The following is a 70,699-nucleotide window of genomic DNA, read 5'->3' on the forward strand; positions in this document are numbered from 1 at the left end:
TGGGTTGTAGGCTTTTTTATTTGCCCCCACTGTAAGAACACTTGGACTGTTTCCAGTACTGGCCAGCTCTGTTTTTCAAACTCAAGCAGAGACCTAGCATACATCAATTTATCCAGTCAAAGAGTTGTGTTAGCTTTAGGTGACTTTCCAGAGAGCTCATATTTTGTTTTGTAACATCGACTAATACTTAACAAGCCACATAATGATCACATGCAGCAAAGGCAAGGCTTTCACCTAAGATCATTTGCCCTTATACTTGTTCTCCTTTGCTCCAGTGACCAGAAGCCAACTAGCTGCTGTGTGCAGGAGGTTGCAAGTGTGGAAAACGTCTTGGTATGCTAAAAGTCATGTATTGATCATTTCAGGATAAGCAGGGCCTGATTTCACCCTCTGATGAACAGCTGCATCAGTTTGAGGTGCTGGTTTTACTGAAGGGTTAGAAACATGCCCACGTGAAGAGCTGCTTCCCTCCACCCGAGAGGTCTCAGTCTCTCATCGATTTCAGCAGCAGCTTCACAGGAATATGTGCTGTGGTTTGTGTTTCTCCAGACATCAAGATCCAGCAGACAGCAACTGAGAAAGCTGAGTTACAGCAAGGAGAATTAAACAAAGAGGAAATCACAAATGGAAATTGTTCGCTTGGCTCCAGGGGTTGCACTGTGGGCGTGAGAAATGTGCAGGTGCCACCCGTCCTTGCAAGGGGCTGTCTCATGAGAAGCCATCATGTAAAGGACAGCTCAGGCAGGGTCCCTGCCTGCCCAGAGGCCATCAGTACTCCAGGTCGTGTTTGAGACTTGATATCTCTTCAGCAAGCCATTACACACTCATTTGCTATAAAATCCAATTTACATTTTGGCCCAGAGGAACCAAGCATCATCTGTGATTCTCTGCACAGGAGGTCTTTTCCAAGTTGGCCTTTCTGGGACCTTTGAATGTGAGGAACTATGATCAAGGCACTACACCAGATATGCACAAACATCTCTCTGCTACAGACACCCTGTGCTGAGCTTGGGCTGATCCCAATGTGTTCGTTTACGTTCAGCTTGAGGGATCATGGTTTCAGCTCCCCAGTATGTGCTGGATGTTGGGACTGACTCACAGTGCCTATGCATAGAAAAACTCCTACAATAACAATGAATAAAAGATAAATCCCATGACTCCGAGTCTATCTAATGGCTGTTTTGTGTAGATGAGGATTAGAGAGACAGCCTGATATATCTGGCTGCTGAACATCATTTGCTGTTTACTTTACTGGAGGAGGACTCCGGCTATAAACACTTGCGAGATGAGGGAACAGCAGAGGAACAAAGTGAGGAGAGAAGTCACAGCTTTACTGGAAACCTTGTAAACCACTGATTTCAGTAAAAGTCAATGCAGGCCTTAAAAGCTGTCTATTCTGGAAGCCATGAGAACACCATCTCTTCTTTTTCTAGCTTCTGTGACTGAGCTCGAAACAAAGAGATTTTTCTCTTTTCCTGGAGGTGTTTCAGAGTGGTCCTTTGTGGCTTTGGAGAGAACATAATTCTGGGACAAAGCTTTTCACCTGCTCTGTAGTGAGCTCCTAAAGGGATGCACCATGTAGCATCTTTCTGAGTCATTCCAACACTCCTGAAACAGGTTTTCCTACCATGTGGCCGCAATTTAACTGTCAAAAGGTCTCTCAGCCTGCAAGGTTTCCTCAGCATCCAGGCTCCAGTGCCCCAGACAGGAGGTCTGACTGAAGGTGCAATAAGAGTGAGAAAGCTGGGGAGCCTATTTCTCTTTTCTGAAAGATTTATGCAAAATTGCATGTACAGAGCATGTGGCCCTGGGCTCCTGGCAGAAAACTCAACATGTAAAACTCTACTGTGAATCACCCCCTGAAAGCTGGTTGACTGTATGCAAGAGCTCTCCTCTCATCTGAGAGAGCACCTTAGAGATTACACTGAAGCCAGACTTTCTAGACCTTCCAACAGGCCATAGAGTTAAGTCCAGGTATGGAGTGAAAAGTCAATGTGAAGACGCCATAGGTGTGCCAATTAAAGTAGGAGAACGAACCTACCTTCCTGAGCTGATATTTGGAAATGGAAGCTGAAGCTCTCCTTGACACCCAGTTTTTCCTCTGGCAGTCATTTGAAAGCTCACGTAACTGCAGAGATGACTCAGACTTTTCAGGACAGAACTTTAAACTTAGATCCAAACCTGAAGAGCCTCCCAAGGTGGCTCTTCACACCTGGACAGTGTAGCTGCACAAATCCCAGCCCCACCCCAAGCACATAGAGGTCAGGTTTTGACTACTTGCCCTTCATGCTGCCTTCACTTCTAGGGGCTATCAGATACTGATACAAAGTTCACACTTGCTGAGGCAGAGGAGCCTGCAGATTCCATCAATTTAGCTGCCTGCTCAAGTCCTTAGCACTTGCATGGACTCTGCTAGGAAAAATCAATGATGAACTCCCATCACTTCCAATAGGAGGAAGCCAGAAACAAAACAAAGCACAACGGTAGCTTTTTAAGCAAGCTTTTAGCCAGCTCCCCGAGGATGCAGCCAGACATGCTGTCTACACGAGATCAGCTTCAAAGCAGTTAGCTGAGAGTGCTCAGGGCAGCTACAAATAGTCTGAGCTAATAAAAGAGCATCTTCCACAGCCAAGTGCAAACTTCTGCCTACTCCAAACTATAAGAAGTGCTGGGGTTCTTCCAAGTGCATCCTTCTGCTTTTGAGCATCAGACAGGACTTTCAAGGACTGATGCAGATCAAGCCTTGCATTGACTTTGTTCAGAAACTCTTGAAGAATCCATCACAGTGCCTCTTGGAAAGCCATGGTCTTCTCCGCGAGAAGCCTGGTGTAGACCAGCATCTGGTTCCAGCTCTGTGATGTGCGCCGAGCAAGGCACGTGATTTTCTGTGCCTCTGATTCCTTCCCTGTCATATGAATATCTTTGCTATTGAGTTGTTCACGAACTACTTCTTACTTTGGATTTTCACTGTTGCTTAGCACAAGGAGCTTTTGATTGAAGCCACAACACACTGCGTTAGAATAAAAAAGGTTTGCATACGATGAGATGACGGAGTGAATTGATCTGATAAAGGGCTCTTAAGTCATTAATGCAAGATTAAGTCATTATGCAAGATTAGGAAACATCTCAGCAATAACAGAAACCGTGTTAGGGCCTTAGCAATTTCAAAGAACTCTTCCTTAATTCATAGAATTATAGACTGGCCTAGGCTGGAAGGGACCTTAGAGATCATCTAGTCCAACCTCCCTGTCATGGGCAGGGACGCCACCTCTCGACTCGACCAGGTAACACATCGGGACTGAGCGGGAATCGTACCCGCGATCTCGGTGCTGTCATCGTTGTCAGCATCATGCTCAAACCACTGAGCTAACCGGCCCCCTAATTGGCTTCACAATGCTGTTCCTTTCATCTTTTTGTTGTAACAGAGGGATATTAGGAAATTTATGCTTTCAGAGTCACCAGTGGCTCTTCAGGGCTGTGTTGTTTCCTTTACTTTAGTAAAGTGAAAGCCTCTAGGGACTCTCACATTCAATCCATCTTTCTATCCCAGAAAAGGACAATCAGCTGATATTTTAAGCTTTCACAGATCTTCTACCTTGCTAGAACTCAAGTGGATGGGAAAAGACAGAGCAACAGTAGGGACACGTTATCAATATGAAGCAGTGCTGCTCGCATGGATGAGGCTACCAGGTTATGTCCTTGTTTTGATCCAAGGTGCTTGGTCAAGGTCCACTTCCTCAGAGGACACAAACCCAGAAAGAAGCATCCCCAAGAGAGGTTTGCCCTCCTCATCCATCCCCGTGCTCCCATATCCCGTCTCTGGGAGGTGTGACGTGCATCCCATGGAGGCAGTCATCCTCACAGCACGGGGCCACCAGTCCTGCAGTGGGAGGTGACATTACCAAGGGCAAACAATCAGACAGAAACTGCTGCTTGCTGGTTTTGTCACCTTTTGCTGCAGCTTTGAGATTACCTATTCTTGCAACTCACCATCAGAGCAAGGGACTTGGATAATATGAGTAGGAAGATCATTTGTGAACATTTAGCCTTCAGGCCAGGCCATGTCCTGGCTGAGGTTCAAACCCCACAGCACAGCACCTCACCTGCTGAGCTTCAAACCCGCAGCATCCATTTGCATTTCCTCTTTCATCTCCATCCCATACTGCAGAACGACACAGACTTTCCCTCTCCTAACAACCGGCTGCCAGCTTCCTTCTGCAACGTGTCTTTCTTTTGCTCCATAATTCAAAACAAAACATTTTCTCAACTCCTGGAAACACTAAGAGCCTTTTTATGTCAAAGAGTTAAATCTTGTTACTCAGTTGACATTAATTTCCCTCTTTCAACACCAAAGGTTTTGATGCCTTCCTGTTAAAAAAAAAATGGTGTGCCAAAGCTAAATAATTCTCTTCCTGGGGTGTGATACTGCTTTTTGTGCCCCAAAGGAATGTCACGGTGGCCTAAATGTTGGCACTTGAGCCAGAACTTTAGAGGTAGGAATAAAAACAAAGATTAGGATGATGAGCCTTTAATACATAGGCTCTAGCCCTAACCAAGTCCATTAGGGTTAGGGATAACCCTGGGGTTAACCCTAATGGCTGGGTAACCAATATCACTCAGTTCCAATACAAACACTTTATTGGCCATCCTTTCCCTCACCATCCCTACAACAGATCACCTCTTAGATAATTTGGATTCTCCGCAGTTTCATGAAATGACAGACTTAGCTGACTGACATGTTTAACTAAGTCATTCCCTTGGTCACACAAGCACAGCAACCGCCCCAGATGCATTGCCAGTGCTGGACTTGTAATTCCTTCCATAGTGATCACATAATGAAGAGGTCAGCTGGAGGAAGAAAGAAAAAAAATAAATGAACGCCCCTTTCAGAAGGGTTAATGGTGGTTTAGAAACCACACAGACTAAAATCAGTGTTTACCAACGCTTTGCTTCATGGACTGTTTCAACAGAGCAGTGAGTTCAGCCAGGTTTGGACAAGACTTTATTCCATTTAAAAGGGACCAGCACAGGGTATCCAAGCACTCAGTGTTATCTCTGTGTGTGGTTCACTTCCACTTTCCTTGCAAAGTGCCAAATCATTTTGTCTTTTAAGGCACTGATCATTTTGTCTTTTTCATGTTTTTCATCTCCTGCAGAAGGTCAGACATTAGAGTGAGACTGACTAACAGGATCATGAAATCTTCAAAATCAATTTTGTTCTCCGACTCCTCATCCAGGGCAGAAATTATTTCCTGGTATTTTGGTTTGTTTTCTTGGCCCTACAGACAATTGTAAATGAAAAAAAGATAATAATAACAAAAAAAAGATTAAGTATGAAGTTTCTAATGTGTTGAAAAAAAAATAGAAAACTTAATGTACTTTTCTATCTTCTCATCTGGGTTTTTATGTCCACATTCATACTAGCTTTTTCTGAAGGTATCCCAAGAAACTCAAACAGAAGTATTATTGCCATCAGACAAGAGAAAAACAGTTCCCAAAGTTTCCATGTGAAACCAGAATAGATCTTTTAAAAGTCACCTAGTCATGACTGAAAATCTGGCAGTGATGATGATGTAGCTAGTAATTGCTGGGGGGGAAAAACAAAAAAGTGGAGTCCTGTGTCTTGATAAAACTGGGGAGAGGAAACAACCAGCCAAACCTCCAAATATTCAAGACAGTTCTCAAACATATACTGTGAGGGTTTCAGAAACTGTTGATTTTACAGACATAACTTCAGTAGCTACTTTTCTCTCTCCTGTTGGTATGGAAGGGACTATTCAAATTATGTATTCTATCTGTTATTCATATTTCCTTATTAAAAAAATAAATAGGTTAATAATCTGCAAAACATCTCATGATTCCAAATTTGATTAGCTATTGGTATTTTCATGTTCTTTTCCACAAGGTGCTAGTTTCTAATTCCATACCAATTCCCCCTCCCCAGACAGTCACCTGATTTCCTTGGGAATGAAGGTATTGTCAAGAATGTCTTTAACCCTAAACACCTCTCTCATTTACTTAGCTGAGCTCTTTGTACATAATTTTTTTTACCACTTGATAAAACTCTTTTTTTTTTTTTTTTCCCATTTAGGGAGAGGGGAAAAAATCTGCAAGAAGTTTACAGCCAATATAGCTGGTTTTCACCATACCCAGCTGTGTGACCGATGGCAAGGTGCTTTCTTCATTATTTTTTTCCCCGGTTACCCAATTTTCTTTAAAACAAACAAGCAGGCACATCAACTGTGGTTTATTGCTGTCCCCTCTCCTTCAGTGACCCCAAGATGCCAAAGCACCCTACCCAGCACTACCCCCTCGCCCAAACCCCCTCACCTGTATGAAAGCCCCAAACTGGGTTTGCAGCAAGGTTTTGGTTTCAGCTTTGCTGAGCTTGCCCTCGCAGTCAGCAGAGTTGCTATACACCAAAGCTGCGGTAGCAAAAGCTTTTTCAAGGTCTGAGCCTTTTCCTAGAACTAGAGTTGGGGAAAAAAAGATTATCAGCCTATCAGAAAAAAGTGGCATTTGAGATATAATTGAAAGGAATCTGTCAGAATCATCCAAAGTGGGTGGAAATCTGTGTAGTTTCATTAAAGTTAATGAGGCTGAAACTGTTTATACCCACAGAGGACCTGGCCCAGATTTTATTTGAAGTGGGCCAGCAAAAAGCCTCATGTCCCATAGAAAAATGCCCCAAAAGGAAGCTTTCAGTGGGAGCTGGGGCAGTAAGTAACACAGAGTGACAGGTGAGATCCATCTGGTCTATTCCCACCCCTGGCATCCAGCAAGGACCTGCTGCATCATGGGGACAAGCCATGCTGGCCATCTCCTGGGGGCATTTGGATTCCCAGGACCCTGTATCAGGGAAAACATGGCTCATTTGGGAAGCCTGGCCAAGCTGGGATTTTGGCTGGATTAATTCCCACCACACCTGAGACTCATCCTAAACACAGCACATTCACAGCCCACAGTTAGCAACGGGTACCACCGGTGATTTGGGTTGTGATCTGTGAGGGAAAGGCAGGCAGAAGAGGAGACACGGACCAGCGCAGGAGCACGTTGTACAGGGAATCTTGGGACCCTCTCAACGTGCACTGGCCAGGGGTGTGCACAGCCTCCACACCTCTGCTACATCACCAGCACTTACTGCACGAACACCTGAACCCCCAAGCAGAAAGTAAATGGGTCCCCTTACCTTTTATTGAAGCCAGCTGCTTGGCTATAGGTATGCTGGGAGTGAGAGAGAAGACAGGCACAGTTATCACCTGAATAATTACGTGTGTATATATAGTTTCTCCATGAGTGAGCTTGCTCATTTCTACTTCATTTAATTCCCCAGGAACCTGGGGCTTCCCAAGGCAGACTGGTTTTGCTTCACAGTGGAAAGGAAAATGGCCCTTAGAAGCAACACAGAACATCATATAGTTCCTAAATCTTCGCCTAAGCAAGTAGCCTGATGTTGTTATTAAAGGCATTTATTAAATAATTTTAAGAGAGGGGCATTGCAACATCCTTCAAATAATTTCTGCAGAACAAGAAAGAGCTCCAGGAAGTTCCTCAGTTTTAAGCCCATCCCCAGGGAAATGCAAGGGGTCTGCCATCCCTCACTCACCCGTGCTCCCAGTCTGGAACAGACACACAGCTTTTGTTTCCAGCAGGACTCACATCTGTGAGAAGCAGCCCCCCTGGTTTCTCTTAAAGCCCGCTTACTTTTGCTGTAATGCTGGAAACTAATGACAAAGCAGCCAACGGAGCAGAAGAGTTTGCTTGCGATAGGGACAAATACATCCAGATAATGAATTTCGAGGCAAATGGCAGATCACCAAAGAAGCGAAGTGACGACTTACCGCTTGGGCATGCCTGCTGCAGCCAAAGGGCTCGTTTTGGTGGGAGCAGGAGTTGGCTGATTGACCGAGTACTGCTTTGTGCTGGGAACACTTGCTCTGCAGCCACACATCTCGGGGCCGGGGTGTTTGTGATCTCCAGGCAACTCGAGCAACAGCAAACAGGTGAATCCAAGCTCTGCCCTGTGAGAGCAGCCTGCTTGCAGCCATGCCCTATCAATAATGTAAACTCTACCTGGTGATCACAGAGCCTGCTAAATACATCAGTCTGCAGCAGTCCCTGTAAGGCAGCGCTGCTGGGTTGGCTTTTATTGTATGTGAGATTTTGACAGGAACAAACCAAACTAATGGAGCCTGAACGCTCTTAGAACTGGAGGGAGGTAACTTTGCATCAGGAGTAACTAAGACACTGATTCCATTCAGCTATACACATTATCATTTTAATGGGAAACCTTCCCAGCGTGGGCTAATGCAACTTGCTGCAAGCTATAAAGCGAGTTGTTCTCACAGACAGAATCAGAAATTCAGCGTTTCCCAATTCCTGGCCCAGCACACATCCCAGGTGAGCACGCTCCTGCTCTAATACTTATTCCCCGGGCACAGTGCAAAGAGGAGATCTGCTCGCTCTCTGAACCACAGCATCCAGCACCAAGCCCCTGCTTCGGCTTCCCCCCAAGAGGACACTGCCTGCTTCCCAAAGCAGCACAGAGCCATACGGCAGAGCAGTCACGCATCAGAGGAACTGGAAGGGCTCCGATGAACTTTGTTATTTATTGGCATGGATATCGCTATCAGAAAACGCACAGCTTGCCACGCTGCCTATCTCTGCGCGCTGTCTCCGTTCTGCGGATCCTTTGCCTAGAGGTGTCTAGACAGGATAACTTTCACCTAAAAGACCAAGCGGCTGTTTTAATCCCAGGATGTCTGTTAATAGGTAGTGACTTCAACCACCTCATCCAGCTCATCATTCCCGGTGAAAGGATACAATACTGATGTTAAATCTACCCAGGATGAGACTTTATGTAACAGGACACGCAAAGGAGACTGCAACAGATGGCCTAGAGAATTAAAATGTTTTCCTCATTTAGTAGAAGCTAAATTACTGAAGGCTAATGAATAAGGATGTTCACCACCTTACTGTTCCTGGATTTTAATTATCTTAAAAAGCATGGGAAAAGAGAACCTTTAATTTTCCATCTCAGAGTGTCATTACTCAAACAATTCAGAGCCTTTTTCTGAGAGGTTTAAGCTGTCTTAGATCTCTAGCGCGTTCTTTAGGACTGGCTCATGAATAAAACAGAGCCTGTAATTGCAATGACGCAGCCAAAACACATATAATCAATGCTCATTATCCCATCAATTAACACACTAAAATTAAACAAGAATTCAGGCTTAGTAATTTGCCATCAGCTAAAAAAAAAAAAAAAGAGTCTTGATATCATGTTGAAGTGATAATTCCCTTTCACATCTGTTGAACCATACAACAAGGCAAGAAAAGCCTTACATCCCGGTTAATCTGCAGAACGGTAATGTTTGGTCTTAGCATCTAAGGTAAAAATGAGAGTGAAGAAACAGACTCTGCTCCATGTTTATCAGCTACAGGCAGTGCTGTGAGGTGGCTGGCAAGCCCAACCCTCTCTGTTTTGGGCTCTTTCCACCACAGATCAGATTTCAGCTCCCAGTTTTTTTAATCTGACCAGCTTCTGAGTTCTAGAACAGGTGATTTGCTTTGCCGGGGTGGTAACAAACTCAAGCAAGCCTGGGGTACGTTATCCCTCTAGACTACACTAATTAGCATATGCAGGCACGTTAATGCCTAATAGGTAAAGGGTAGCACGAGGATAACGCTTGCCTTTGCGGACGATCAGCTTTGAAGACGGCAAGATTTTGGCTGTGTGTGTTTCTCGTGGATTCTGGTCAGCAAGGTGTGCAGGGAGCCAGCCATCTGCTCTGTATCTATTTTGATACACGCTATTTATGTTTGAAAGATCCAGGGGCTTTTATCGGTCAGTTTTTATCATGCTTCATGCGTTAACAATATTGTCTGCACAAAATACGCAACCTGACACTTAAAACTGCAAAATCTTTACAGGCAGTTCACTGAAAATAATTGCCACTGCAAAAAAAAACCCCAAAACACGGTCTCCACTTCACTTTGGGTATTTCCCCAGAGTTTTTCCACCCTTTTCAAAGTACGTTCTGCAATTCGAGAAGACTTACTTTGTGAAAGGTCGGTGTGTGATGGAGCCCCAGCTCCCTTGGAGACGACTCCGTGGCACTCGGCAGGGCAGGTGTGGGCTTGCCCGGGGTGGGCAGGCATGGCCAAGGGACAGAGGCATGAGGGAATGCCTGAACCAGGAGATGCCTTCACTCCATCAGCCACTCAGGCTTCATTTCTTCAGAGGACCCTTTGGCAGCTGCAGGAGAAGTGCTGCTAAAGTGCACCCAAGGAGGTAATAGCCCGATTTCTTTGTGAACAGGATGTGGTCATTTTGATCTTAGAGGATAGATGTGTTTTCTTCCAAAAAGCCAAGACTGAGAAGTCCCCCACTCCATCTTAGCCCCAAACAGCACTGGCTGCCACAACCTAATGCTATTTTCCTCTTGCTCCATCCCTTTGAAATCAATTACTTAACGTAGGAAAAGCCATCAGAAGCAGCAGCTCTAGTGTTCTCGCTGCAGTTGGTCTCTCAATGCCAGCCACAGCCTGTGGTGCTCCCACAGGCAAGTGGGCTCAGTCCCACTGGGGAAGGATCTTCTCCTCCTCTTCTTCACGGTGGCATGCAAAGAGGAGACACAAGCCAGTGCAGGTTAAAGGGGAATTTAACCAGCTCAGGGGACTGACTGCTGTGCTGCTGCTGCTTTCCACAAATGCAAGCTAGCTCACCTAAGGCTGCTGCACCCCTTGGTCACAGAGCTGAACCAGCTCCTGCTCAGCGGCAGCTGGTTTACCCATGCTAACACACTGCCAAGCATCCTGAAAACTAAGCCCTAGGAGCTGGGGAATGTGGGGGATAAATAAAACCACAGAGTGTTTCCTACACTCGATTTGTTTCTCCATCACTGTGCTTTTTGGGGTGTATGCTCCTGCTTCCATCTGTGCTGGGATGGCGTAAGTGATGTTCTGTGGGGCCCGGGAACATCTGCCTCTCAGCCATCAGCAGCTTTTAAAAATACCTCTTCACAGTGAACTTGATTTCACTCCATGGTGAAACCTGCCCCAGTATTTATCTGCATCGGTCAGGCTGGGTGCAGTTTGCTGATGACTGAGCCATGACCAACTCCTGCGAATGAAAAATGCTGCCACAGGGCACGCTCAGGGGTCTGGGCAGAGCGAGGGGGAGACCCCAGCTGGGAGGCACCGACCCAGCATCCCTGCCGCATGCGGGACGTAGCCCAGCTCCGCCTGGAATTTAGCTCTGGGGTCATGCAGGGTTAAAAATACTTACGAATCCCATTGCTCAGACAAGAGCAGGTAAAACATTATTTAAGAGAAGCTATTAGAACTGGTCTGTCTGCAGGGAAATGTTGTTTGTCAGCTCAAGTCCAGGCGTTTTTTGGATGTGATGTTGCACTTTGGCCAAAATCTGCCCATGCCTTGTATGGGGCTCTCTGGGAACAGAGCAGCTGCACGAAGGCACCCAGCTCCCCTGGTTTCTTTGACAGTCTCAACAGGTAAAGGATGGGGCCATCATTTTTGGCACGGTATTCATTTTCAGAAGGAAGCCTGAAAATACTATTACGGCTAATAATTTTTCCTGAGAAATGTTTTATTACAGGACATTTAGACTTTAAAAAGGTAGCTACATTCATAAAAAAAGACTAAAATCTTGTTAAAGAAAGACACAACAATAAAAGTATAACTAGGAAGCTAAATGCAACAAATGGGATGCCTCCCTGCTGAACTATTAAACTTTCATATAGAAATGCTAAGATCTTCATACTAAGGCACTGAAAATTGATGGGATAATCAGCACCGGATATTATTACTAAAATACAGATTATCGCTGCTGTTAAAAATTTCAGGAGGAAAAGCCCTTGGATTTAGTAAAGGAGGGAATAAAAAGTTATCCTGAAAAAGAATAGTTAAGTCAGGGAGAGCATAAGCTAAGTAGTCCATCTATTCACATATAAAAAGATTCTGACTCAAATCTGGCTTAAAACTAGTAGACAGAGAACTAAATACTTATGACATAATATGGCATGATATGGGAAAAACTTTTCAGAAAAGCATGGAACAGGAAGTGGCATTTTTTACTTGGTAGTTCTTTATTTGGCTATAATATTAAGTCTGGAGATACTGTCAGGAGCAGACTAAGGACAGTGCAACGCATGTTGCACACGACTGCCTCTTTCATCAGTACATCAGAGTTTCAGCCAAGAGTAATTCAAGGCCAGAGTCTGAATTGCTCATTCAGATTGAGAGCATATATAGATTGTAAAATAATTAACCTAATCACATCAGGCAATTGCAGGATGCAACAAGAGCACAAACTTTCTCCAAGTCCTGGCCATCATCGGGGCTCTATTATGGGCAGCCAGGGTGATTTGAAGGAGATTTGATCAGTCATCGGGAAGGCATGGCACAATAAAATAAAACACCCTGTCAAGTGAGGGCTGGATTTGCGTCTGAGCTCATCCTTGCTGTGCTGGGCAAGGAGCGGAGTGGGTTCAGAGCCACTGGGGACCCGCAGCCCCACTCCCTACCCCCTCCAGCACCTCCCCAGGGAGGGTGTGATGCTGTAGCTTTGCAAAGAGCATCCCTTCCCCAGCCAAAAGCAATGGAGAAACCCTAACCTGGAGCAGGAGAGCACATGGAAAAACAGGAGGGACAGCACAGAAGATCAAGGATCATATTTTTTTCCCTGGCTGACCTGGTTTTTTCACTAACTGGCAGAGATACTAACTAATGATGAAGTAGGAGAGAAATCGGTCTTCCAGCAGCAGTTCCGCAGAATATGCTTGAGTGTACCTGGCTATTTGTCCTAAACCCAGGCAACATCAAACACAGCCTTGCTGCTCAACACTTTGTTATACAGTCAGTCTTGCTGTTGCAAACAAATTTCAAAGTGATTGTAAAAAAATACAGTAAGACTTGAATACAGAGGAATAAGGAGGAAAAGTTCAGATACATTTTCTTATATAACAGACAAGAACATGCATCATTTCCATTTTCCCTTTTTCTGCTGCCATACCATATTAATTTGAGAAACTATAGATGAAGAGATGTTTCCTTCCTCCTAATTCGCAGTGAAAACTATTGGCCCCAGAGGATAACAACCAGCTCAGCTGTTCTGCATGGCAGAAAGTAGCTAATGTACTCGTGCAGACCTGGGTAAACCAAAGGGCAAGTCTTTAATGAAAACATGTGCCTCTTGAACTACTTTTGTCAACTCTTCCACCAGCTCTGTCCTTTATGAGAAAATCTTAGATTTGGGATTACGTGAATAATACCCACAGTAAGTCATAATCTTAATTCTGTCCCAAATCTTGCATCAAGAACCGCCCTTTCTCCAGGGCTATCAACTGCCATGCGTTTGAAACCTGCAGTTCCAGTGCTCACATGATTAGACAAGAACTTCAGCTTGTCAGAAATGCAGGAATAAACCTAAGCAAAACTCAAGTTTCTAACCCCAGCATTGGGGAGAAAAGTTTGGAAAGGAGACCCTGTTGACCTGGGTGGAAAAGTTCACGAAGAGAAAGCTAGCTGACAGATAAAATCTCTATTTCTAATGGAGCGGCTTAGATAAACCAACTTGAGTTACTCCTGACCAACTAAGTAGATTTTTTTTTCAAAAAAGAAACAAAAAAAAAAAGAAAGAAAAAAAGAAGTAGGACTATGTGGGAGGGGGCATGAAGAGCATACATCCCAATATATCTCATCCTCATCCCTTGCCACACAGATTTCACTTTCTCCTGGCTTGCCTTTATCTAACTTTTTCCAACCTTAAAAAAAACTCAAACAAACGACAACGAACAAAAGAACCAACAGCGAAAATATATTTTTTCATTGACACAGAAAATTGTATTTTGCTGCCATTTGGAATACCAGGACATTTCGGTATTCTGGGCTGTCCTGTCTACAGCTCAGATGTGGCTTTCCAGCAATCCAGAGAACTGGGATAATCCTTCAGACAGGTGGAAAGAGAGGTATAGAGGCAGGCTGTTATTAAATTGCACAGTTTTAATTATTTTTCTTAAAACCTGTGATACTGACCTTTAACGACAAGTGTCTGTAGAAGTGTTGTACTCCACTGTACAGTAAAACAATCCCCATAAAATTGTTGGAAAACAATGAGAACATGACCAATAAGGTCAAGCACAGGAATAGTTATTTAATAGTCATCCGATTGTTATCTTACTTACGTTGCAGCGACATTTTAATATTAACATACTCTGAAAACATGCATTGTATGCAATAACTTTATTAGGGTCAAATAGATATCACAATATAGATTCATCCACCGAGTAGCCATAAATTGGTTACAACAATCATAGAAGAGACTAAGCTGTTTTAAGCTAAGATGCTTTCAACATTACAGCTCATACAATAAGATTATATACTGATACACTTTGATGTAGAAATGCAGATGATCAGTCTTGGTTATACAGTGTGCTTCAGTTTGTGTCAATGCATCCCATATGAGAGGAAGGGCTGAATTTCCCAGGGAGAAATCGGAACGGGCTACAAATGTGGCTCTGGCTATTTCAGGGCGAGTTCCTCTGAGCCTGGGTTATTTGGTCAATCCAGTTACATTCTCCAGTAGCACCAAGCTAGCGCTCAGAGCAGCGACAGAACAGAGGGCTATCTAACAATCTTCAAACAGCACGGACAGAAAAGTTTTCTTATTATAAGAGGGTAAAAAGGAATATTTATGCTTTGTAAGGTCACAACAATATATGCGGTTTTCACGTCTTTCTCTATTAAGCAATAGAGCATTTTCACAAGGTTTCGTGTACTGATATCTGCACCTCTGTTACCTTAGTTAAATAAATAACTTTGTAAACATATAACACAGTTACTTGGTCCTTATTCTCCACAGTTCACGTTAAAAGATTCACAAAACATCCATAGAAATAGTGATTTATAGAATGAATACTTAGCTGAGTTAAATGGAATAAACATTGGTCAGGTACCATATATACTACTGAATGCCATTTCAAGGAGAAACATTTTAGTTACAATGCATTCAGAACTTGGGTAAGCCATATATTCAACTCCGCAAAATATATAAAAGATGCATACTTCTTTTAAACATACATTTAACAAAATGTAGTGGCAGAAGTTAAGAAGTTCCATTTACACAGTTCAGACATTTGGTAGTATGAAACTGCTTATCCATGCACTAAGTTACGGATGACTTGGTTAACTGAAATAGTAGTAAAATCTTGTGAAACAGAAGAGTAAAACCGAAACAAATGCTCTGAAGAGTCACAGACAGGCAGTTTTGAAAATTTAGGTGCAATGTTACATGCATGGATATACAGAATAATCTGTAGAAATAATAGTAAACCACTTTTGTTTTTCACCAAAATGCAGAAGGAAATTCAGTTATATTATGCATATTAAGTACTACAGACTTGAGGCTACAAAATGCTTCTACCATCTTAACACATACAAAACTACCATAAAGTTATCTCTACAGTACAGACTACAACAACGACTCCAGGTCGCCACCTGCGATAAGCACGGCCCCTGTATCTGGCTAGTCAGGGGAAAAAAGGCCAACTCCAGCCCACCGGCCACCTTCTATCTGCCTCAGGAGGCACACTTAGATCTTCAACCGACACCAAACACCGCGTTGTAGTACTGATTTACGTAAAAACCCCTAAAAATCTGGCACCACTGAAACTCGAGATCTGTTAAACTCTCTACACGCGAGGGATGCAAGACCTCGTGCCTGCGTGAACCCTAAATTTGATTAGCGAAGGACGTTGGCCCGCTCTGGCCGTAGCTCTGGGACTGGCCGTATTCACCCACCTGGCCATAGGAGCCTGGCTGGTTGTAGCCACCAGCCGGCCCATAGGTGTCTTGGTTGTAGCCACCAAAGTAGCCACCTTGGTTGTAGCTGCTGGACTGCTTCTCCATGGTGTCCGCAGCGTGCCGCTGGCCCGAGGAATGCCAGCCCGTCTCCTTAAACACAAACCAAATGTTGCCTGCCCAGAGGATAAAGTTCAAGTAGCCAAAGACCTAGAGGTGGGGAGAAGAGGAGCTCATCAGGTGAGGTCTCACAGCCCAGCCTAATGTTAAGGATGCTGGGAGATGTCAAAGCTGCTCCCAGTCCACCCTTCTTACAAAACCTGCTGGAAAATTTTCTCAGCTTAGGAGCAAATTCCCAAATTCACCTCTCTTGGCTGTAGCACACAAGGTTTTGTTTTGTTCGTGTACCAAAATAAAAAAAAGGTTGTGATTTTTAGACCAATATATTTTTTTTTTTTGAAAATACAACATAGTTGAAAGAAACTGTGGAAAGACAGAATTGAAAGAATTTAATTAAAAAGAGAGGTATTAATGGGTCAAGCTGGCCTGAATGTTTTCAGTTTGTTTGCTTTTAAACATTCTGAAGACTAACTTTGCGTTGGGGGGGTTTTTGAGGCTATTTAAAGGAATCTGTAAGGTACAAACCCTTCTCTTCCTAAAGGAGTGCACAGACCCCATTTCAAAAGCATCGCAGTGAGCGAGTTAAAAGCAGCCAGACCAATGTTCGATGCACCTGGGCAGACACTTTGTTTTTGCCACATCCCAACCTACCATGCTCGTCCCGCTGCTGCTCCACGGCAGACAGCTGTCCTGAGCCAGGCTCTGCCTTCATCCCCACAAAGAACTTCCAATTAAACCGTCTCACCTACGTGGTTCACACCAGCTGACTGAGGTCAACACATGGGTAAAAGAGACAATAAAAGTCTGCAAGGTAAGGGTGAAAAGTAGTAACCAAGGTCACTTACAACCGAAGTGTTGAGGCTTGACATAACAGGGCTGCGAACGGGCAAGCATTTGTTGGACTGCTGTTTGCAGGCAGACATCAGCAACAGGACTTCGTCGGGGTCAGTCGCAATCTTTACATCGGACAGTCCTTTAGCCCAAGCAGATGAGCTCACTAGCCACAAGAACGAGAAGACCACTGTCACAATGAAATCCTAAAAGACAAATTAGTTAGAAGCATTATACTGGTGTGTCCATTGGGAAGACAAAAAAAAATATTAATTTATTAAAAATCACCAGAAAACTGAAAGTTTGTATCAGAGGAGAGGAAAAACCAAGAGCTTGTTATTTCATGGAAGGCTGTGATTGCAGAGCCACCTTTCAGAAGCATTTCACGTGCCTCATGGGGCTGAGCCCTTTGGCTGCTATTTCCATCTCCAACCTGAGGCCAGACTCTCACAAGCCTGTGGCCAGTATGCATGATGCTCAACTGCTTTGGAAACGTGGATGTTGACAGCATCTGGCTGATGAAGTGGGCTCAGTTAAAAAATACAGAGGTCTGGAAACGAGCTGGGCCCTCCTGGAGGCTGGTTCTCACCCTGGGTGCTCCTACAATCAAAACTGGGGTGGGCTTCTGGTAGGAAGCATTTCCATCTGCGGCAGCACCTCAGGGAGAACCTGAAACTGGCTAATCCTCAGCTACCAGATGCGGATTTTTCTCACCAGCTACAGGTAAGGCCAAATGTCCCCGTTTCACGAACCGTGCAGCCACTAATTATCACGAGTGAACAAATAAACAGCAAGCCTTGCCAAGCACAGAGCCTCCTCAGCTCCTCTCCGTCCCAGCAAAGCGTTTGCTCCTCATTCCCATCCACATGAAAAGAGGGGAGAAGGGGTGTCGGTCCCTCCGGGATCCAGCGCTTCCAAGGACCTCTGTTCTGAACCACTCTGCTCGCTTTTCCCTCGAAAGACTCTCAGGAGCACGCACAGGCATAAACTTCTCCTTGTCTTAGCCAGAACAAGTGGCCAAGTGACACTGTTGTTGTGTGGGTTTGGGGGGAAAGGAGGGAGGAGGTGTGATTTTTCAAGCTTTCTTGTGTCTTGCTAAAACAGAAGAGCCTTTCTGCTGTCATATTTCATTCCATCTGTCAGCCCACAACAGATGGTAGAGGTGCCAAAGTCTAACATACCACTAACTGCATCGCTGCGTCTCGATATCCCACCTCCCATGGGGGCTGCCTCCCCTTCCCCCTTACAAAGTAAAGGTGTACGTGGAAGGAAGAGAAAACAGCCATTAGGAACACGGTGCTCCGGGCTGCTATCCAAAGAAGCAATCCCTGGGAAACATCACTCTTATCTTCTAGAGGCACACCTGATATTTGGGGAGGGAGCTCTCAGCGGCACCGCAGGGATGGAGGACGTCAGCCTCCGTCACGACGGAAGAGGCACCAGTCAATAACCCAGCCGCACAGGCGAGCCACGAACAAAGGATTTCTCTGCTCACGCAGATGGGATTAAATTAACTGTGCTTGGATGCTTTCCCAAAGGATACATCCTTCTCTTTAAACAGTGCCACAATTTGTTTTCTGCAGGCCTGGCTCTGCCACCGAGCCTCGAGTTCCCCTGACCTCCCTTCACGCTGCCCAAATGGGCTCTCGTGAAGAGCGTGAAGCCCAGGAGCTGACAACTATCTTAACACCCAAAGAGACACCGGGTAGGCAGAGGCACATAGCCCAGAATAATTTTTCTTCTCAGTGAGGTTTCCAGGAAAAGAAATTATTGTATCCTAGATGTCTACGCAGTAACTGAATAAGAAGTGTTTCCTAGAAGTGACAGTCCAATTGCAATTATTTCCTAAAAACACCAGATATTATCTGAGCTGTAGATTATGATGGGATGTGCTCTTATTTGCTCTTATCATCTTTATGATGCAGAACCTGTTAACTGCCTGGATGCCAAGTCCCTGTATAGATGCTGACTGGCACAGCAGACAGGGACACACCAGAGTTTTGGGGAATACTTTTACACAGAAACTCTCCATAACTGTGAAATGTCGCTGGGTTCAAGAAACGCACAGCAGGACTCTGAGAAGAAACCACACAGCTTGTCTGCCTGCTGGCCAACAGCTTGTCAAGAAGATAGGACAGAAAGGCTAATGAAACAGCAGGATTCCTTCAGCAGGTGCTCTCACCAAGGCTACGTGGCCACACTCAGGATCTTGGAGGATTTGTTCCATCTCCTCTGTGCTGGGCAAGGAGCGAAACGTATGAATAGAGCAAACCTGTGTCTTCCTATTTATTTCAAATCTTCACTAACCTTCAGCTTTGGCTGGAACTTGAACCTCTCTTGTTTTCAAGTGGGTTTGGATTTCTGGCTGAACATTTTCACAGCTCTGGGTGGAACAGAGTTACAAGATAATGACATGCTGAAAATAAAAGTGAATTTCAAGCTAAGCTGTTCTGTGGCTTAATGTCTATCTGGGGAATTTCTCCTTGGTAATTAAAGCCAGAGTGTCTGCATACTAAAACAAATCTTGCATTTCAATGTTTAATATCCCCATAGCATGGGTGTGTATTTTTTTTCCTTTGGAACAAAGTAATTTTTGTAGTTGCTCTCTTGAAATGGTGTCTACAGATCTCTTCAGTGTGTATCGTTGTATGATTACACTATACTCCTAATTGCAAAGTTTCTTTGTCAGAGCTCAGCTGAGATACTTTGGTCTGCCTACAGGTGCCTTTGGGAAGAAGGCAAAATAGGAATGTGTAGGAGAAAGCAGAAAACAAGATTTAAGATATGCTGAACATCCAAGGAGGGAGTTTTTAAGAGACTGAAGCATGTGTAACCGAAAAAAAAAATAAATTCTTGCTGTCTTTTTCAAGTTGAAACTTGCCTTGCTGAGTCTGCCAAAAATGCCTACTTGGAACAATTTTGTATGTTATATGTTTTAGAATAGAACTGTGAGAGCCTTTTCTTTCCACGGTAGCTGGAACATTTCTCCTTGCTATCAAGCTACTGGCTTTTGCGAAATGCCCACCTTCTGAGCGGGCAGTCACCTACAGTTGCTCAAGTCTCCCAAGGGCAGTTTCAGATGCCCCAGCAGCCGTCACACTCTCGCCCAGCCAAAAGCATCTGCAGGAGCTGCCTGTTTGCCCGGCCAGGGGATGCATTTCATCTGCTCCGAGCCGGTCGATGGCTTCAGCAGCCCCCAGAGCCCCATCCCTCATGCGTCCCCGTGTGCACTCGGAGCCCTGCTCTCCCTGATAGCCAACGTGGTCCAAGCTTGCTGTAACGACCCTGGGCTGTTATGTCTGAAAATATTCAAACCTCAGCTCTGGCCTGGCTGGAGGGCACCTGGTATCCCTCCTCTCTTGCTGAACTGCAGCTGCTGACCCCATAACTGGCTTTTAGTGCCCCTCTGTGTTTCCATCTGCTAACATTCACGCTACAAAACCTTCAAATTTGACAAAGCTCCCTTGTACCTTCGCAGCTTACAAGGGAGCAACTTCTCAAATGCTGAAGTCTACAAACCCTCCCGGCCAGAGCCTGTCCAGCCCGGCAGCACTGCCAGCAGGCCTCATGGACAGCCACACAGGAGCTGACGGAGGTTTCTTTACCAAGCCGCTCAGAGGATTTGCTCTCACAGTCACAACCGACCTCAAAATTTCAAGAACCACCCCAGCAAGAGCCATAGCCCCAGCCCGGGAAAGCAGCCAACAGCAGGTTGCTGCAGGCAGCAAACGCCTTCCTACAGTGGCATTTTAGCTCTTTTTTGGTTTGAACAAGGACCCACCACAGATCTCCTGCCGAAAGGAAGGAAGCTTTGAAAGAACGACATGCTTCTTGCAATGGTGTACGGCCACGCGAGCTTGCTGCTGGCAGGGACGTGCAGAGCCCTTTGGGAGGCACCAGCGTGTACAGCAAGGTCACTGTCACTTGTGTTTCAAAAAGAACATGACAGCTCTTTGAGATGCAAAGAATTATTCATGTTGCTAATAATTTCACTTTTAACTGCAAAGGATTCAGTCTTTGTTTCTATAGGTGGCCCTTTACTCTCTTCCTATCTACTTTCTAGAAAGCAGGACAAAGGGGAGGAAATAAAACATGTTTAATCAAAGACATCTCCAAAGAGCAAACTAGGCATCTACTTAACTCACTTGGTCCACAATATATGTAAAAAACCAAATGCCTTTCTGCTTAATGTGATTATTCACAGGATTCCAGATGCAAAGGCAAGATCTCATCTTCTTAAATATAAGCATCTTCACGCACTATAAGAATGAGATAACTGAGTAATCTCCATAAAAACGAAAACCCTCTTCTCAGGGCTACATCAGTGACTTTTCTTGGCTAAATAATATTTATGCTTTTATATTAATTGACTGGAATAAAATGATTTACATTTATACACAAATGCATGTGGTTTTCACAGCCTTCCCAAAGACCAAACTGAAGGCATACAGAGACAGACTGTGGGTTTTCAATGGAGTATATAAGGGTATAGAAACTATGGAAAAAGTAAGTAGTAATTAAAAGTAATTGATTTCTTTAAAACTGTTTCTGGCTCTTGAGCACTAATGAGTCATTTGATAAACTGTCCTGCCCTCGCTGTAACTGCTGCACTGAGCCCCCAGCTCCACACGTGCCTCGGGCGGGAGCGTGCAACAACATCAAAATCACAGCAGGGGCTTGCACAGCTCAGAGACAGGTTGCACTTATCTATTAGGTATTAAATCCCTGGTAAACTGCTCCCTGCTCCTTTAGGAATTGGGAATCCAAGGTCCTCTTTCTCAGGTTTGCCCATCTAGAATGAACCCCCCAGGAGCCAGCAGGCAAGCGACGGGTGCGCGCAAAAGGAAGATTTTTATCCCCAAACCTGACAGGCAACATTAGCAACAGACTTGGTTCACTGCACAGCGAATAAAACACGCCAGTGCTAACCAACCAGCTGTGGAAGGAGTTAACGGCTTCTGCTGGAAATATTTCCTTGCCATCCTGTCTCACTTCACACCGAACATTAAAATATTTTTCCACAGTTAAAAGTAATGCTTTGCTGAGATCTCAGCGCATGCAGTTGGGTTTCCCCTCTATCTGTATAAACGAGGTATACTTGAAACATTTGTGATACTTGAAACATTTGTGACTGAAACATTCTTTGCAGGTTTCTTGTGATTTAGTGGTCAATAAATTCTTTGTAATCATATATTCTGCATCCAGCAAGCTGGTAATGCACTGATAGTGCTCTGACTGCCTGTGCAAGAATTTTTTAAAAAAACACTTTAAAATTTCAAGTGAAAGTTGGTTGTTTTTTTTTTCCCCTCTCTCCACTTCTGCTGTCATGCTCATTTTTCAAATCCTGCAAATTTGTCAGGAGGAAAGGCAGCCAGCTCTGAGAGGGTGCCACTTAAAGGCAGATGTCATCCCAGACTGAGCAAATATCAAGCCGAAAGGAAGTACAAGGCTTAAAATGGGATATATGAAGTTGCGATCAGGCACTGCAGCAGAAGCAAGGACAGATGAAACTATCCTCTTCTAACTCTTCACTAAGAGGTAAACAGTGCCCGACACCTGGATCCCACCTAGTGATACAGAAGGAGCGAGGGCAGCTCTGCCTCCTGCACTCACGCGTGCTGGGGATTGCTGGTTGGACTTGGGCGTGCACAACGCACCTCAAATTTCTGCAGCACTTTCCCTGGGAGGAACGATCTCAGGGATGAGACATACTCACACATCCGATCTGATCTATGTGTGATCTTGCTGGGTTACGTCAGTTCAGTGCAGCATCTGCCTGGAGCTGGAGGATGCAACGCCTGCCTCCCTTGCACAACATGTTACATCCCTTAGGTGAGCCCTGCAGCCGTGGGAAGCTGGTTTTACTCAAGTTTCCCTTGACCCTTAAATTCCTTCTGGCTACAGCTGCTCACTTTTCCTCTGCCTGGGGCTCTGCGTTTTCCTTACATCTCCATTGCACAGTCAGACTCACCCTCTATCCCAGTCAGGCTGTGGTGCTGCCATCATGGCACTAGGCGGCCTCCAGGGCGACCAGCAAGGACGTGGTCCAGGTGAAAAAGGGTCTTGTTTTCTAAAAATACCCAACACAGAGCTGGCAGTGGAAAGGAATTGCTGTAGCATGTGGCTAGGGCAGATGGGATTCCCCTCCTGGCAGGTAGAAACTGAGCATAACCCCGCAGCTGCTTCCCAGCACCACTCACTGAGGAGCTGCTTTTGCTGCAGGATAAACTCAGAAGAGTCTTTTTTTTTTCCTCAACAAATGAGGCTTGGTTCAAAGACTGGGAAATTGCAAACAGAGGCTTTGCTAACAGCCACCAGTTAAATTTAAACCTGTGGATTCAGTTACAATCCATTACATAGAACAAATTAAAACAATGCCTTGTTGATGCTATAGAGGATGCACTGTGCACCCTGTGACAAACACAGCTGCAGAAGCTTATCAGGAAAGTCCTGGACAATGGCAAATGGCCACAGCATAATCTGACATATTAGTATTTTTTTTTTTCCTTTTCCTATTGCTACACAGGATAACGTGGTTGGTCAGAAGAAAGAATTATTTCCCATAAGAAAATGAAAATGGAAACCAATTCTTTAATGAGACACTTTGAAATGAGATATTACTTGATATCAATTGAATCAAGCAGAAGCAAGGCACTTTATTTATTTACTATTTCAGCAGAGACCCCTTTATCTTGCCTGTTCTACCTCTCTTCTGTGAAGACTTTCCCTCCTTCCTTCACCATTTTGCAGGGAGGGAGGAAAGGCCCCAAACACCTCCACATGAAGAGGACTTGCTTTGATGTGGAATGAGAATTTTTCCTTCTGTAACAATTCATCAGTTTTGAATTATGCAAACCAAAAAAAAAAACCAACTCACATCTCGCTGCAGTGGGAAAATCTTTACCACAAAACCCCATGACATTAAGTTTATCCTCCTAGAGTTTAATTTTTTGCTTACTGTTACAGCAGCTATTTTCTTTAACAGGTAAAGCTTTTCTGCTCTGGTGATTTATTTTCCTTTCTGTTATATTTTTCTGATGCTCTTTATTGGTGGCTCTCAGTCGCTTATGGCACAACTCTCAGCCAAATGTCTGGTTTCTGTCAGTCATAAACTTCACATTTTTCTGAAATCTAGAACTAACTCTTTGTATCAGTCCTCGCTAAACTCACAAGGACCTCAGAGAAATATTTCTTCTACCTTAGTGAAACCTCATCCTTGCAGTCATGGAGGAGAAGGTTGCTTGCAGAAGGGAGAGTGAGGCAGCCCTACAGCCTGCAGATGCAGAGACCCGGCCCAACTTCAGCACAGCGATGGATCAGCTCGCAGCTGCCTCGCCAGACCAAGGGCTGTATCACAGGTGTGATGCACTGACAGGTAATGGAAAATGAATGCACTTAGTTTTTATCAAAAACCTTCAGGAATGGGTAAAAAAAAATAATAAAGGCACAATGGCCACAGCTTGCTGTGTACACTGAATGATAACTGGAAGGTGGGTAGCCTCATAAACCAATGCGGAGACACAAACATACCAGGAGTTCATGGTAATACTGGAAAACCAGCCACATAATTCTCCAAAGCAAAACAATTTGGGACTAAGTAGCAAAAAACAATCTCCCTGGCTAAGCCTTGGTCAGGGACACAGTTCATTCATCTGCTAGGATGATGCCCAAGACCTCCTCTTCCCTTTTTTTTCCTCACCAGTGAAGCTCTGCTGTCACAGATGGATGGCTTGGACCCCAATCCTGCAACATGCTCATTATTTGGTTGAGCATCATCACTGCAAGCAGTGGGATAGAAGCAGGGAATCCCAAAGTACATACAAGATTAGAGCTAAACTCCAACTGCATGTTGTCTGTTACCCTTGACGTTAAAAGTTTAAATTACCATTAAGATTAAAAACACAGGTGAACGCAGAGATGCTTTGGGCATCGGGCCACTTGGATTTCCCAGACCACGTCACAGCTTCAACCATCAAAAAAGCAAGAGATTAAGACCTATGTCTGAAAATGCTGCAAATGCACACTTACAATTAGAGGCCCTCTGTTGTTTTCACGGTACTTGTTCTGGAAGAAGATGTAAACCACAGTGGCAGCCAGCGAGTAGAGGAAGGCGAAGACGGCAATGGTGACGAAGAATTCCGCTGAAGAAGAGAAGTCCCCTATCAAGGAGAGCTTTTCTCGGCGCTTGCCTTCACAAGTGGGAGCATCGAAATTCACTTGATGCAATCTGGAAAACATCCCAAAGAAAAGTAGGTGAAGTATAGAAAGAATAAATTGTTACCTGAGTAAAGATTTAAATACATTTGCTCTGTCTCCCTATCTCATTCCTGATGCGCATTCATCTCCCGCTTGAATTACTGGCCCTGTGTAAGTCTTGTGGGCTGTGCTCTTCAGAGCTGCTCGTACACGTGAGGTTCCTTCCAGGGGAGCATCTAGGCGAGAATGAGGACCTGAACACATCTTTTAATCAGTCTCAGAGAAAAGTTGATGTTCCAATGGTTAGGCAAAGCCCCTCCTCCCCTCCTCTCTGGGGTTTTGCCATGGCAACAACTGAAAAAGGATAACATGAGAAACAATTTGATTCTCAAATTCTTACAACCAAGGTGGCAGAAAACAGGTCTTACCCTCTATCTTAAGGCCACAGGATATCTGTGTTTGGAAGCTAACAACTTCCTTATGCAAAATGGCTTGCTGCACAGCTACCTGTGGCTGTTAGCCCATGACACTGGGAGCCATAGAGTGCCTCTGCATCAAAAGCTTTTAAACCCAAGCTGCAGCAGAAATGCACGACTCGGGCCAAAGAAACAGTCCACATGCCCTGGTTTAAGCAATCAAAGCCCTAACCTTGTACTCACACAGCATCTGCAATCAGCGACTGAGCTAATAGAGTTGTGCTTCTCTCTGGAAGTTCCTGCCACACTTTTCTTTGCTCCAACAATTTTAATTTCTGATTCAGAAAGGGAAAGGGGATCCTTGGAAGGGGTACTTTGGCAGGTCCTGTTACAGATTAGCATCGGGGGATACATGGGGCCTGATGAGGGATCATGCTGTTCTGCTCTGTGTGGGGAGAGTGGAGGGGGTGAAGGCAGCAGCAAGTGAACAGAGCTATTAAAGAAGTTACGATCTGGTGCAGAGAAAGGATGAGGCCTTCTGGGAGACATTCCTCTGCTCAAGGGCAAGTAATGTGTGCAACAGTGAGCCAACGGCAGTAGCAGCCACGAATATATCATTAAATAAAAAGTTAGGTCCCCAGAGCAAAACAAAGTACCCGCAGTAGAAATCACAGGAGACGGATTAATGGACTTTGGAGGATTGCATGACTTTTTGCTTTTCCTGGCCCAAACTAAATGTACCCGAATATGTAGGCAGAACCTTTTCATCAGTGGCTGATGCATAACGCCGGTTATTTGCTTCAGGCGTTTTCTTCCCTGAGCTTCTGTCCCTGTAGTAGTGGTGGGATGAAAACAAGAAACGCGTCTGCCTAGACTGCGGAGATGAGCAGCGGCTCAGCCGCCCCCCCCACGCGAACACAGCAAGTCTGATGAAAAGTGAGCACATGAGAGAGACTCGAACGCTCATGATCAGACAGTTTCCTGACTCGGTTTCAAACCTTCCTGGCATCAGCGCACACACGCTGTTCGTCAGGGCTTATTGTTCTTTCCTAAAGAGGAGGGGTAAAAGAGGGAAGGAAGACTTCCTAGTGCCTGTCATGCCAATTTTTCAGCCTGGAGAGAAAGTGGTTTTGCTGTAACCATCACCAGGATTATGGAAAGATTCAAAATGCATGACTTGCATGGTCTGAAGCAAAAACTTTCTCTGCTTTCCTCACGCTCAGCTGCCTGGGTGCTCTACTGACACGGAAAGAAACCGGGAATTTGGTTCAAAACCCCCTGAACACAGGGGGGAGCCGCTGTGGAGTTTTGGATCAGGAAGAAATTTGTCCCTCTTTCTCAGGGGGAACACAATGCTTTGTAGCCAGAGTCTGTGCTCATGTCCTCTTCAGGTCTATTTTGGGCTTGAGCCTGGGTTCAAGCCAGGTTTCGCATCCCAACCAGCCCATGGGGCAAGGAGGACACCCGTGATGGTGTGCAGAGCCAGAGCTGGGGATCACCCTGTGCTCCCCTCCAGTCAGGGGCTCCCTGTCAGCCCAGACTTTGCAACTCGACACAGAGGCATGCAAGGTTGGGGTGTTATTTATTTAATTTTCTCCTATCCCTCCCCCCCAAATTTTTAAATAGCATTTAAATAATTGTGGTTAAATAGTTAAATAATTATCCATATTTGCTGTATTTGAATGGCCACACCCAAGTACCACAGCTGATTTTTTTAAGGGCCCCACTGTGGGATGCAGTATCTGCTTTTCTAGCCAAGCACAGTGAGAACGATCTGGCCCCTCCCAAGAAAGCCAGGCTTTGCTGCCGACTGCTTTGGGGAGGAAAAAAACCCAAACCAACGAAAACAAACAAGGCAATTCTGCATTTATTTTGTCATGTAAACCACATCTTTAGGGTGGTTGGTTTTTTTCTCCCCTGGAGTCCTAAAATAGCACACCGGGCAATGCATGGTGTTGCAAGCAGCAGGTTGAACTCCTGCGCATACCAAAGATGAAATAACTTCAGGAATGTCTCTGTCAAGATTTAGACAGGAGTTGCTTCCCACCTCCTGCACCTCTGACTGGCCTCTACCACCACAGCCTCATCCAGCCTAATCACCAACAACCCATCAGTCTTTCTGAAACACAGTAAAGTAATAGAGGCCACTTTCCTTTTCTATTCCCTTTTCCCTGACTGCACCTTAGTTCTGAATCACGATAAGCCGGAAAAAAAAAAAATCACATATTAACGTCTCACTCGTATCTTCCCATCAGTTCTTTTGTGGCCGAGCATCTGTCAGGGATACCAGATCACAGAAGCCTCGTTCCATCAGGTTATTTTTATTCAGTTTTTTCTTTTCAGACTTTGCTAGCCTCTAAGAGGATGTGCAGCAATTGGTGCCTCTGAGAGCTGCCTCACCTCTGCCCAAACAACTGAATCTCAGTTGTGCAAAGGACCCCAAAATAGATCATGACTCAGACCTGGGCAGAGGAGATGGTGGCAGGGAACAGAAGTGAGCCAAGCCCTGGGGTGGTTAGGGTGGATGCTCACTTCTCAAGATACATCTGAAAAGTTTCTTTAGAGCAGGGGAGAATCAGTTTCAGAAAATCCAGTTTTCTTAATCGAAACCTCTTTGATCTGGAACGGCATCTCAGACAGAAAGCTCTGTTTTTTCCACCTGTGTTGCTGAGTCAGCCTTTCTAGGGGCAGGATGGCTTGGTGATGACTAACAGAAAATTAATTGCCTCTACCTCTGCCTCCCACTGTTGATGTAATTCTACCTGTTCTGCCTCTTACTTCCTCTGACACTTCTTTCATCTCTCTCGTTCTTATCTCTTGTTCTTTACACCCTGCCATTGCCTTCAAGTCATCCTTGGCCCATGTCTCCCCTCTGCTGCTTTTCTACCTCCAGCACCACCCCCACGCTTCACCTTTGCCTCTGCATATCCTAAACAAAATCAGGAGCTCTGAGAGCGACCCTTTGCAATCATGCCCTTTGCACTTTGTTAACAACCCAGCAATACTGTTGGGCTCCGTTAGCAGAAGTGACTTTCACTGATTCATGGACAATGCAAATAAGGAACACTTAAGTAATAAATTTACCTAATTAGGAAAAATGTAATGACAAACCTCCCCCCCCTCCAAAAATGAGCTGGAGAGTGCTTTTTGCCTTCTATTGTGCTAAGTGTTGTTATTAATTCAGAAATAAAGCTGATGACTCAGGAATGTGACCTTGCACCCCACACCCAGCAGGAGAGCGCTAAGGTCATCCTCGCTGCTCATCGCCACCGACACCATTCCCTTCGCCTGCTGGGTCTGTTTGCTAACAACGGCCGCTGCTGCCAAGCCAGAATTCCCTCAAATTCACTTGAATCTGAAGCGAGTCCACCAAAGGCAATCAAATTTCACTGATGAAGTCACAGTAATTAAGGGTTTCTGAGGTTTCTTCTGCCATTTGGCAAACCTTCCATTGCCGTGAGAAATACGATGACAAGACGGCTGTATTGTCTAGCTTGACAAGATCAAAAGAGGGCAGGAATGTTTTACAGTGAAAAAAAGGGAGTTTTACATTGTTCCAAAATAGCGATGAGCAGTTACGTTCTCAGACACTAATTACCTCTGCTCCGAAAACAATACAAGAAGCCAGACAAGCAGAACAAAGCTACAGCTGTTCCGCGTGCGGGGGGGAGCAAAAGCTGTGCTGTCTCCACGTAACTACCAAGTTGCCTTCCTTTCCTGAACTTCCTTCGCACAATATTCAAGCCACAATTTGCTTTTAATTATTTCTCCTCTTCTTTTCTTTTCTGAGCGGCCTAGTCCACCTGATGATCCCTGAGCATAAACATGCTCACATGGCTCACATGCCAACTGCCCTGAAGACCCATCTTGCACCATGTCCCACTCTACCAGAAGACACAGAAGACCCAATTAGGACAGTATGGACCAAGTGATCTAATCTTGCCTGACTTATGAACCCTCCTCCTTTAGCAATGCACGCAGGGCTTGGACTTGAAATCAACAGAACATGCAATTAACAGCAAGTTTGCACTCAAGTATTATTGATGAACCAGCAGATTTCCTCTCCTGGGCTTTGATTAGTGTCTGGAATAATAAATAACAAAGTTCTGCCTCCAAAAATTCTCAATGGGGGTTAGTGTTTCTCCATTCCTTTACTAGGACGTGGGGGAAAAAACAGGCAAAAAAAGCTATCTGTTTTGGCAAGTTGTCCTATTTTCTGAAAATAGCATCTTGTAATCCACCCCCCCCACCTGTCTACGACATGCTCAAGCAAAATCTGCAACACCCACACATGTGCTTGCAAGAATCCAAAGACCCATTATCCTTTCATTGGGCTTCATTTCCCCCTCCACTTGTTTCTGGTAGTCAAATTGTCAATTGTATTTACTGTCTGCAAAGCAATGAGAGAAATACACCACTGGAAATTAGTTACAGCAGGTAGTGCTTGTGGAGAAATCTGTTGTGAAACGTTCATCTTGGCTGATAAACTCCAAAATGAGGGAAAAATCAAATTCTAAAATACAACAGTGAAATGATGAAATGCACAGGGCCCCTTAGCAAGTCAAACCGCTCTGGTGAGGCAGAAGAATGTGGCAGGGGGTTTGCCTTCCTTTCTCTGGCATATGAAGTAAAGGCATTTCTTTTAGTCAGCCCTGGGACACTGCAGCTCCCTCGTTTCAGAGGACTGCAGCGATGTGCTTTCAGATCAGTGCCCCCAGCCAGTCCCTGGGCAAATGCCCCTTCTCGAGGTGTCAAATACTCCTTTTTTTTTTTGGTTTAGTGGAAGAACACCAATAAATAGGAGTCCTTCCTTTCACAAGAGAGCTCATTATTCCCTTAAACCTCCCTCGAGATACTACCTGATGAAGAAAAATACTTTAAAAGTAACTTTAACACTCGGATGAAAGTAGAAATTTGCCTGAGAGGGTAAGGTTTTTAATGAAATTGAAGTCCACTAACTCTTCCAACATTCTTCACAGCCTGTTCTCAAGGAGGAAGCCATGCACACAGTACTCCTGCAAAGCGCATCTCCCCTCGTGCTCAGTGCTAAATCCTGCCTATCTGAAAGGATGCACACAGAGCAAGGAACAGGCTTCCTCTCAGCCTTTGGAAGGGTGGATGGAGCTGAGCTCCACAGCCTTCTCCTCCTTCCCCCAGATCTGCTCTCTGAGGACAGACTCCCATGGAGGGGTAACCCTGCAGCAATGAAGCCATGCTACGAGCTCTCATACACCATGAACTCTTGCAGAAGGAGCCACTGCTAAGCAGTTGCCCTTAGTCCATGGTTCTTTTTGCTAATTATAACCGTTATGCAGCAACTCCCGTAGTATCTAAATCTGTGCAGCCAAGCATCCTCGAGCTGTTGAGGTCAGTCTCTTTTTGAGCCAGCCAGGATGTTAACACCACATTTGATCTGCTTGAAGTCATTAATGCTGAAGTTCTCTCTAGCCCTCCAAAGTCCTATAGCTGAGATGTTAAGAGCCCTGGAGAGCTGTGGGGATGTGATGGGCTTGGGGACTCTTTCTCACTCCAAGCCTGTTCTCTAACAGCTCTTCCCCAAGATGAAGAAATTACCATTTACTTGAGCATTCCTCTCCCCGACCTTTCCCACCGCCTGTGTGCCACGATGCACATCCCAGCGCTGCCTGCACATGCCATAGCCAGTTGAAACTGTGAGGTGCTTATCCATATTTCCTAACTGTCCCAGCAATTTTCCATACCTCACTCTACCACCTCCCAAAAAGCAATAAGCCCTCCAGACACCCTAGCACCCAAAGATGCTTCCAGTACACTCCTCTCTTTGGTCTCCTCCTCTTCTAGAGCAGTAGCACATTAGTTTCTACCACATACCTCTCCCTATGAAATCAGTTCTTTGTTCTCTGGAGATACGAAACAAAACTAAAATTCTCCAGCTGACTCAGCAATCCAGGTTTGGTCTTTTGTTTCTTTGCTTCCTAGAGGAAGAAAGAACACAGTTTGCTGATCAAAGAGTAATTGAAACTATTTCATTTTGAACTTCTGTCCTCTCATTGAAACCTCTCAGGTTCTTAAAAAAAATAACCCAAAGCCCATCTCTCTCTAGAATTATTCAACACTACCAGTATTTTCACACAAATACCCACTTCATCTTGCAAACATTTATTCCTAACTCCTGTCCCAGACTCTTGAACATCCTAAAGGTCTCTCCTTTGTCACAGCTGTCTTCAGTGGCTTATACAGCTCCAAATGCATGTCCAGAGCAGCATCACCCAAAAACCCCAAAAGACACTGCTGGGAAGCTGATCAGTAAATCTGTAGCAACCTACATTCTCTTTTGGTTCACGTCCAGTCAAAATAATGGAAAATATTTCCCCTTGCCTCATATTTTAAATTTCTTAACTTGCTGGGCTCCCAGCCGTCACTCGCACAGAGCTGTTGTGCAAACATTTGGCCGATACTATTTTCCCACAGTACTGTTTTTAATAGGAAAAGCTGTCAGCCACAGTTGCTGTCTCAACCCACCACATCGTGTTTGCCGTGCTGCCGGAGGTGGTAACTCCCCCGGCTCTGAGCAGGCATGTCGTGGTGCCTACCCAGACCATCACAACATGCACGTCCTCTGCTCCGTCCTTCTCCACCTCACATCTCTGCTGTCACTGCACTAGTCAGAGACCGCCCCGAGAGGCTCAGGTGTTTGGGAAGGGAAGCTACAAAAGCCTTTTGGGGATGGGGTCTAAATACATTGGAATAGGGACAACTGCAGCAGTGGTGAGAAGAGGGCACCAGTGCTGTGGCTGCACCTTGGGATCCCTCCTGCAGGACAAGCTCCTGCTCACAAAGCTCTTGGGAAACAACCTATGCAACAGCTTTGTCTCACTCCCAGAGGAAGAAATGTCCCGGATGCATGCCAGCCGTAGCGATGAACCTCCCCAGACTGTGCACGTAACAGTAATGCAAACCCTAGTACTCCACCGTAGCACCAAAAAAGAAATAAAATGGCTCATTATAGAACACGCGCTGTCGGGAGAGCTTGGAAAGCTGAGTGGGTGATCCCAATCCCACTTCCAAGCCTACACCCAAGCCCAGATTTATCTCCCGAGATATTTTCACAGCTCTTCTCAGAAACACACGCTTTTTCTTGCTGCGCAAGTGGAGCACAGCACTCAAAGACATGCTCTTGCTGGTCTTTACAAACCCAAATACGTTCTCATTTTGGGTACTTAACATTCTTTGTGGTATAGACTGGTAGCAGTTGCTCTCCAAGCTATTTTTTTTGGTGTGAGCTGCTTTCTAGTCACTCGGAAGCTTAGCTACTGTCTCTGAAGGAAGGTAATCCTTGATTATCTTATAAAGTCATTATGTCCACAGAACAACACAAATTAGGAAGCCTGGGAATGCCACAAGCATGTATTTGCATTGACACATACACAACTGTCCAACGTTACCCGGTCCCACCATGAGATATTGACTGAACCCACAGCTTCGACATTCCTCCTGCTGCCTTCTCCTCTGCACAGACGTGGGAATCAGCTTCCAAACTAACAAACCTCTGCCAGAGCAAAACAAAAGCTTCCATTTGGAGAAAAAATTACAAAAATCTAAACATCTAGAGATATAACATGAGCAATAAAAAGCATAAAGCAAAAGCCTATAAAACAAGCACTGAATCCAAGAAGACCACTTCTGAGCAGTGGGTGTATCAAATCCTCGGGTGGTCCTTTCGCATAGAGCAATGTGGGACCGCCAAGACCCCCCTTCCTGCACCACGACACGCTCTGCTGCTGCTCACATCAGTTCATAACTCTCACACCACCTCCCATCCACCTCACCTTCCACAATCAAATGAGCTATGAACTCCATGTAAAAGCAACCCAAATTCTTGGGCACCACCTGATGTTAAGACAGAACTGCCTGAAAGAATAAATCCTTTGCTCTGTGAAAAACAGATTCACATACAGGTTAATGTAGGTCTATAAACCCTGAAAGCAGAAATTTCACTTACAAGACCAGCTGAGATAAATTAAGAGCAATTACAGAAAATCGAGCAACATCTCCTCCTTTGCACTGTACTTGACAAAAAACTTTGTGCTTTAACTATAGTTTTCCCAAGTATATTGTTCTAAGGTACTTAAGACAATCAGATTAAGGTCACTGTAGAGTTTTAGGGCATGACTCCACTAAACCTCCCAAAATATTTTCATTCGAAGTGCACATTAAATCCTTTTCCCAAGGAGCCCGTGGGCTCGATGGCAGCACACCTCAGCTCGATGGCAGCTGAGGGACCTTGCCAGCACCTCCACCCTGAATAAACCATAAAGTGTCACTTTGGGAATCCAGAGAGGACAGCCAGAGGTACCTCACCGAGTGGGGCTATGTTGGATGTAGTTAGGTGTCCACCCTTCAGAGTCTATCAAGTAAGAACAAATATTGCATTAAATTCTTGGCAAATAAATTCATGTAGAAGCCAGGTGTGAGAGGAGAGAAAAGACATCTCACATATCCAGTTCTCTACAGTCCTGGGGAAGCCTCCAGGGCTGAGGCACAGTGACTGCACATTTGGGAACAGAGAAAAGGGGAAGGACATGTGTCTGACTGTCCCCTCACTGGGCCACCACACGCCACTCAGGATCAAATGCCAACCAAAGCAAAGCCAAAGGGTTTCTGCTTTGGTTGCTTCTGTACTGGCAGCGTGGAAACATGCAAAAAGAAATTTGCAAGGGAAGTTGTAAAGAGCCTGACTTTCAGAAAAAGCCTTTGTGGCAGGCGCAGATAAAACACCATCATGGCACAATACTACAGAGACTGTTCATGAATATATATTAAAAATTCAAATTATCAAAAAAAAAGCTGCATGTATTAAAAAATCCAAAAGTGACTTTCACTTTAAGAAGAAATTCTGTCTATAAGTATTAGTGAAGAATTTTTCTGGCACTGAAAAAGTGTTAAGCATAAAATATAGCCTCCACGAAGTAAAATAAGCCAGTCTGGGTCAACACCATCCAAATTCATCAAGAATCCAATTGTTCAGAGTGCAAAGTTTCTACCAATTAACAAAGACTTAAGCAGCAGCTTAGTCCCTTCTCTGCAGCAGACACCATCTCCAGAAAGCTGCTACCACTTTCCTTCCCCATGTAGTTCCCAGCCAGCAGCGTGTCCACGAGCTTTGTGTTCGTGCAATGTTTCTGCATGGACATTTCTAACAGAAGACAACAGCCGATCCACCTGAAGAGTTGCAGAGCAAGACAAGACTCCTCTACAGCCCCAGTTTGGCACTCAAGGATGTGCTTGGCTTGCTTCAGGTTTTAAGGGACTAAAAACTGCAGAGGAGAAGCTGGAGAACACTGAGGAGAGCAGCAACTGAGAAGACCTCAACATCTGGAAAAATCACCTTGTCTACAGAGCCCCATGACAAGCATACTGGCCTCACGCTGGTTGTGCATCGGGCCAGGAACTTTGCAGTTTTACATATACTGGCAGCCAGACTTCCTCCTCCGACCTACTCATGCAGGGTATCACTGTGCACAGCCCAACACACCAGTGGCATGACTGAGAAAAGACTTTGCCACTCATGTAGGCACCCTTGGGCTGTGGCTTCTTGGCAGCACACAAAAAGAGAGTCTGGCGCAGAAGCTCAGTCGTTCAGATCAGTCAGCAAATTGTGGGGGTGGTGGATGATCCCTTCCTTCATAGGAGAGAGCACATCAGTTGTACTAAGGACCACGTGCGCAGGGTCAGCCTCAAAGAGAAGGTGAAGATGTGCCTGTATCAGATTTCTGGTGTTTTTCTAATAGATCTCATACAGGAAAAAAAGTGTCAAGTGACTGGAAGCATCTCCCAGTCCTTCACTGGTGGGAAAAGGATACTTGCATTTATCCACAGTTCAAACAAAAGTGCAAATTGGCAGTAACAACCATTCTTTGGCCAAGCTGCCAATCTTGACGATTTCTACAAAGCTGGTTTTGCAGACTGTAATTGGGGTCAGGAAGAGGCACTCAAAACTAGAAGTCACGAAGTCGTCCTTATTTTTATCTGTTTTAATCAGACAAGCAATGATTTCAAACTCCTTGACAACAGGAATTAAATTGTGCGTTGTGCTCACAGTCACCGCTGCAGACCATGGCTGGCCAAGCACAAAAGCACAGAGCTTTTTCCCCATCCTACTATTCTCTTGGTCTAAAGATAGTATTCCCAGAGCCTATATGGTCCTTGAAGACCTATGAGCACTGGAGGCCTCTGATTTGCAGATGTTCCTTACTTCAGTAGTCTGTAGCCATGCACAAGTAGACAAAAAACAAATCAGGGCTCTGAATTACAGCACTCACTCTCTAATAATAACTAGAGCTGGTAACAGAAGTGGGAAATATTCTTCCCTATTAAAAACTACATTCACTCAAAGCTGAAAATTAACATATTTATTCTGCAGAACTGAACCACCTTTCCCTCCTCCCAGGTGATAAAGTAAGAGCAAACAGCTCTTGGCCACTACAGCATTGATTAGAGTGCTCAGCCTGGCTATGGGAGCTCCACACTGAGGTTGCTTATGGACTTGTTTCAGTACAGAGACTTGACCAATGTTTCCAATGTCTTCACCAGAAGGGAAGCCATATGCTGGGGCCAGACTTTAAAGACTTCAGAAAGTTCCTGTGTTCTTGTCACTATGGAATAAAATCCTATTACTGTGTTTATGTTGTTTAAAAAAAATGGAGCTGCAATTTTCTGTACATTAATTACAAATTACCACAATGTGCAAATCACAACTAAGAATAAGAGTCTCTATCTTGTAGTTAAAAATACATCTTAATGTGTCAGTCTGCTTTGCATCATTGCATCATGTTAAATATGAAGAGAATTCTGTGAATGTGTCACAATTAGAGATATCTGTACCCCAAGGGATTTATTTTCTGAATTTTGCTCAGCAGGATGCAACATGAGGCTCCTCACTCACATAATTTCCAGCTTCCATTAACAGCAGTTAAAACCTAGAAGTCCTCGTTAGGCAAATCTATTCAAGAAGAGGCCAAAATTAGGTATTAAAAGCACTGCTGAGATCAGGGTTTGAAACTGTAATTAAAGTCATGACTGAGCCCTTAGTGTCCATCCTGTAGAGCCAGTTTATATAACCAGGATATTGATGAAAATCTCCAGCTTCACTGGAGTTCATGTATTATTGAGCGCCTTTCCTTGTCCATCAGGTGTTAACCCCAGCTCCGCAGTGCCAGACGAGGTCACAGTTTGGCAAGAAAAGGGATTAAATTGATGCAGCGTTCACGGACCAACTGAGTGCAGAGCCAGAAGGGACCCCTGTGACCACGCAGCTTGTGCTCTTTGCTGCCGAACTTCACTCAACCCTCCCTTCAGCTCTGGTTTGTGCAAAAGCACCGGCTTTCGAACGGCATGAAGTTGTGATCTACAGAGTTCCAGGATGGAGATTTCTGCCTTCATTAAGCTGGAACGAGCCCTGCAGAGTTTAACCAGCGCCTCTCAGCTTCCCGGGAGCTCTGCCAAATCCTCCTGGGAACTGGGGCATCCACGTTTTGGCACAGAGCACACCTGAAGCTGGTGCAACTTCCACTGCCTTGCTTTGGCTTCTGCCTACCTCCCCACAGAAGTGTGCCGAGACCACGATTTGCCTTTGCAGAGGCAAAGGGCATCTTCTGAGGAACAAGTGCAAAATAAGACATGAACTGCAGGGAGTTTAACTGCCTTTATTCCTTTCTACCTCCCACCCTCAACTGGTACAGCAGCCCAAGGCAGCTGGGAGGAGAGCCTGCCATAGTTGTCTGGAAGTCTGCATTGCAGGCAACTAGTTAAAGAGCCTGTTATCAGCAGCTCCTAGTCTCCCAAACATATTAGACATCTTTAATCTTCTGCTCAAAAATGTTTTCCACTGAATTATGAGGCAAGATATGCTACAAATGGATAATAATAAAGAAAAAATGGCTAGAACACTCTGGCATTGAAATATGCTAATGCTAATAGAGGCTTTTTCCGAAGAAAGACAGTTGCGAAGCACAAAGAGTTAGCTACTTTCTCCTTGATTATCATCTGTAGCTTCTAAGTAGGCAATTTAGATCTGGCTGTCATTTTTCAAATGAAAGACCAGCCTCCCCATCGCATGCAGATGAAGTGTACATTTTAAAGGACACTCAACAGGAATGTCTTTATTCAGATGAGAATGAAAATCTCCCATAAAATACAATTTCCTTTTCCTACAGAAGCAAGGATTACTTCAAGACACAGTTTTACCAGTACACTGGAAAGATAAGTGATTTAAAATAAAATGGAAACCAACATCTGTTTCGCTCACTGCTGTAATACAAAGGTGTGCACTAACATTCTCTCATGAGGCTCTCACCTTGGCACTACCAGGAACTTCCATTCCGTCCCTCAGTTCTCCCAAAGCCTATGCACATATTTACCTTAACATTTAACCATGTGTTTCTCTAGGGCACGATTTTTCCAAGTAGCTTTCAGGATGAACTCCACAAGAAAAGGCAAGATACGCTCCAAATGAATTCTCACGCAGCATTTAGCTTAGGGATACCCTCTGTGTGTAGGCTGGGCTGAAGCACCTCCAGAGGGTAAAGGCAAAGAGATTTTAGTGCAGGATCTTGCAGAAGTGAGAGAACCACAAAGCAGCAGGCGATGACATTAGCAGGTAATGTCTCTGGCTGGCAGCAGGCTTCTGCTATGCAGCATTTCTTTTAAATCACTACCTGAAGAAGCCCAAACATTTCCGTGCAACCCTGCCTCTTCCAAAAAACCCATAAAGTTTGTGACACGAGCAATTATGTAGCAAAAATCTTCAGCACAGATTTTGTAAGTCAAACCTAACAACTGAGCAGGCAACCAACAAAAATTTGCTTTTAGGAAGACTGGTTAAAAAGCACTTTAAAACAATGAATACCAGCAACAAATGTGCACAGTAGGTGTATTATTCAACCACGTACTAGCAAAGCAAAACCAATGAACAGCAAAGTACATGATAAAAATGTTGCTGGGATCAGAAGAAAATAATAAAAATAAACAAATAGGACCTTCATCAGGACCCTTACTAGAGAAAAAAAATATATTGCTTCAGGGCACTTGAGTGAGTGACAAATACAATCTGAAAGAGTGATGGACTGCGAGAATAACATATAATTCCAAGATGTCGATTTTTTTCCCCCACTCAAAGAATCATTACTGGGGTGAGGGTCAAGCTGATGAACATCCTAATGTGTGCCAAATTTGCAAGACACCGTACCAAGCACAAATCCTAATGCTGAGAAAAACTGCTAGTGTGAGACTAGAGAAGGTGGGGTTTTTTTCCATATTTGAACTTGTAAAGCTGTTGATATACATAGAGGCATCCAGAAGAAGGGCTCATTTGTGCTTTAAAGCACAAAGAGGTAACTAAATCCTTCGTGATACAACCAAAATCAGGCAGAAGAAATAGGAGAAAAGTCAGGTGATTATTTGAAATAACCTTATGAATATCTGCTTGGACACAAAACAGTCTGCCAGAATTTTGAACCAGGGCTTCTTTGCACATTACAGTGTGACTAAAGGATCATGGATGGGGCTGCAGGAAGCTTAAATGAATCAGTGTAGTTATAGGTGGAAAATAACTACCTCACCTCCTCTTTCTCTCAAGGGATCCCTTCTCTCAGCTGTACATAGATACCACTTCTGATCACCCTGATGGTCTCCTCTGGTGCCTAATGTACACTCCTGTACTTCCTGACTTCTCCCTTTTCAAAGGGCAAATTAATCCAGGTGCAGAATTAAACCAGGAAGAGGATGCTACTCCGGCAGAACTGAGAATCAACCTCACACTGTGCAGGGGGCTTCTTTGTTTTTCTTTTCTGATGCTCCACGACTTCCTGCCGCCAGAGTTACAATGGCAGTAAAATAATGCAGGAACCAAGCACAACCAGCCATGACTTTAAACCAATCTTATTTTTTGATCTTTTAACTGTACTCTTCAGAATTCCCTGCCTGATGGAATTAAAGATTTCTGTTGGATTAATTTACATTGTTTGCTGGAGATTTAGCAGTTTGTAGGCTGGGCCTGAGAAAAATCTTAGTAAGAGGGTATGGAGATGCTCCTCGGTTTGCAGGAGCTACCTGCTGTGGAGGGCAATGCTTCCTCAGTACACTCAGGACTGGCCTGAGGCTACATGAATCACTGTTTTGAAGTCAGCTTGGCAATCAATATGCTTTAATTACACATTCCCAGACCCCACCAGCACTGGTTTTTTGCCCTCCTGCATCCTCCCTTTCTTTATCCAGGGTGATGGGCCCCAAGAAGCACAATTGCAACGTACCCCCTTTCAGCCTGGAAAATTCCCTCTCTATTCTGATCTTGCTTTAATGAGAAAATTTTCAAGCGCCTTCCAGCTGATTTCCAAAACATGCAGGTACTCTTGCTGTGACAAACTGTTCTGTTGAGACTTACAATTTTGTTTGCTTGCTTAAACCTCTTGAACCTTGGTCACCAACTAGCCAAGGTCTAGCTATTCAACCTCTAGGAGAGGAAAAAACAAAACAAAACCCTCTCAAACACACAGCAACAGGAATGAAAGCAGCTGGTAGCACGGCTGCATTGCTTTCTACATTTCAAGTCATGCTGGGAGGTGCAGCTCATAAAAAGCAGCGCTCAAGTATTCGACTGCTTCAGTGTCACTGCTGACAGCCACAACAGCACTGCCGTGTCAGATGCTCAGCAGCATCTCTCCTTCCACCTACACCTCCCCCAGCTGTCAGCCTATAACCAGAATGCTGAAGGCATTTAAAAGGAAAATGCCATGTGAATACAGACTTATTCACACCTGGATGCAAGACAACTGGTGGGAAATTCATCCTACCTACATGAAGACTACGTGACCATGCGGGCAGATGAGCTTCAGGATCACAGCCTTGATGAGGGAGCCCAAGCTTAAAAACGTGTCTGCTTTTTCCAAGGGTACGAACTGCTCTAATACGAGATGTTACCTTTCACAACTAATCTTGCTCCTGTCTCTAGAGCATTCCCTCTCCATTCTGTGGAAGGAGCACTGGAGAAAATCAGCAAGAGCAAATTTGTGAAGAGGTCCCAGGAATATTTAGACAGAACAGTAAAACAGCACACGTCTGCTGCTCCGCATAGTCTGAACATCTTCGGGCACTTTTTCAATGTGCCTCAGGTTTGCATGCAAAGGTCCAGACTGCGTAAAAATGGAGTAAGTTCACACTTCTGCCAAAATGCCAGCTGACTGCCACCAACCTTCTCACCTGCAAATTACAGGTGTGTTTACACCATGTGGCCAGCCACCCCACTGCAGGTGCCCTACACTTTGTCTGTACATGCTGAGCACAGCCAGCCAAGAGCCACACCGAGAGTTCAAGGGCTCGCTACAGCCTCAGCTGGATCCCTGCCACAGATAAATCCCATTTGGCATCATCCTTCCAACATGCCAGAATGTTACAATTACCTAGCAATTATTTCCAGTTTTTTAATAAGCAAGACTGTGGGAAATTGCAGATCTAGCCCCTTCCTTCTAGAAGCAATGCTCAACATGCCTGGTAAAACACCAGGAGATGCTGGCTACTTATCCCCATTTTATTAACTTTTTACATAAAGTACTATTTTATAATCATACAAATTAAAAGCACTTTACTGTAGGGTTTATTCTGTAATGAATGCTGGAGAAATGAACTATTTGGAAGTGAATCACATTACAAATTCATATAACTCAATCTTCAGGGTCTCTCTCACGCATATTAAGCAGAAATGAAAGAAAATGCAGACAACTTCAAGAAAAAAAAATAAACATTTGTAATACCAGGAAATGTGCCTCTTTGGAGTAATAAATATGTATCAAGGAAGAACAACAGTTCAAGGAATTGAATTCAGTTTGCACTGCTTGCAAGCCACTGTATTTTAGAACATGCTAAAGAAGCAAATGCTATTACATCTGGCCTGTGTACAGCAATCATAAGCAAAACAGCATGTGATTTCCCAAGGAAGCAAAATAATTTGAGAGTCACTGTACTAGACTTGAAATTGGATTATGCATTCTTTTCTTAATCATCTCAATTCCTTAAAGAAATCACTTACACAGAAGTGAAAGGTTTCTAGAGTGGACTTGACATCTTTAAAAACAGAAGACTGTGGATGATCTTTTGAAGCCAGATCCTAAATGGCATGAACATTTTTGTATTATGTATATTTAACCTCACTATAGTTTTCAGACATACTTAAACAACATAAAAATCTGTTTTCTTAGGTCCCTAGCTTCCAAAGTTGAAAGCATTCAGGCACTAAGAGATTCAGACAGGCAATTAGCAGAATTTTCAAAAGCATTTCAAAAATATGGTTCAAGCGTGCTTTGTCTTTTGCTTCCCCTTCCCCATGGGGGAGCTCTTCCAGCTCCTTGCTACTCCAATGGTTGGAAATCCTCCCTCATGTCCAGCTTAGTTCATGGTTACGCCACAGTTAACGGCTGCTTTAGCCTCGTTTTTAAACTGGGCCAATGCATTTTAATTCTTGCCTGCCTTTTTCCACTCCCTGAGCCTTTATGGGGCTCTGCACACCCACAGCTCTTCTCCCCTGAGCTCCCACTCCCCAGCAGTTCCCACGGCCCCCATCCACACCAGGTCCAGAAAAAAAATGCTGCACACCCAGAGCCTAGACAACATTGTGGGAAGAATTCAGGAGCCCCGGGCCAGCGCTGCATCAACAGCCGCTATAAATGATGGGAAAACCCACTGAAAATGGGCTTCACATCAGCCGCCAGCGCCTGCCTCCCTGCCAACAACCCGCCACGAACCAAACGGGGTTACCTGAAGGGGTAGGCAAAGGCTATGTCAATGCTGAGGTCACTCTCTGACTTGTTTGCACAGTCCACACTGAGGCGCAGTCCTCCAGAGTACCCACCGCATGTTGCAAATGCAAAGATTGCAAAAAGCTGTCAAAAACAAACAACATTTTTTATTTTATTTCGTTTCAGCGACCACCGCAAGCAGATCCACGCAGCGGCTCGTGCTGCAGCACCGGCCCCCTCGGGTCAGGTTATCCATCACTCCGTGCCCTCAGAGCATCGCCGTGCCTCGCTCCTGCGCCCTGCCCGAAAGCGAGGATGAAGAACCACAACAAGCGAAGCTCTGTTGGCCCACGTAGACAGAAACATCACCATTTGTCTGTGGCAGGCATCTCAGCACTCCCCTCCTGTCCTGAACCCCTCGTGGGATCCACAACCCAGACAGCTCTTTAAATCATCCCACTGACAGGCACACTGGGACAAGAAGAAAAAGATGAATATTGACTGAGCGTAATGAGTCAGTCTTAACCCAAATAAAACACAGGCACAAGTATTCCTAAGGAGCAATCAGGAATAGCAATAGGGGACCAAAGCAGTTCATGTGGCTGCCAGCCCATTACATGGCAAAATATAGAATTGTACTGCCCCTCTTCTGTTTCATGTACGACTTGGGGAAAAAAAAACAACAAAAGACAACACAAATTTTTAATTATTTTTCCTAAAGTACTACCATAAGCCAAGATAGATATAGAGGTGCTGTAAACTGATAGCAAAACAGAAAAAAAAATTTAAAACCCTCCAAGATTTAGGATAAGTTCAGGCAAATCTGATGGGAACAAAGAGCTTGGGTGGTTCTGATGCAAATCCATACCACGTCTTAATCTCCCAGGAAAAAAAGGGTGAAGGAGGGAGTGTACAGACCAGAGACACATCAGTATTGTTATTTATATCAATTGTACAAATAGAGGAATTGGAAGCAGGCATAGGTGTCTTAAAACATCACAGATGTAGGCTTCCTTGGAAAACCCCAAGCAGAAATGGGAACAGTTTATTTATACAGTTGTAATTTAATTTAAAGGGCAGGTTTGATTTTGCTGATTGGAGCACTGTAGCTCTGAAGTAACTCCATCAGCTTTAACAGAGTTACTCCAAGATCTACAGTGGGGCAGATATGGGAAATGACAAGTAAATGCCTGATCCCAGTCACAAATAAGCAAAAAGTCAGCAACCCGGAGGAAACAAAGAGCACACACATATCTGGAAAAGAAAACGTGATCTTGGGCATTTAAAAATTATACAGCAGGTAGATGTAACAGCAAAATAGAGGACTGAATGATTCAGTAAAAGCAATATGAAAATATAATAAACAGAAATAACAGACCTATCCTTGCTGCACAAGGCTCTGCAAAACATGCCATTAATCTTAGTTCTCTCAATTCACAATACACACAAAACCAGGCACTTCAGCAGCCTCTTCAGACTTCAGCTTTGTGTGTGCAACCTCTCCCTAGACACTATCTGGATACAAGGGTGGTGATTCCTGAGCACTGGAGCAGAGAGAGCCCCCCTGGCTGCAAAGCGCTGTGCTGGGCGCGATGGAGCTCAGAGAATAATGCAAACTCCCACCCTGCTACTTGCTTCCAGTGTGCCCAGGGCATAGCACAGAGGATAGATGTGCAAAGGTATTTAGGTGCTCAATGATAAGGAAAGTTGATAAAAAGTTCGATGGAATCAATCCTTCATGCTGAGCTCCCTGGAAAAAAAGAAAACTGAACCCTCCCCATGAATTGACTTGTTAGGTACGTGCCCTGAAATAAATGTTTCTACTACAACTTTAATAGCATTCCTTCATCCTAAATGAGACACTTCCTCTGTAAATATAAGAAGTTTCTGCCCTTACATGTAGCACAGCACTGAAAATCAGTATTAGTCATCTCAGTTTAATTTGTGAGGTGATGTCAGAGAACAATATATTAAGGAGGAGAGTTTAGTGCTGACCTGCTTTCTGGCCTAATTAATGGAATTGCAAATGCAAGTGTTTTACAGATACATAGGAAAGCACAAAAATTAATGCAGTGATTATGAAGAAAGAACTTGAGAGCTGTGGTGCGAGATAGACGTGCCATAAAGAAAAGTCTTCACCTCTCAACTACAGCTCTCAGCACAGGGACAAGCAGAGGTAAAGATACACAATTGAAATGCATCTCCTTTAATGAAGTATTGGAAATCAGGACAAACATGTGCCACCGTGTTTATTCACCAAGGCCATGGAGCCATACCCAAAACCATAGCTCAGGCTATTCCTCCTCAGGAAGGATCTCCTCCAGAGTTCCTAGCTTTAACTCTCCTCTGTTGAGAGCATCTTTGACAGCAGATTCAGGCACCCAAAGTCTCAGTCCCTCAGATGGTTCAGATCCACCCTTTACTCACTTTTAACCACACGCTCCACTTTTAACCAGAAGTTTTTCAGATGCTTTCACTCATTCAGCAAATCCTCCAGCCTCCTTCCTCTCCAGTCACAACCCACCAGGGCTGCCCAGCGGTTTCCATCCTTGCTCAGCACATACTCTGCTACAAGCACCCAGGCAGCACTCCCAAAGCTGGTAGAAAACAGAAGACGACCCAGTTGGAGCTTTATATACAGAACTTCAGCAAAGCCTCAGCCAACCCAAGCCTGGCTTTCCGCCGTGGCTGGATCAGGTGCTGCTAACAGCTGGGACTGCCCAGCTGCAAGTAACGCCCGGCTGGTCCCCACAGCTGTGTGCCCAGGCATGAAAGCATGTTTATGTTTTGCATTGCAGGAAAGCAAGGTGAGGGCTGTAAATCAATGGTATTTCTCTGGAGATCTCAGCCAAGCAACAGGCATAATTGTCCTCTCACCCAAGCAACCTTCTCCCCCTAGCTCTGCATTTTTTCTTTCCCCACCTCCCCCCAAGTTTTGCTGCTTTATGTTGTCACTGAAGTGCCTGGTGCAATAAGCCAAGATTTATTTGTTGGGTTTTGCTCACACTGTAATTCTGTGGCAGTTGCCGGAATGCTGTAAACACCATTGTATTTTATTATAGCAGGATTTGTCTAAATGGCAGTTGTAAACCCCATAATGGGAGCTTTATGGGCCAGATTCAATAAAACCTCCATCTGAGAGATAATTTTATTGAATCTGGCCTCCCTGAAATTGAAAAGTTTATGGAGAAAGGGAAAGTGTTTCCCTATGTTCCTATTTACTCTTTGCCTATAAATCCACACCCAGCGTTAGTCCCATCTCAGGGTGCATGCATATCGCTTTCCCCCTTCATATTAGATAAATCTTCCCCAGCACACAGTAACCTCTGGTTATCACACGGCTGCTGCCTCTCAAGGCTCAGGTCCAACAGCCAGGGCTGCGCTCGCCGTCTCCGGAAAAGCGGCACCAGGATGAACACGGTGCCCTTGAGGCAAAAAATCTTTGCTGCCGTGGCTGTGCTGGGCTCTCCTGCCCACTGGCACGGGAGCAGGGCAAAGTCCAGTCTGTCCCTCCTGCAGCTGGAATGTAATGGGGAGGCTGGTGCCTTCACAAATGCCCAGGAAACAGAAAACGCCTGTGCCCAGCCTGGATCAATGGTTGGGTGTGGGATAACACCCCGAGCATGCATCCCGCTCGCTTGACGTTACCAACCCACCTGACGAGGCCATAGACCAAAGAGTGGGGGAGGAAGGGACATTATTTGTGCTCCCCAGCACTGACCAGAGCAATGCACATCTCCTGTGTCCAGACCAGCCTGGCTGGAAGGTCACCCTTATTCCACATCCCTAACAACGCAGCACAGCTCTGAAGCTCGCGATGCCTTTCTGTGCAGGATTAACACCCCATCCCCTGCTCCTGCTACAGGATATTCCCTCTATAACCTTGTAGCCTTGGCCTGTGCTATATGGTAGATTTTTGTAAGGAAGGAAATAGCATATTTATTATGGTAGTGTGCAATAATAAATAGCCTTTCCTGTCAAATCACACGAGCATGTTTTAAAGATAGTGGGCTCCTTAGCACACTGAGAAAAAACAGCAATAGAATTTCCAGCAGAGCACATGATTCTCACACCAGCTCAGCACAGGTAAAGGTTCATCAGCTGATTTACGGGATCAACTGGAGGCCCTTCTTCTTCCTTCAATGTCATGGCAATGGGTCTTCTAATTCAGCATTCAGGAGCGGTTATGTATCCAGACTCAAGGCTGGTCCCTTCGTTTCCCAGCCCAGCTGTCCCCAGTGCCCGGGGGCTCAGGGCAGGCGATGCCTGGGGGAGCTGAAGTCCCAGCTGTGCGTTAGACAGTTGGCAGCGCCTCAACACGCGACCCCAGACATCACTCATCCCGGCGTGGAAGGGAAAAATGGGATGATTTCCCATCGCTTCTCGCGTTTGGCTTTCCGACAATTCCCCTCAATGCCTGCTGAGCGACAGGCTCGCTCTGCGCACCAGAAGAAGGCAGAACGGTTCCTGACAAGGCGAGTTAAAAGGCTTATGTAGAGCATGTTACAGCTAAAACATCCTGTTAGGAAGATAACACTGTCATTTAAAATTGATGAAATTTTTTATATAAGCCACTTGCTTTTTCTGGGAGCACGTCTCCCCGCGCAGCAGCCTTTGGCAGCTCGCGGGCAGACGAGATGGAGCCACCCTGGGGATGCACCCCCAAATCCACCCTGGTGCAAAGCAGAGATCCCCGCTCTGCCTGAGGGCTCCTCGGTGACTCCTTCAGGATGGTGAGATTTTAAAAAGAAACCACATTGTTTTTTTTCCTGGAGCTGTGGTGGTCGAAAACAGGCTGTGAGGGGCATGCAGCTCTCTACGTGGGTTGGTCTTCCATACTTCCTCTTGGGGTTGAGGGAGGAAAATGGGAATGAATCTGCTGGATCCTTTCACAGGGACATCCCCCCCAGCCCCCTATCGCTGCCCTAACACTGGAAAGACAAGGGCCACTCTTGACACTTGTAAAATGCAATCTGAAATATTTGAAACACCCGCTCTTTTATTAGTCATTGTACTTGCTTGAAGTGCTTTACAAAAGACATCTTTTTCTGGCATTGCTTCTGGTTGTAAGACATCCCTTTCTCTCTGTCGCCATAACAAAGAGAGGGCAAAACATTTGCCAAACACTGTATTGCTTTACACTTTCTGTCACTCACCGTGGCCAACGGTGTGCTGACAGCAGGGCGGGAGCGCGCTGGGCTCCAGAGACATCCCCCCGCAGCCAGCATCTCTCACCCGGCAGAACATCTTGTTAAACCGAGATTATTTATTTATAGAGCAGAACCAGTAATTGAACATTATTATTACGACTGTAAAGGGAAGGTTCGAAGGCACTAAATGACTGTACGGGAAAACATTTACTGCAGAGCTGATGGCCCAAAATATGTCACCAGTGAAAGATTAGGAAGCACTCTCTCCTCCAGGTCTCTGCCTGTTTCTTTTTTAAAATCTGGCATTTTTCCTGTGCAGATCTGAACCGCAGACTTCCTGGAATCACTTCTCCTACATACAAGCCTTTGTGCACCGGAGATTATCAGATTATTGACTTTGGGGTTCCTAATTATATCAACTTGACTGGTTGATGAATTGGAGGTGGATAACATCGCAGCCGACGCAGTGCTGGGAGGGTAGGCGATGACTAGCAGGAGTCATTTTCCTCCAACAGCTATACAGGGAGAAAGTTGCAATAGATTCTGCTCCTGCTGAGAAATAAACTCTAAAGCAATTGTCCATGAATTGCTGGGATTTAGTGTGCCCCATTTAAAATAAACAGCAGAATCGCAAAGAACAATTCTGTGCCTGCCCAGATCTGGTCTGCGCGGAGGGCGAAAGCCCAGGGGTGAGAGAACATCTCAGAGTTTGAGACCTGAAGAACCACATACGCCCCATCAGAGGAACACTGTGTGTCTGCTCAAACATGGAGACTTGTAGTTTTAGCACAGTTTTAGCACCCTGCTGAAGGACCACTCAGGCAACTGTCCCACACTGAGAGGCACTTGCAGATAATGAGTGCCTCCAGACTGTGGTGGCAGCTGGGAGAGAACTTTTGGTGCCACCACGCTAGAACTGGGGACATACAACCTGTCCAGATCTCACACAAAGCACCTCTTAGCTTCTACTTGGCTATCAGACCTAACATTTCCAGCGTTTTCTGAAAGGGGAGTGGAAACTCAACCATAGTTGTGTTGGAGGACAATCCTTGCATCAACAACTTCGCGTGGTTTGATACTGAGCTACTTTCTTACATGACCTGTGTGGCGTGAACAGCTACTGCTGCAAAACACCACGTCCTGCAGCCCCTGAGCCCGGCACGAGCCTGGCACGACCCACCATGTCCCCAGCCACTGCCACCCACCTGGATGAGACTACCCCGCTCTAAAACTTCCCCACGCGGCGGGGATCCTCGCTGGGGCATTTCTAGCAGCAAACTTCTGTTTGGCATTTTTGAGGATCTCATGGAGAGAAGCCCTCGCTGTCATGGGCTCGATGGAAACATGAGGGCAGGGACTCTGCAGCATCCTCTGTTTAAACCACAGCATTTCATTTAACACTTTGCATTTTTAAACTGAAAGCAAAACAAAACAAAACCAAAATCCAAAAACTCAAACCTGAAAAGCCCCTTAATTTGATTCTTAATGGAAAGATTTATGGAAATGAAATTGGGGTATTTTTAGTGAATAAAGATCATATTATTATAATTTGGTTCTACAATACTTTAATCCCAAGGAGACAATTTTCCCTCTTTTTCTGTGAAGAAAATCTTTATCTTTTCTATTCATCTTCCATTGATTATTCTAAAAATCCCATTTAGCTCCACCACATAATGGTATGGTAGTCTTTTCTCATTATATTTTAATAGAATAAAACCCAACTGTATATGAGAGGATTAGATAGCCATTCGTTGAGGTAAAGAACATTGTTCCTCCAGATGGCCAGACAGAATCTGTGTAATGCCTTTCCTATTTATTAAGTTCACAATGTAATGCAAGCTGATGAGATGTGTTTCATCTAGTATTTAATGGGTCAGCCATAAAGTTGAAAGCTAATGCTAAGGTTGGCAGCATGCATGGAAGAGTTAACAAGCAGAAAATAAAGACGCACTTAGAGCGTTTCTTCTTGGACTTGGTGAAATGAAAAGTTGTCAGAGGACAAAGTTACTTACACAAGTGGGGCAGAGATGCTAAGCTCTTCCAGCCCCTCAAGCCATCTGTCAAAAGGTCTGAGGTACTTGAAGACATTTAAAAGGACCTGAGGTGGGGTTTTTTTATTTATTGTATAGATTGCTTTCTGCACGTGGACATCGACAGATTGGCAACGAGTCTTCCATGAAATAAAATACACAGATACTTGCTGCAGACAGATTTAGGGGTAATTACCGGGTGTACACTGCCTCATTGGGGATGTATCACAGAGTGGTGGTTTGGCTGCATTTACAGCCTGCGGCCCTTTTCCCTCCCAGCTGTTGAACAGTCTGGAAGCTACAGCTCTTCCTCTGCAGGCTCCACAACTCCACACTTGCACTCTCTTCTTTTAAAGAGGTGGGAGCACAAGTTGGAAAGATTTGTTTAGATTTGCACATGTGATCCCTGAATAACTCAGGTTGTGACACACATCACTTCAGCAGAGACATGCACTCCTTTTTGGACCTGGAGATTTTTCCAGTCCATGCCTGCTGGTAGAAAAGGCACCCGTGGTTGTCGCTGCATTGTGACAGTGCCCAGAACATGGAGTGCCAGCGCTGGAGAGTGGCCACCCCGGGGCTGTGTCCCCTTCTTCTCACCCATGCCAGCGATCCCCCCACGGGTGCATATTGTCCCAGAAGCTGCTCTGGCATCAATCACCCGTGACCACCACAGACAAAAAGCAAGGAGAATCATCATCAGGTAAACAAGAGGTTTCCTAACAGGTGATGTTAGTTTGTATTCTTGTCACCAGATGAGGTTCAGCAACCCAGCAAACACTCAGGTTCACACATAAACATCATTCTGCTCCTACTCAGTCTTGACAATACAGGTTTTGTGCGGGCTTTACAAGCTGATTAGATGGGATTTATCGTGCAACAGGTGTAAACATTTAATTATAAAATAAAAAAGGTTGGATGGTCGCTCATGTCCTTGCTCATTTGGTGGGTTTAAAAGCATCTAGGTTTAAAATGGCCCATGATCCAACATAAATGCATACAGAGCATGATCCCAGTTATTGCTAAGCAGGATTTACTCCCTCTAATAAATGAAGGGATTTACGTTACGGCTGAGTGACATCCACACACGGGAAGCACTCTGAGAAGGGAAAGTATCCCTGAACTTAATGTCGCTAAACCCGATGGTCGATGCAGCCTGAGGGGCTCAACAACAGTCAAGACTACGCGACAGCACTGGATGGCAGGGGGACAGCAAAGCCAGTTTGCAAAAAGCAGTGTTGTACGCAACGCACACATCCTCTGCCCCGGGCTGGCACAAGGCACCTCTCCCAGCCGGGGAGCCCAGCCCCATCCCCATCTCTCCCAGCATCACCCTCAACATCATCATCAGGCTCCACTGGGCAGCTCGAGGCCCCATGGCTGCTGTAACTGCTTCCTCATCTAGTTTGTTTTTTCCTTCTTTCCATTAGCTTCAACTCCTCTTTCCCAGCACTACCCGGTAGACCTGGGCTCCGGCGGAGCATTTTCCTGCTCTGATGATCCATGCAGGCAACAGAAATGAGAGGCAGTCAGGCTGCCCTGATCAGAAAATGCTCCCACAGCTGGGTCCCCGCTGCGTGGCACAGCATGGGGGCTGCAACAAAACCCTTCCCGGGTCAGCACCAACCGAAAATGATTAGCACAGGAAAGGCTCCTGTCCTTCAGTCATGCTGTATTATTTATGACCTAATGATTGCCCATTGACTAGCAGGGATTATACGTTCTCTAGGATGTTTCTGGGTGAATGAAAGGGCATTAACCTCATTATTATCACGTCCGTTCTCATCAGAGGCCATTAGTAGCTTCCTCTCGGCTCCCTGAGCTGCTGTGTAGCTATTCGGTGTCATCTGCTGCCCCCCCGCCCCACGCACACGCATGCCTGCATTCAGCCCTGTCTCCTTTCTCAAGCAGATTTAAGGAAATGGGTGAAAATTATTCAGCTTGGGGAGGAATCCACAAAGCTCTTGGGATTAATAATGTGGCACAACAGCTTTTTCCCGGGAGGATTTGAAAGTGCTTTCAAATTGCTAAGGAATGGGGCCTCCAATCCTTCTCCCACACCCAGTAGCACTCTTTCAAATGATGTCTGGCTACTTTTTTCCTTTTTTTTCAGTCCAACAACGCTGACATGAGTGGGACCACTGGGCAGCAAGGCTCTGCTTTAAGAATAGCACGGCTGGTTTTCTAGGTAGTATGCCTGCAAAGCCCTCCAGGGACCACCTGGTCCAAGCCTCTTGAAGCCCATGAGGGTTATTCTTCATTAATCTGACCATCATAGATGTCCCCTTCTTGCTTCAGACCCAGCCTAGCCTTTTACAATGCAGGATGGCTCTACCCCTCCATACCAGAGCTCTGTCTGGCATCCCGTGCAGGTGGGATAAAGCGTGGGACTCCTCAGCTCATCTCAAACCAGTTTTGGATAGAAAAATCCACTGGGGCTGGCTCCGACCTCGGCACCCACCTCTGTGCAAAAGGCTGGAAGAACAATTCGCTCCTGGCTAACTGTCAGCCCATACAGCAAACATAATTTGTTTTCTAATAATTAAAATGATGGACTATAAATGAACGCTTGCTTTGATGAGCTCTGGGAATTCACAGGGAACATTTTGAGCATGAAACATTTTTAAAAGTAAAACCTCCTTTTCCTCTTCTTTTCCGCCACTCCTCTTATACTCTGTCCCTAGAGACGGTATTGCTCTCCACGCACACAATTAATCACAAAAAATAACACCTAAACACAAGCTCTTTTAGAAAATGCTAATAACGGTGTCTTTCAACTGAAATTAAAAAATATTCCTTATCTCACTAGCTCTTGACACACTTCACCTGGACAGGTTAAGTTGTCCTGTTTCCTCTGTATCCTCCCCCTTACTGTGCTCCTCCACACCTCTTGCCTATCTCTTTTTCTTTTCATGCCCTTTCTTTCACGTTTCCTGAAATCTGCAGCCATACCTGCTTCTAAACACACAAAAAAGATTAATAAAAAAAAAACAACTTGGCAAAAACCTTGCCTGAATGCTCTCCATTTCCTTTGTGGTTCAAAATACTTAATTCTGAAATAACCAGGCGTCCTTTCCTTTCTCTCAACAGCTAGCAGCTGCTGTACATCTTCTGTGCCACTTCCCAATGTACTTCAAATCCTCCCAGACTCCGCAAAAAAGCAGGCGCTTGTACAAAACCAGTAATACATCAATATGGTTTTGGCTGTTGCAATCTTTGTATCTGCACTGCTGGAGATGATTATCTAGCTTTTTCTTATCTGTAGATTCTGTGGAATAAAACCAGACCCAATAAAATAGGGAAGAAAAGAAAACACAAGCAGAATGAAAAAAGCAATTGAACATGCTACACATTCAGAATCAGGTGAAAGCTAATTATGGCCACACTCGGTAAAAAGATGAGGACACAGTGAGGGAGATAGACTTATTAATTATTTGTGTTATGGTAGCACTTAGAAGCCCCAACCCTTTATCTGGGACTCGCTGTGCTACACATGGCAAACACTCAAATATATCTTTGGGTAATTGCACACAGTTTTAAGGAAAATGTGCAAATGCTCTGTTATTTCACCTTCAGCAGTTTCTGTTAAAGGAGTGCAAGCTCACCATCAGTCTCCTTCTGAGCAGCTCGTGGGATGGTCTCGTGGCTCAGACGACAAATAATTCAGTACGAGGGCACCCTCCACCCATAGCAGGATTGGGCAGATCGCAGCAAACCTCCCAAAGCGGGCATGAGATACATCCATCCCCATGCCCATCCCAGGCGTGGGGGGACAGAGTGCTCACTGTTGCCAACAGGGACATTTCATCCTCATTGACTCGGTGCAAGTTTGATTGCTTTTCTAATTAAGATACATTTTATGGTAATCTACCAAGCCCCTTAGATGAAATCACTCACTTAATCTGTTGTTAGTGCCCATATGTTTACAGCTTTCCAGCCTGCTGCAGCATATGAGCCGCTGCACAGCCGTTCAGGTGGCGCAGAGCCCTTCCACCCAGACAGCCTGCGCACGGCACGGACAGACAGACGGACAGCCCCGGCACCCGGCGCTTTGGAGAGGAGAGGCACAGCCCTGCAGATACAGCACCTCATGCTCATCACCTGTCTCTTCCCCTGTCTCTACAAAAGGGCTCAACACATCTTTCTTATTTCCCTTTCTTTTCTTTTTTTTTTTTTTCCCCCTCCCCTCCAAAATAAGAGGTTATACATGACAGGAAAGGAAAGCTGAAGCATTTCACAGTGTCATCATGTCTCTGGCCTCAGAGCACTTAGTGAGGGTCCAAGGGCTGTGAGAATCCTTTTGGGTGAAGGGCAACAATTAAATTTGCAAATTACAGGCAGGCAGAGTCAGAGCCTCCATTGGCACTGGACATTGAGTTAAATAAAAACGGAGTCAGTTCTGCTCCTGCTGACCCTGCCAGCCCGTGCCCACAGCTCCAGCCTCACCTGCAGCCCAGACACACTGATGGGCCCCTTCCAGCTGCTTCAGGGCTGGCCCCGTGCCACCGCATGTCCTGGCAAGGAGCTCGATCTCTCCTTCGGGCCCACCTGGGCTCTCTAGCAACCCTGCATCCTGCGTACAGACGCGGGTGTGCTGTGCTGGCAGGCAGCACCTTCATCTCTGCATCTTATGCCAGGCTGCCCTCACTGGCTCTAGATGAAGGAGTAGGGGCGTAGCTCTTGCCTGTCCTCAACCCACAGCTCCCCCGCACGCTGCATCCCACGGTGGTACCCACGTGAGCAGAGCTCAGGCAGGGACCCCAGTTCCGCCCAGACTAGCTGCGCTGAGCCCCCAGCCCACCATACACAAACATGTTGTATTCACGAGGGGGTACCACACAACTATTGGAAACAATCTGCCCTCAGCTTGCTGAGGGACAGAGAGCCCAAAGGCAAAATCAGAATACCACACTCTAGGTCAAGCTGCCATCTGCCATCCTACTACAGGGAAGTATTCCCTGAAAAAAATGGTCATATAGTTGTACAGGAACTCCTAATTAAGAGTGACATGAAGAAAAAACCACCACCTGCCATCCACCAGCAGTGACAGGCAGCTGCTACCCAATATCAACACAAATTCCGTTCCCCCTCTAGAGTGCCTATTGATCTGAACAGGATTAACAGAGGCGAGGAGAGTGCTCATTAAGTCTTCCAAGGACTTGGCTAAAAAAATACTATCTGGCATTCAGGAGATGGCAGATATTTATGAAATCTAATTTTTACGATTTTCAGGAATTACTCTAGGAATGGTTTGAGATGCTAGAGGAAGGCAGGTCCCAGAGGAAAAGAAGCTCCTCAGGATACATGCACCCTTAAAATAATGCTTCAAACTCCTTTCAAAACCTCATGCACCTGCTAGAAAAGGGCAGCAATTCCTCCACCCTGCTGGCACAAGCCTCATGTTTTCAGCCCTGGAGCTTGTGGAGCCCCATGCTGTGAACCTGCCCCTGCAGCTGCACCAAGCCCTGGTTTGCACATCAGCCTGGGGTCATCTTGCAGAGAGGATGCCATGCACGTGGGCAGGTGATGGAGGCTGCTCCAAGGTCCGAGAGGTGAGTGGTGGCTGGGGGTACTGGACTGGGGAGAAGCTGCTACCACCAAGTAGCTGGAGACCATACACTGGAGCACCACACATTGCAATGCCAGGATGGGCAAAAGGCAACAGATGTAAACCCATGAACTTTGAAGGCTTTTGTATGTACAACAGGAGGAACAGGGCCAGCTCTCCTGTCCTTCCTGAGTTTGTCTCAGCCATGTCCTGTAAAGAGAGCATGTGGGGCTGAAGGAATCACTTCTGCTCAGCCACAAACTCCTCTGCGAAGGGAAAGTCTTCACTTTGTGCCTTACGCTCCTTTGGTTGCTGGTGACTTGCCTTCAGGGGCAGGGGTGAGACCTCCCCCACCTGGAGTCAAACCAGCCATCCCTGGCCAATTTTCCTGCTTCAACGCTATTAAGATGAGCTCAGCTGGCTTCCTTAATAAACAACAGCCCAGCTTTCAGAGCTGTCTGGCACCCCTGCTACAATGAGTTATGCGGCACAAAACCTCCGGACCTTTAGTTTTGCGAGGTAGGAAGCAGGAATCATGCTCCTCAGGTAATACTACCTAGCCCCTTCCCCTCCAGGGTCACCCAAATGTGCTCTTTGACTGTCATCCTTCTGCTTACCTAGAGGACACTCACTGAGCCAGATACCAAGGCTCGCCAAAGTTAGAAATGCTTAATGCTGTCCTTAGGCATGCAGGATTACGCTTAGAAAGTGTGTGAGATGTGCACTACTCAGACACCCATGCCCTCCCACCTGGGGGAGTTAAATGACTGTGAAAAAGACAATTATTGTTTTGTACCTTGTTCTCCAACACCGTGGTACACAACACATTTTACGTACCATGTTTTCTAACACAGTGCCAGGCACATACATTCAAGTTACGCAGTTGGCATAAATATATGTGGTCCTTATGAAACACCAATCATACAAAAACTAAAAGGCCACTGAACTGAGTGACTGCTTGCCACATTTTCAGGCACGGAGCACGTGGGCTCACTGGCACAACGCCCTGCACCTGGCTGGGGTGGGCATCCAACCGCACAGACCCCAACATTGCTCATGAGCTCATGTGCGGAGGGGCACACCGCAAAAATATTCCCATCAGCTGCTCTTCAGGCAAATACAACTACGCTGTTTTGAAAAAAACCAACGACACAGGCACAATTAAAGTGGTTCAAATGACTAAGCAGTTACTGGCAACCTGAAATTTCTCGCCGGAAGAGTTTAGCTTGGACTGGCAGAGACGATATCCTTACCTTCTCCAGTTACAGTCTTCCAACACCTTATTAAAGTAGGCTTCATATATATTAGCACACTCTGGTATTATGAGAGTAGGCAGATCATTCTGAGTCTAATATGTGGATTTTCTGAGCAGTTACATACTCAGACGTGTTCTCACACCACCTCTGGCTTGTGCTACAGCTGGAGTTTTGAAAGACTTCTGAAACACCAAAGCGATTGACTCCCATAGACATGATTAAAGTATGGAACTGCCATTAAATAAATCAATATAATGCTGCAAATTCAAGTATATATTATGTAGTCTGAAAGTATTACACCTACATATCTTGATTTCCTCAGCCGTACCATTGCGACCACCGGCTCATACTGGCTGGAAAGCACACCAGGAGCTACGACGTGGAGAGATAAATAAATAGCTGCACCTCGCTGTTATTTACAGGTAACAAAGAGGTCTCCAAGTTAGCTGAGAGCTCTGAAGAATGAGGCTGCTGAGCTGTACAAAGCAGAGTCAGGGAGCAGAAAGTCAGAGCAACAGTCTCTTGACCTGTATTAATGATGTTTCACCCTGAAGCAAGCTCTTTTCTTAATTACTTTCAAGATTTTCTTTATCTCAGTAAAACATTTTGACGAGGAGCATGTTGCTGCCAACCTACCCTACTTTAGACTGATCTTTCTAAGGTAATACACAGTCAGATATTCATACTTCAGCTTTATCAATACCAAATAGCTCTGACTGATTTTTTATATCAAATATTGCTGCATTATTTTTGAAGCACCTTTGATTTAAAATGTCAAAAGGAATACGATAAAACAGAATTCCTTTCCCCTTTAATCCTCACTCTCCAGGTTTCTGCTGTAAAATAAAGTGCAAAACAAGTTTTCAAAGCAGGCACCCCCCCGCCCCCCAAGCAAAATACAAATTGAAAATATTTCAACGTGTCTAAAAACGCTGGAACAGTTGGGCTCAGCATGAGAGTACAAAGAAATCAACCTTAAAAACAAAACTGTGGGCTTTACAGCTCCTGTAAAACCCCACTTCTCCCCCCAGACAGTACAGTTACACAAACAGAGATGCATATAACTTACCGGAGCAAATATCACCATACACATTTACAAAAGGATTTATAATCCAACTTGTGTCTCCTGAAATAAAGCAAGGTTTGTCTCATACTAAAAATAAAGGCTTCCAAAAGCTTCTCACAGGAGAGAGAGAGAGAGGGAGGGAGGGAGGAAGGGGGAGAGAGAGGAAGGGAGGGAGAGGGAGCAAGCGAGCACCAGCTCCTTGCCTCGCTTTTCACGAAGCAAATAAGGAGAGCAAGAAAATCAATGCCGAGAGAAAGTGAGATGATATACCAATCAGGCAGCAGCCTCAGCCCTATTTGCAGAGGGATGGCAAAATGCTCATATTATTAGGCAATGACTACACACAGCCTAAGTAGAGAAAGCAAATACCTTCCCCTCGGCGAGAGGCTGATTGCTTTGCTGTGCCGCAGGTACCACCACAGCGGGCTGGGAGATGCAGCCCCTTCCTCCCCACTGCTAATGCAGCATCGCTTTAGTCCCTGTGTGGGCTCTAAAGAAAGGAAACAGTTCACAATACTGGGCTAAAGTTAGACTAAGCTTAAAGATCCTCCAAAGCTCTGATACAGGCTGTAATCGGAGTGGTGCTTCTTCATTGCCAGGTTTGGGGGGGTTTTGGGGCTCAGTTATACTTTGAGATGTCTTTCACTGCATCTCAGAGAGCTGCCCCACAGCTCTAGCAAGGAGCCCACCCAGGAAGGGGAAAAGACCTCACAGGTCTCCCATACTTACACGTGCTCTGAGCTCCTGTGCACGCACAGGACCAGACCTCCAAAGCGTCATCCCAAAACTTGAGCTATTGCCCCTTCTTTGTATATAGAGAAAACCTACGGGAAACCCAGGGGTTCCCTTGCACCCAAAAGGAAAATTTCCACCCGGACAAAACCTTTACTGTGCCCCCATGTGTGCTGGAAGGAGCAGGAGGAGCAGGTAGCAGGACATTAAGCTCATTGCCTCCGACATACAGGCACCCGCTTACAAACAGGACACATCAGAGACGAACGCGTGCCACTTTTTTTGGAAAGGTACAACATTGGCTTCCCCTGGGCAGATGTACAAAGACACAAACCCCACAACTTGCCACTGCAAAACCTCTTCACGAAAAGGCCTTGAGGCTGGTCCCATATCTCTGCTCTGTGTTCAGGACTTCAGCATGTTTTAAGAGCACAATACGGATCCACGGATCCCTCCCCACAAGGTGCCCAGCTCTGTGCTCACCCCGTGAGCCTCCGTCATCGCCAGCCCATCGCCCCAGCGCTGCTTGGTGTAATGAGACTGTGAATCACGCTCTATGCTGTTTATTTATCAGCCCTGGGTTTATCACTGTTTCGCCCTCTTTTCTACACGCTGCATCAAATATTTTCAAATACACGTGACAACAGATGAGACACAAGGTGAGCTTTCTCTTTTATTATTAGGAGACAGAAATTACATGCTTGTATACAGAAACACCTGCTGGGTGACAACAGTTCTCTGCGCAGCAAAACTGGAGCACAATTACTTTGGCGGGGCTGACATTGTGCAAGAAGAGCTGAAATTCACATGGAAAATCCTGAAGACAAAACGAAGGAGACCAAATTCACCTGATAATTCAATTTATTTGGTCGGGGCTGGCATTTCTAGAAAAACACAGGCACGGAGGAGACTCCAGGAGCCCTTTATGGGCGCTGAACCTCCAGCCCCTTCCCTACGAGCAGGAGCCGCATTGCCACGTTGACAGATGTCACTGCTGCTGATGTGGCCCTGCGTTTCTAACAGATACAGCCTGAAGCTGGCTGATGCTGTAATGAGGAGACGTCAAGGTGCTGAGGTAGTTCTCCAGGCTGAAGCACTGCCCTGCTGCTCGGTGCATTTTAACACACGTGAGAGCCCACAACTCAGACACGAAGGACAGGGACCAAAACCCAGCAACAGGCAAAGGTGGCCGAGGACCACGCAAAACCTACCACCCACTGCACCAGCACAAAGGGGTGATGCTGGCTCTCCCACACCCCTGGGAGAGCTCTTCTCCAGCTGCCTGAGTTGCTCCCACACATTGGCAGAGGATGCTCAGCCTGCCTGAGCTCCCCAGCTGACACATCTCATTGCTCCTGGCCTTTTTCATTGCTTTCAGCTCTCCAGCTGGCACCAAAACTCGCAGTATCTCATGGTGACCAGCCTCTTGCTGCAAGGTGTGACAGTAAGTGAAATGCAAACACCTCTCGTTTTCATTTTCCAGCGAGATAATTTTGTTTTCCCTTCTCACAGCTAACAACTTCTGTTCAGCTCACTGAAGTCTTCTGAAAACTTTGAAAAACATCCATGAGAATAGTTTTGCAGAGGTGCCTGGAAGCTGCTATGTCTCAGCCCTCTAAAACATGTGCCCACTTGGGTACCTGTTTGGGACCTGGTGGTGCAGGGTGCAGTTTTAGCCAGAGCACAGTGGTTTGCAGCAGGCCATGACCTGTCCTGTCACACAGCTCCTTCAAACAATGCTGCAATAAGGACTCCACAGCATAAGATCAAAGCCTGCTTTTTTTTCTTTTTCCCCCAAAACTGGTGACACGCCATGAATGCTGTGGATTAGGACCAACGTTGCTAGAAAGCGGATGTGTTGGTGTTTGCTGACAAGGCAAAACACTTGCCGGGCTGCGGCAGACCCTGCAGCACTGCATGCTGGTGCTTTCTTCAGCTTTATTAGTTTCCTTCTCAAAAATTCATCAGAAATACTGGATAGGGCACCCAGGATCACCAAGCATAAAACCATCCAGTGCCAGTGCTATTACGCTGTGTCTCTCCGTTGGCTTTTAAATTGAGAGTTTCAAAGCAAACTAAAAAGCCTCACGAGATTTAAGACCCAAACTCTATTAGATACTACCAAAAAGCAGTACACATCCAGCAGACTTCCACCAGCTTTGCCACACCACTCCAGGTGTGAAGAGATTTAATTCCCACCTGTGTGAAGGGATGCAGTGACACCAGGCATGGTGAGGGCTGGAGCCTGCCGACAGCCTTCTCCTCCCCGCATACAGCAGTAGTCATGGGAGGCATCTGCAGAGGACAGCATGAGATGGGACTGCTCTTCTGCCTGCCCACCACGCTTTGCCATCTCTTCCCCCTGCCCACCACAGGATACCTAAAGTCTGCTCAGCCAGAGTCCAACAGCCCAGCTTATGCCTAGACCCTCTCACCACTGCACTGCTTTACTCTTAATGTATTTACTCATATTACCCCATTCATGCTCGCATGTGCGTGTGCAGATTTACAAATACCTGTAAAATCACCCACTGCACAGTGGAGAGGAAGTTCTTGCCATGGAGGAGCCGAGCTGGAGCTTTTCTGGCATCACGGTCCTCAGCTCTGCCTGAGGCTGCATCGTGCCCATGCTCGCCTTGGCCAGGCTAAGGCAGGAGCAGACACATCTGTGCCCACTTCACATTTTGGGGAGCTAATTAATATGAGAGCCTCCATCCCACCTGTGCTGTAAAGAAAACACCAACCAAGGCAGCAGTGGCTGTGTGAGCAGGCTGGAGCCTGGCAGAGCGGCTGCAGCCCCGACCAGGGACAGGAGAATCAGCCGACCTGGAGCTGCTGCTGCAAATAACCCACCAGCCCAGGAAATATTAAAACAGGCTGCCTGTTTGCTAGCAGAGATTTTCACATTTCCCTCTCAATCTTTATTTAAATTTGGGAGGACAGAAAATTAATGAAGTCTGAGATATATAACTGGAAACCATTTGTTTCTCTTGTGGAAATGGAATGTTTCCTAATGAACATCCCCTCCCCCTGTGCCGTTCAGCTCTGGATGCAAATATTGCTGCGAGTTTATCAATCTGCGGCTTGTTTCACGCAGTTTGCAATGCTAATGAGTAAACCAATTTTGACATATTATGTAAGCCAGTTTCTGAAACAGAGATTCTTGGCAGGCCAAATGTAAACACAGACACCCTCTTGCATCCAATTTAAATGAGCATGTTGCTGAAAGCACTAAGGGCTTGATTCTGTTGACTTATTCCTGATTTACTCCAGTGAAAAAAAGAAGGAGAAAAAAAAAAGGAAAAAAACCTTACCGAACAAAAAACTCCACCCTTCGATTCAATTACTAGTGCAGCAGCAATTTGCAAAATGGATCTAATTTTATAACAAGGAAATGTGCTGGAATCAGCTAATGCAGGGCGGTGACTCAGGCACTGTACGAACATCAGCACAGCACATGAGCGGGAGCACACATGCCATTTCGGATGGAGCTAATGGGGGAGATGACAGCTCTCTTTCCTCTCCCTCATCTTCTCAAGCCAAATTTAGGTCCAGGTAAGCGTCCCATGGGTTGGGCCAGCCCCAGAGGGTCACTCCTTGCAGTCTCCCCCTCTTCCACTACGGCTTTGCAGAAGGACATTGCCTACCTGGGTAGCAGGCAAAGCCCAACAGCAGCACCCGGTGTTTCGAGCCACTTGCTGCTCCTGCTGCGGTTACACTGGGGGTGGTGGGAAGCCAGGGCATGAAGGAATATTCTCTCAGCAGGCACTGAAGGTCCACACCACAGCAGTGCGAGGCTGGGTACAAATACCCTGCGAACTGCTCACTCTCTCGTCCAACTGGCCCCATCATAAAGGCAGCTGGACACTCTCATTAATGGATTATATCCAGTTTTACAGGCTGATCTCAGCACCAGAATGATGTGCAGGAAGGCATGTGCATTGGACAGTAGACTGCAAGGACCAGCAGCATGTCACAGGGATGAGCTGAAGGTCACAAGCTCAGACTTAGGGGTAGGAGAAAGGAAGAGGGATGAATTGTTAAAAGCCGCTGGGAAAAAAAAAGGCTCTACCAGAGAGATGAACAGGGTTTTATTAAAGTGAGGAATGGCTGGAATCAAGTCTTTCATTTGCACTTTTCCCAGTACCATCTGGAGCATTTGCATCTGCCAAAAGCACAGTGTAGCTCTGTCGACAAGTGGAAGCAAACGGGGGAGCGGCATACCTGGAGGAAGCCTTTGCCCTGCTAACAGCTATGGGCATCTCCACAGTGTTTTAAAACTAACACATGAGTGTGAAGCTGAACTGTGATGTTCCTGCCATGGCAGAGGAAAAGAAATATAATAAAGAGACATATTCTGCTCTGAGGTTGGGCGTGCTACTGCAGAGCATATTTAGTGCATGCATCAGAGATCCCACCAGGCACTGGAGCTGCAAAACTCAACCTCGCACGAAATCCATATCGCAGCATCAGGATCAGGATATCACTTATCATACCTGGCTCTTTTTACTCTATAAAATAAAGGACAGCAAAAGGAAGAACACTTCTAGCCTCCAAGCAAACTTCCCATCCTGAGCTTTCAATGATGAGAGCAAACCTGGGAGGCTCTTTCCTTTGTGCTGTGCAGCACTTTCAAGCTATGATCATAAGCAGCCCAAATGCCACACATTTGCTGGCTCATCAAGTTTTACCCTGTAAGTTTGGAAAAACACAGTTGCTACAGTAATTCAAGTTTTTACGGCATAAGAGAAAACTCACTGCTGTCTAGACAAAAAAAAAGAAAAGGACAGTGCCTGAAAGGAAGGCAGCTGACAAGAAAGCATCACTTGGGATGTAAACAACGGGGAGATGAGGTGCCTGTACAGCCCCAGCCCAGCGGCACACATTGTAGCACCACGGGGCTGCAGAGGAGCAGTGAAGACTGGGAAGAGAAGACGTGCCACAGACCTGAGGGACCGCACAAGTCCTTCCCTGAACTTATACAAGTCCAACTCTTGGCCAGGCAGCAAATACCCACCATCACTCACGCTGCCATCCCAGCATGGAGCCCAAGGTGGGAGTGAGGCACCAAACCAGATCTCCACATTGACTCCCATCCCATCCCATCCCATCCGGGAAGCAAGGACTGATGCTCCAACAGCACCTTACTCCTTCCCAGCAGTTTATCTACCCATGGTGCATTACAGTAGCAGGCAGGCAAAAAGTGTGCTTAATTTCTAACATCTTGTTTTTACTCTGATTTTGGATGATTTGGAATAACTTCTGTGGTTAGAAGTTCAGTTGTTATTCAGGATGAGTCAGTTTGGAAAACCCTCACTGTCCATCCAAGCACCCCCTAGATTTCTGATGCTCAGAATGTTCTTGCCACCCCCTCTTAGTGCTTTCTGCATTTTTCAATATTAAGTCCTGTTTCTGCAAGTCTTAAAATACCAGACACAAAAAGATATAAAATAATAATCCGAAGACCGAACGGGTACCGACTGGATGATGAAAACAGCATGGAATAAAAGAGAATCAGATTAATTTCTACTGTAATTTTTATAGCTATTTAACAGGAAGAATGAAAAAATTTAATTACTGTCAACTCTAAGTTTTCAGCTACCCAGCCAGGAGAGCACTGTTATTAAACTACTGTATAATTGCCTCTTTTGCTCTGCCTCCTACAGAAGTTGTGTTATTTCACTCATAGTTAAACTCATAATATTGGCTTCATAACTAATCCTGTCAATCGAAATCCCTGAGGGTTGGTGCAAGGATAAAAATAGCAAGGAGTTGTTTCTTCCCTCAGCTTTTTTCAAAGCCCATTTCTGCAAGTACCGGGGCTGCACCCTCCACCAACACGTGAACGCTGCTCCTCCGGCTCGAGTAAAGCGTGGAGGAGATGGATGGGACGGGTCCTTCCAGCTGCTAATTTGGTCCTGCTACACCATGGGTCTGTCCCGGACAAAATAAATGTCATCAGTCTCTGCCTCCTGACACAAGCAGCTCAAGTAAGATACTTGACTGAGCCCCACCTCCAAGCCCAGATGGGGTTGCCTACCCTGGGACTTCGTGCCAGCACTGAAGTTCATCTGACATTTGCAAAGTCTGTGGATGCATGAAAAGCACGGCTTTCTTCCTTCTCCAAACACCAAGCACTGGGATGGTATCTCACACACAAAATCACACCAAGACACCCAACTACATGATCAAAGACCAAAGACATCCACTGAGATATCTGTTGGGACTCAACCTTAGAGGAGTTTTTTTCCAGACTAAATGATTCCATGAGATGAGCACAAGTTGTCTTGTGCACTTGCTCAGGAGACTGCATAAAGCACCAGATTTTTACCCACTCAAGTTTTGTAAGCTCTGTTTGAATCCCTACTTGCTCCCTGTGCGTTGGACTGATGTTCCTTGCTAACTCCCAGCGTGGTCCTTGCCTGGAAAAGGCAGTGGATTCGCTGCGGAAGACCCAGTCAGGGTCTCTTGCCAGAGCTGCGTGTGGCACCACGTCCTCCCTGCCCGGTGGGATGCTCCTCTTGCCCAGGACACAGCATGCATGGTGTGGCCAAACCCAGTGCACCACTCGGGTTTGGGATTAGGTGATAGGACTGGAAGAGGTGAGCAAAGATGGATTTGGCCTCGCACTCAGACCTACCTCTCTGGAGACAACAACCCTGTGCTGGGGTTGCTCTCTGGTGGGCACGCACAGAAACTGCTGAGATGGAGAGGAACAGATGGGAAACAACATGTTTCCCAAAGTGGTGTCCCAGAGGGAGTGCTCAGGGTTGCCCATGCTGGGAGGGAAACGCTGCCAGGGCTCTGCGTGCACCTGGAACAGCTCTGGAGGCATCCACCCAGCTCAGCCACTGCTTGTTGTGCCATGACAGACGCACACAGTTTGACAGCACAAAGCTCACCAGCACACTCGCTGCACCACCAGGTCCATGGGAGAGTGCCTCAGTCAAGGTGGTTTTCCTCCTGGAGGAGCCACCACTCTGCCTACTGCAGCCACTGGCAGGCAGTACTGCACAGAGCTGTGGTACTGAAACCTTACCTCCCGGTCTGCAGCTGGAGCCATCCTCTGAATGGACAGCAGCAAAGCCTGCCAAGCCAGGAGTGAGAAAAGCAGAGAAGCAGTTTAAAAATCTATGCAAAAAAAAAAAAAAAAGTGCTCACTCTCTCCCTCACCCCACAGCAAGAAAGGACCAGCCCCTGAAAACGCTTTGCAGGCACATGGAAACCACTGCTTCCCACACAAACCTGAGACAGCCAGCACTCAAGAGGGATCCCGGGTTCAAAAAACCCTCCGTGTGCACTGTGAGAGCACGAGTGTGCTCAGTGCGACCCTCTGTGGGAACACAGCCCCTCTCTGAGCAGTGTTACGCCTTCCTCCCTCCATCACTTTATTCACTTCACTGTTTGAAACAAGAGGACAGAAAATAGTTCGTGTCACTGCCAGGGTTGCCAAACAGCACCGCAGCGCTCGCCGGCAAACTAGGAGAGCCCCGGTGTGGGCAGGTGCTGAGCCCCGTCTGGCTCCCAGGAGGTGATCCTCACAGCTTGCAGAGAGTGAGACCACAAGAGGACAGCCCGCGGGGCTGCCCTGCCTGACTCAGCTCTCAGCAGACCCTCAGATTTAAAGCAAATGAGCCTTGAAGCAGCGCTCATTTTCTCACCCACACTGTTTCTGCAAAAGAACCTGCAGGCTGGTGGATCTCCTCACCCAGAGAGCTGCAGAGAAACTGCATTATAGCCAAAGTTACCCATGGCAATGGCTCTGTCACGGCACTGTCAGCCCCTGGCCAGTGAGCAGAGCCCACGGCCTCCACATCTGTGCCAGACATAGGAGGGATGACCGAGGGAAGAACCAATGTATCAGGGTTGAAGCAAACCCATTAACATCACTGAGAACTATCCCTGTGTCCAAGTACAGGATGAGAGGAGAAGAGTACGGGGCAAACAAGGAAAAGTGAAGCTGACAGACTCGGGACCACCAAGAACTCCTACAGGAACAAGCGTTGCTGATGGCACAGCATGCAGAGAAGCTCAGAGCACCAGAACAGATAGGGTGGCATCAGCCAGCCCGACTCCCCTGGAGGTGACAGCACATACCCCTTCTCTGGATGCTCAGCCAGGTCCTCAACGAGAGCATGGCAAAGCAATCACTCTTATAAACATAGCCCTTAATAGCTAGCTGAACATCCGTTAAGACCGAATCTTCAAAGTCTCAAACATTGCTGGGGGTTCCTGATCTTCCTCCATCTCCTCCAGAATCTGCTGCCAATGATGTGTCCATTTAGACTTATCAACTCTTCATCCTGGCTGTCCTGTGTTCTTCTCGATGAGGCACAAAGTGTTTCAGCAGCTTCCCATCAACCAGCAGCAAATCCTTCAGGAGGTATCTGGAAGAGGAGAGCACAGGCTGTGTAAGCACTGGGTAAACCACAGCGAGTCCAGCTTTTAAATTTGCACATTGGTCTGAGTATGTAAGAAAATGTGTGAAGGGTCTCCCTATTCCTCAAATTTAAGTACTATAGACAGAAGGGTGAAAAGGTATTTCAGCTGACTGTTTGCCTAGAGAAAAAAAGTAAAAAAAACATCCAAGCAGCAGGAGGATTTTACATACAAAAGCAAAGCATTCATCTTGACATCTACTTTTCATTTAACATAGTTGAATCAAAGAGGCCATCAGCTTTCCTAGATGGAAGTAACAGCAAGGGCTGCTGTTTGTAGTTGAGAGGGGAGCCTTTCTTCTGGCAAATTTTGTGCCCCAGGATGCATCCAATCCACCAAAAGTTTTCAGCTAGCTGTTAGCTCAAGGCTTGTTCCTGAATTTGGGGCACCCTACTGCTCCAGAAATCTATCCCCCACTGCTCCAGCTCCCTCAGGTCTGCAATCCTTCCCCCGCCACATGACTCCGCACATTATGGGAGCAAGACACAGCTTCTTCTGATGAGCCTACACCATGTGACAAACATGTCCATGTGCCTGGGTGCAAGGGACAGGAGGTGACCACAAACATGCATCTCATGCTGCAGGACACTTGCCCTTGGGCCCTGTGATGAACAACCTTCTAGTCACACCCGAAGGAGTAGGTGTGACAAGAGGGGACCACTCAAGAATCTCCACATGGAGGAAGAAGCTAGAATAAAGTAAGGGGATGGCCATTTGGTGAAAGATTAAACCTCGGCATCTGAAGCCCAGGTAGACAGTGCAGTGCAAGACTAAGAAGGTAGCTGTGCCACCATGATGGATACCTGTTTTGTTCTGAGGCAAGCTGACCACTGAATGTCATGTTGGTATCTTGTATGGTCCCAATGCTCAGAAAAATCAGTCATGGCCTTAATACTATGTAACATCATTGATGTAAAATAGGGAACCTTACCTGAATCATCATCATGAGAGGCCTTCCAACCACCAGCTTCAGGAAGGTCAGGTGGAGAGGTACTGTGTTTCCCCTGCGAACGAAGGGGAATGGTGCACCTTCACTGACATGGTTATCAAGCTGGGACAGGCTGCCCAGGGAAGCAGTTGAGTCACCATCCCTGGAGGTATTTAAAAGATGTGCAGACACGGTGCTTAGGGACATGGTTTAGGAGTGCACTTGGCTGGATTAGGTTAATGGTTGGACTTGATGATCTTAAGGGCATTTTCCAACCTAAAGGAGTCTACAATTCAATGTTTTAAGTTTCATGTTAGGCAGCTGCACAAGCGCTTTAGGTGGACCTTCCCTGTGGATTGCAGAAGACTATCCATGCCCAATTGTCAGAGTTTACATGCAAATTAGCTCATTGTCCTTGGGCTTTTGTACATTTTTGTATGTATAAGATTCAATTGCTCATTATCATTTCTTGAAGGAGGAAACCCCAGGAGCACTTAGTGGGTTTGCATGAAAGACAACACTCCTGCAGCAGGCATGCAAGTGCTCACCTATCGGGTCTGAACCAGTCATTTCCAGTAAATTACTGCACAAAAGTCAGAATGTCCAGCACATGCCTGTTGGGAATTTATGCAGATTTATTCCACAAATAATCTTGACAAATAATGCTAAGAGTGAATTTGAGCTGAGACTGTCTGAGATCGAAGGTGTTAGGTTATCAGACACAGTGGGTGGCATGTTAATGAGTTCACTTCTTAACTAGTGGGTATGAGTGAGAGGTTTCGTCTACAACTGAAAGAAAACACTGAAAGAAAAATTGAATTTAGAGCACAACAGCTATTCCTGAATAGATTTGCATGTGGGCACTCGTTCTACCACAATGCCCACATAAATATGCATGGAGCAACTGTTTCAGAGTAGCCTTGTTTATGGACAAGGCTGTAACATTGATTTTCTGGTCTAAATATGAAAATTGACAGTCTGCAAATAATATAAAGTAATAGTATCTTACAAAATTACTGTTTCCATGAATTTTACTGGAATTATTGTTGTTTATCTGTATAAGGCGAGGAGGGAAGCATCAGACAGGACTGAAAGCCAGCAAAATAAATTCAAAAGTTATTTTCAAGAGGACTGCTTGTCTCACAGTTGATAAAATGAACCAGGAGATGGAGGAAGAGGTGTAAGTCCCCTCTTTGCCATGGTCTATTTTTTCTATACAGAAAAGGAGGATGTATTTCCTGCACCAGACACAAAGCATTTTCTCTTACTTCAGTTGACACTCATTCTTCCTGAGCAGTTACATCAAACCACTTGCAGTGCTTTGAATCCTACTGTAGTTTTTACTGTAGTTTTCCTTGGTTTTTTCCTCCTAAAAAATAAACAAAAATACCATTCCTCTTCCTTACAGTGATTAGAAATGTCACTTACATTACTCTCTGGATGGGAATTGAGCTATTCCCAACAGCCACTCAAAAAAATACATAATCACCATAACTACTGGTGGCATCTAATTAACATTCAACTTCCTCCCTACAGCAAATACAGCTGGACATCCCATTTATTTCAACCTAAACCCAGGGCTCTCCTAATTATTTTCGGTCACACTAAGAGGCCCACCTGTGCCTGTCCTCACCGACAGCTCCGTCTGTCCCTGCGGTGCGGGGCCAGAGCGAGCTCCGCAAGCACCTCCGAGCTTCAACAGGGAAGAGGGCACAAATAACCAAGCCTATAAACCACACGTGCCTCTTGTTCCTGAGGATGCCGGGGGGCTGTTTGCCTTTTCCCACATCCGTCGTCCACTCTGACCTCAGTCTGACAGCTGCCAAAATCTACTCCCACCGGCCAGGAGGCAATGAGGTCAGGGTGGGCACGCTGGTGGCCCCAAACCCTGGTGTTTCCCAGTGCTGGTCTCCAGGCTGGGGCAAACCCTCTGCCGTCACCTTCATTCTCCTTCCCTGGTTGTCCTGTAGCAGCTACAGGGCCAAAACTGCTCAACCCAATCATTATGCTAAAAATAAAGACAGACAGGAATTAGACAGGTAAAGCAGTCTGGTTTGATGAACTGCCCTGTATCAGGCGCTCATTCTGCATAAACTGAAATACATATAAATCCACGATACCTTGCTCGTTTCAGTCTACTCCCAGTTCTTTTCTGTAGCTCTTTCTACACCCATCCACTAATCAGGCAACTTTTAATTCTCTTTTTCTTCTCCAGATACACATCATCTCTCTTGGTAGAAAAAGCAATGCCTGCTGCTGCCACCTAGATGAGCTTCAACTCATTAGCTCTCTGTTTTTTTCCAAAACTCAGCTGAAAACTTATTTTCCCTTTTGCTCACACCTCTCCAATTTCCTCTCTCTTTGCTATTATCTCTCTACTTACATTATTTCAGCCTGTAATAACTGTAGTGCTCGCAGGAATGATGCTCTGCAAAATTACTTTGTATTTGCATTTACATTTGAACTTCCAACATTACACGGACTAGATATATAAAGGGTGATGAGAAGGGAACTGGCAGTGATCTGCTCCAGCAGAGAAGGAGTTGTTATAGATGGCCCAAGTTTCAAGGAGGAAAAAGTAAATAAAATTAAAAATCAATCAGTGTGTGCACATTGGTTGGCTATTTATTCAATAGTCAAGCAGTTATGGTTTTGATGCCAACGTGAGAACTGCAAGCTCCAGTTACGCTCAAAAACCCACTGTCTTTAAACCCTGCATGAATTTCCCCCTCCTCCCCATTACCACCTGCTGAGCAGTAAATGCTTCCAAATTGAATCGCCTAGCTCTCCCCAAATTTTCAGCTCCGCAAAAGATAATTTCATCTCGGGAGCCGACTTACGAAGCATTTTAGACAAGGCTATAAACAGATGATAAACTTTATGAAAATGCTCTTGTCAGGGCAAATCAAGCTAAGATGGAGCTGAGAATTGAAGTCTTGGTGTTCCATAAATCAAAGAGCTGCCTACGTATTTCCTGGCTGTCCAGGAGCACTTGTGTTTGAAGGACTAATTGCAAACCAATGTATTTTTCCAGAAAAGAACTTTACAGCGATGTCACAAAGATGCGATCCTCCAGTCAGCAAAACATTGCTAAGGCTGCCCAGGTGAACCACTTGCATCTCATTTACCTTCCCAAAATAGCCTGAACATGCAGACACGGGAATTTTGGGGCCGCTCACTCCCCGCATTGCCCTGCCCCATGTCCCACCCAGTGGTTCCTGACACCAGCTGGGCTCAAACCTGCCGCTGCACATCGGTTCTCCTGGGAAAGGCACCCAAGAACATCAGCAAGGAAAGAGCCCTTCCAAACCCGAGCTCCACCACTAGCCGGGTAGAGGGGAGGGGTAAAGGTGTCCGGCAGAGCGCGGTTGCCTTGCAGCTCCACCACCACCACCAGGACTT

The 70,699-nt window shown here is 45.7% G+C and overlaps 2 protein-coding genes across 2 annotated transcripts; both read right to left on the reverse strand.

Annotated features, from left to right (window-relative positions):
* Positions 1 to 5,120: 5,120 nt before the first annotated feature.
* Positions 5,121 to 7,951, reverse strand: SNTN (sentan, cilia apical structure protein). Its single transcript, XM_009875438.1, has 4 exons — positions 7,842 to 7,951; positions 7,190 to 7,224; positions 6,331 to 6,470; positions 5,121 to 5,279 (listed from the first exon to the last, which is right to left on the reverse strand). The coding sequence occupies exons 1-4, from the start codon at positions 7,949 to 7,951 to the stop codon at positions 5,121 to 5,123; spliced, it is 444 nt and encodes a 147-aa protein (XP_009873740.1).
* A 6,296-nt stretch (positions 7,952 to 14,247) lies between these two features.
* SYNPR (synaptoporin) lies at positions 14,248 to 57,300 on the reverse strand. Its single transcript, XM_009875439.1, has 5 exons — positions 57,202 to 57,300; positions 42,168 to 42,292; positions 24,799 to 24,997; positions 16,785 to 16,976; positions 14,248 to 16,029 (listed from the first exon to the last, which is right to left on the reverse strand). Exons 1-5 carry the CDS (start codon positions 57,223 to 57,225, stop codon positions 15,751 to 15,753), a joined length of 819 nt encoding a protein of 272 aa, XP_009873741.1. The 5' UTR covers positions 57,226 to 57,300; the 3' UTR covers positions 14,248 to 15,750.
* Between the last annotated feature and the right edge of the window lie 13,399 nt (positions 57,301 to 70,699).

This window comes from Apaloderma vittatum, unplaced genomic scaffold (assembly GCF_000703405.1).
Source record: "Apaloderma vittatum isolate BGI_N311 unplaced genomic scaffold, ASM70340v1 scaffold3138, whole genome shotgun sequence".
NCBI lineage: Eukaryota > Metazoa > Chordata > Aves > Trogoniformes > Trogonidae > Apaloderma > Apaloderma vittatum.

Excerpts from the sequence above, each read along its gene's own strand:
- SNTN (XM_009875438.1), bottom strand. The coding sequence starts at position 7,951 with ATGTGTGGCTGCAGAGCAAGTGTTCCCAGCACAAAGCAGTACTCGGTC. Across the intron at positions 7,225-7,841 it reads GCAGCAGGCATGCCCAAGCG|CATACCTATAGCCAAGCAGC; the intron begins GTAAGTCGTCAC and ends TCTCACTCCCAG. Across the intron at positions 6,471-7,189 it reads GCAGCTGGCTTCAATAAAAG|TTCTAGGAAAAGGCTCAGAC; the intron begins GTAAGGGGACCC and ends CCCCAACTCTAG.
- SYNPR (XM_009875439.1), bottom strand. The coding sequence starts at position 57,225 with ATGTGTATGGTGATATTTGCTCCG. Across the intron at positions 16,977-24,798 it reads ACAACAGAGGGCCTCTAATT|GATTTCATTGTGACAGTGGT; the intron begins GTAAGTGTGCAT and ends TTTGTCTTTTAG. Across the intron at positions 16,030-16,784 it reads CAAGCCTCAACACTTCGGTT|GTCTTTGGCTACTTGAACTT; the intron begins GTAAGTGACCTT and ends CCCCACCTCTAG.